The 72089-nt window shown below is 47.4% G+C and overlaps 1 long non-coding RNA gene across 1 annotated transcript; it reads left to right on the top strand.

Moving 5' to 3' along the window:
- Positions 1–36058: 36058 nt before the first annotated feature.
- Positions 36059–50222, top strand: LOC118595118. Its single transcript, XR_004946476.1, has 3 exons — positions 36059–36161; positions 44946–45138; positions 49592–50222. It is a non-coding gene; the product is annotated as an uncharacterized LOC118595118 (long non-coding RNA).
- Positions 50223–72089: the final 21867 nt, after the last annotated feature.

The following is a 72089-nucleotide window of genomic DNA, read 5'->3' on the forward strand; positions in this document are numbered from 1 at the left end:
ACCGGGCTCTTTTCTCTCTCTTAATGTGGAAACTAAGGTCATTAACCTGAGACCTTTCTTCTTTGGGAGCACAGGGTGTTGGGTATTTAAAAAAAAAAAAAATCAATTTCCCTTTGAGAATTCTACCATCAACATTTCATAATTTCTTGTATGTACTGTTCTCATGTTGACTCCACTCAGAACGTTCTCTTGGTTCCTTACTCTATCTCCTTTGATCACGGGATATTTAGAAGTGACTTACTTAGTTCTGTACACTTAAGGCTTGTCCGGGGTTCTCTCAGGTGCTGAGTGCCAGTTTAGTTCCAGTGTGTTTGGAAAGCATTAATTGAGTGACTTGAAACACTTACAGAGACTTACACTATGACCAGACTCTGATCTGCCTCAGTCAATGTGCCATGAGCAGTGTGGGAGTTTGGGCTTCCTTCTGTGTCACTGGGGCAAGTGCTCCATAAATGCCACTCAGGCCATGTTGATTGGCGGCACTGCTGACTCGGTCTTGAACTGACCTTCTGGGTAACACATATAACACATCCAGAGAAGTTCCCTCAAATGTCTGGCTATAATTGAGGATCTTTCTTTCTTTTTGATGGTCTATCAGATTGTGTTCCACTCTTTTGTTGAAGTTCTGCCATTAGGCATAAAATGGTGAGGCAGTCTCTAGCTAGTGACAACAACATTACTATGAAATTCCTTCATTCTTGATAATGCCCTCTGCTCTGAAGTCTTTTTGATCCAGTATAGGCCCTTTAGTTTGCAATTTATAAATAACTAGTCATGTTTATAAAGTTGCGATAAGAGCATGTCATGAGATCTGGTATATAAACAAATATTTGGGTGTGCAGTATGGTCTACGTTATATGTTTATTTTTATCATAGTGTATCTTTATCCACCTCTGTGTGCCTCCATAGTTAAGGAGAACCTTGTTTGATTTTATTGATTTGACAGTATAAAGTTGGGGTCTTGATTTTTTTTATCCGATTTTAAAATCCCTGCCTTTTAATTGGGATATTTTACTATTTACATTTCATATGTGTTTTGGTAGGTTTAATTTTTTCTTAAGATGTCTAAATGTTTGCTATTCATTCTATCTGTCATTGGTTCTCTTTTTCCTTTTTTGAATTAACTGTATATTTTTTTCCTAACTTTATCACTTGGGGTATTTTGATAGAGGCTTTGACATTTTAGTATACATTCTTTAAGATTTTATTTTTATGTGTTTTTATCCATATAAATCTATGCCAGGTATATACAAGTGCCCTCCAAAGCCAGCCAGAGTTACAGGCAACTGTGAGCTACCCAAAATGGGAGCTGAAAACCAAACTCAGGCTCTCTGGAAGAGTAGCCTTTAACCATGGAACTACCTCTTCAGCCCCAGTATACATTTTTATCACTGCCTATCTTCAATGGATATTATTAGTTGCCATATATCATGAGTCATATATCATATATATTATGTCCTGTAGCGTAGAAACCACACAGTAGTATGCTTCTGTTTTATCACTCCTGATCTTTGCATGATTGCTTTCATTTTTTTGTTTGTTTGTTTAAAGAGTCAACTATCATTCAAAGAGATGTAAACAATAGGGAAAGTATCTTAGCCGTCTGTTCACACAGTGACCATTTCTGGTATTATCCATTATCTTGTGAAAACCCACATTTCTGAATGTTATCAATTTCTTCCTAGCTGAAAGCCTTCTATCTGTTGTTGCTGAGTTACTTTGTCTTTTGAATGTATTCATAATTTATAAGTCTAACTCCATTTTATGGATATATACAGACTCTGGAGCTACAGTTCTCATATAAATTAATTTTCCAAGGCTATTACTGCTATATCAATGGAGATAAAATATGATTTGTTGTATTCATGAATTTGGCTACTGAATATTTTGGGGGAAACAATCACATTATCGATGCTATCACTCGGTGCCATCCAGCTGGGGTGCAGAAGGCCCCAGTGGCTTCAGGCACATATGCCGCTTCACTGTGACTCCAAACACAATTGTCTCTCAAGAACTCACAGATTATTTTATTACAGATTATCTTCCTATGACATTAAAGTGAGGGCATACTGCTTTTCTTTTCATCTATATGTACGGCAGCCTAAGATTTTCACATACACTGGAAATTTCATATATACTTAAAATAGATCCTATAGTTTTTCAGAGTCATGTATTAAAAATTGCCCCCAAACTTAGTGATTAAAAAAATAATCACACCTTTTCCCATAATGGCTGAGTACATAGTGCCTTGGTGATGAGTCATCAGAGCCATGAGGCCAGACCAGTCCTGGATGGCTGAACATACGGCAGTAGCCCAGGGCATTGGACCCTCATTCCCATGGCCTCTCCACCTGGCTATCTCAGGCTTCCTCCCACAGTGCCCTGGTTATAAGGATCAAATTGCCAAGCCTTTGAGGCCTTAGCTCTGGAATCACACAACACTTCTACTGCAGCCTGTCAGTCGTGGTCCATCAGGAAGCCAGGCTGGACTCAAGGTCCATAGAAACATACCCCTCATCTTGATAAGAACAGTGGGGACATCACATTGCCAAAGCAGTAGACACATGCAAAGCATTGGCAATTCTATCCCACCATTTTCCACAAAAGCATCATGGTATACTGGTTATGGAAGAGTGTGGTGGGTCTACAAGGATTAAGAACCATTAACACAGACAATATTCTCTCCTACTCAATTCTCATCTAGTCCAAAGGACAAGTATCCTGTCTCAGTTCCTCATACACGTAAGTAAGAAAGCATCCTCCATGTTCTATGTCCCCTACACAGGTTGCGGCAATGTTGTATGCTCCAGCCTGCTGGTAACAGGACAGCACTTGCCTGCAATGGTGGAGCACTCTGCAGAGAACTTCCTGTACTGTAAAAGTAAGGTGAGATGAGGATTTGGTAACTATCTCTTTCTTGCTATTATTTATTGCTTTGGTTTGTGTTTCTAGCCATCGACAAGCCAGAAAATGCACAACCCATAATGATCTTACTCTGGTCTTAATGTCTGGGTCTCCCATCAAAGTTCATTGAGATAATATTAAGAGATGATTGGACTTTGGCGAGGTGACTAGTCATAAGGGTATAGCCCTCACCAGTGGGACTAGTATTCCACAGAGCTGGTCCTACAAAAATTGCTTGAGGCCTCTGCTATGGGAGTTTACAGCAAGATAACACCGCCTATGAAGCAGAGAACCCTCCCCAGCCACTGAGTCCCTGGCATTTAAACTTCCTGACCTCTAGAACTGTGAGTAGTAAGTTTCTATTATTTCTGCATTACCAAGCCCATGGGGCTGTTTGTTTGTTTGTTTGTTGATAGAACCCCAGAAGGACGGAGATGGAGGTCTTCACTATTGGAAGGATGAAAAATTAATTGGAAAGATGACATGCTTCTTACACAAATGACACTTGTCTGAGACACACGGTGCAGTTCAAGTGTAGCCTTGATATTAAACTGGTGGTACCCCCACCCTTCACCCTTCTTCCCACCTGAGGTTTGTAAAGAGCCTAGCAGCCAGGAATCCAAAGCATCCCGTCCACAGGCACACACAGGCCCTGTGACCAGGTTCCCTCGTATTTCAAACAGTGTGTACTCTACACAGCTGAAGAACTTTGAACTTCTCCAGGAGCACATGGTGTCCAGACCCAGTGCTTCCTGGCTGGCCTCTCATTTCCTGGTTGTTTCTCCTCATGACCACAGGTTACTGTCTACATAGTAAGGCTAGAGACAGGTCCCAAAGACAGCAGGCATTTATTCTCAACCTATTTGTTTTTATTCATGCCAGTATGTGAGAGGTCAGGACAGACATTTATTTTACATGCAGTAGAGGTCTTCACCTATTTCTAGACACTTCTTCTGGGATGAAATTAGCCCCAGAGCCAAAAATGACTTCAAACACAGCAAGCCTGCAAAATATTTAACAAAGGCCAGTTCATGCTCTACAGTAACCTCGATGCTCCTAACAGTACCTGCCAGCCAAGAATATGTGCCAAGTAAACAAGGCCTAGAGAAGACAGGCAGGCCTCTGCACTTAGAGGTACCAAGAAACAGCTCCCCCTCTCTGAGCTTGGCACAACCTCTACCAAGGAGGAAGTCAAGTTCATCAGACACAGGGGCAGAGGTTATATCTGACATGACCTCCAGAAGCTGAGGCAAAGCTGCAAACACAGATCTAGGAAGAAGTAAAACCATCCTCCAGGTCACTGGTTCTCTGCTGGAGTTACCCTAGCAAGCAGGTGGTCTGCATTTCATCCTCCCAGAATACAGTGCTTTGTTGCAAAGCCTAAACTTCTGGTCCTGCACTTGGCTGGTGGCTCTCCAGACTCCTTTAGCAGGCCATACAGCTGCACATTGGATACTCCCAGCCCTTCCTCAGGGAGGAGCAGCTTTGCTGAAGCAGGTAGCACCTGGGGCCAAGTCCTGCTACTTAGCTGTCTGAGAGTCTATTCCATAGAGCAGGCCGATGGCCACCTAAGACTGCTTTCACAGAGAGACAGGAGCTTTCCATGGCCTTAAAGCAGCCAGGAAACAAGCCTCCAGACTGCCTCACTTCCTGCCTCCACACTGCCTCACTTCCTGCCTCCACACTGCCTCACTTCCTGCCTCCACACTGCCTCACTTCCTGCCTCCACACTGCCTCACTTCCTGCCTTCACACTGCCTCGCATCCTTCGTTTTTGTTTCTAGTCTCCTTGTTTCCAAGCGCCCACTTCTTAACACCTTAGAGTGTCTCGGGAAGGTGCGTTGACCTAACACAACTGGGGAAGGCTGTGAAAGAAAACTGTGTGCTCCAAGAGGAGGCTGGTTCGAGGGGTTTGGGAGGGGCCAGAGTGAGTGCAAAGGTAGATTGGAAGGGAGATGTGGCCAGGAACACAAGGTAAGCTTCATGCAAACATAGATGGCCAGATGTGGAGCTATTCTTGATGGTATGTGCAAAGTCCTACCCCCAGCTCCCCACACAGAGAGGCCCAATCAGCAATGGCACCTGATTACCAATGGATGCATCTCTTGGACCCAAATCTCAGTTTCTGACAGACTTCCAGAAAAAAAAAAAAAATTGTTTTTGAGGCAAAGGGCTGGGGAGATGGGACAATGAACAAAGTACTTGTCTTGCAAATACAAGGACCTGAGTTCAGATCCCTGGTGCCCACATAAAAACCCCAGTGTGATAGGGCACATTTGTAATCCCAGTGCTGGGGAGGCAGAGACAAGAGGATCTCTGGAGCTTGGTGGCCAGCCACCCTGAGTCTGCCTGTTCCAGGCCAAGAAAGAGACCCTATTCCAAAAAACAAGGTGGACAGTGATTAAGAAAGACACCAAGTATTAACTTCTGGCCTACACACACACACACACACAGACAGAGAGAGAGAGAGAGAGAGAGAGAGAGAGAGAGAGATGAAGGAGAATTGGGACTCCTGGAAGTGGCAGCAGGAAGCACAAGAAGCCTAGAGCCTCTTAAATAAAATGTCAGGAAAGAATAAAGTGACCAACAGGAGCCACAAACCCCACAAATACCAGTATGTCAACAGCGCAACAGTCACAGAAGCCCACAGGGTGAACCCCCAGCGGCCGGAGCTGGATCTGTGTGAGCAACAGAATAAATAGCATAGCATTGGATCAGAGCCCAAAGCATGCAAGTAAACACACCCAAGACTAGTCTCACATAACAGATGGGATAAATAACCAAGTGGAGGCTGAGAAGATGAACAATTTGAATCATTTACGTAGAGGCTCTATCCTCAGACAGGTGCCATATACCTGCCACCCTCTGGTGTGGCCTGTGCATGGTCACTCCCTCCCAAAGAGGACACCACAGAAGGAAGAGAAAGATTGGCAGCTTCTCAGCAGGGTAACGTGGCTCAACACAGCAGAGTCAACACAGCGGAGTCAACACAGGATGACAGGGACGGGTCACGCTGACAGCGTGTACCCTGGAGAGTGCTAAAGAAAATGGTCCTTCACCTGGGGCTTCCTCTCTAAACCTGGCTAATCCCCAGGAAAACACCAGATGAGCCCCGACAGGGCACAGCCCTCAAAATACTTGACTAGTGTTGCTCAAACGATCCAGATCATTAAACGTAAGGAAAACTGTACACACTGTCATGTTAAACATAACCAGGCACTGAGGAGCAGGGTAGGATAGGATAGTTAAAGGAAAGTACAGAGGTAGGGGCGGGGTGTGGGTTGAGGTATAATAATGCATTGTTGCTGACGTAGTCACTGTGGTCAGTGTTTGTAGGAGGAGAACCTACCACTGCCAATGTTGAACGTCTTCAATTAATCTAAAACTATTCTAAATGCAATGTTCTGTTGGGTTATTTCATTTGAGACGGGTCTCAGGTCATAGCCCAGACTGGCCTGGGATTCACTATATAACCCAGCATGAATTTAATCATGGCGATCCTCCTGCCTCCATCTCTTGCTGGGATTATAAGCATGAGCCATTGTGCCTGGCAAAAGTTTTATTTTTAAAATATGCATGATAAATGGCATATAGGGATGTCAATGTTGGGCAAGGCATGGTGGTACATGTCCTTAATCCTAGCACTAGGGAGACAGAGGCAGGAGGATCTCTGTGAGTTTGACACCAAGCCAGTGTAACTAATGAACTCCAGGGCAGTGGAGTTGCATGCTGAGACCTTATCATATATGTATATATATAACATAATTTTACACAATTTTAAAAACTGAAATAACACGTATTTCTAAAAGCATTGGCTTTGGTTATCAACTCATTAAGGCATCAAATTGCATTTTATAATGTAACAAGTATTTTTAAAGGCGGATGTTATAGTATGTCAAAAGTTACACACTGAATCGTATGGTAAATTTTTCAAATAGCTTGAAAATATTGTAAGAGAAACAGAGTATTTCTTTCCAAAAATATTTTAGGCTATGACAGAATTCAGGGAGGGGTGGGGGCAAGACAACCCAACTCTACTCCCCTAAGCCATGAAAGGATGGACAACCAGGTCAGTCAGTGAGCTGTGCTCTGTAGGAGCAAACAGATGCAGAAGGGACCAGTACTCAGGAGCATCACCTGGACAGAGCTGGCCATATGCTCACATAGTATGGCCGATGATACATTCCTGAAGATTCTTCAGACATGAAATAGAAATGAATAGGTCTCAAAAATCCCTCTAGAGAACTAGTCAGTTCAGCTAGCTGCCCCTACTCCCAATACATCCCCACAGAGTTCCCTCCCTGTGCGGAGACAATAGAACCAAAGCAGGGATAAAAACATGGGGCAGATGTGTAGTCAACATTTGAAGGAAGCAGAGTCTCAGCAGTGGGGCTGCCCTCCCCAATAGCTGGACTCTGGGGTCACTGGGGAAGGGAACCATGGGGGTTCTCAGAGCAACATGGTTGCATTTCATGTTTCCTGAACACATGAGCTGCTGTGATCTTAATCGATGCAACATGTCCATCTGGAGAGACCTAAATGGCCGCCCATAAACACGCAGTAAAAAGAAATGTGTTTAAAGTTACTAGAGTCCGCTCGCCAGGCCGTTCACGGTTTCAGTTACTAAACTAAGTTTAATAGGGAGTTTATTATTTTCACACCACATGTGTGCTATATAGAAAGAAAAAGGTGATTCCGTGACAGCAAACCCAAATTGTCATTTCCTAGGTCACTCTGTCCCTAACGCTCACAGGGCCACAGGTTCTTCTTTGCTCAGGCCCTAATTCTCAGCCAGGGCACTGTTAACATGGTGGGGGGTGGGTGTTACCATGGGGGTCGTCCTGTGTATCACAGGACATTAGTCAGCATTCCTAGCCTCTCTTCCCTAAGTCATGACAATCAGAAACATCTGCAGGAGCCCCTTGGGGGGGGGGGTGGGGTGGCCGACATCATCCTGTTCAAATCAAGGATCTGAAAGCCACAAGTATAGGAATGCTGCCCACTGCCTGCTTTTGCAAATAAAACTTTATTAGAACATAGCCTCACCATGCTCTATCATTTATGAGCATGTGGTCAGTTTCACAGTACTTGGGCAGAGCTGAGGATCCCCCACACAATAAGGAATGGAGAACTCACAGGGATACAATATCCACCATCCCAACAGAAGGTTCTCAGCCTCCTCTCAGATCAGCCATATTGAATTCCCCAACATCTCTGTTCCCATCTCCACCTTTGCTGTGACCACCTGGCCAACCTAGATCTCCCACACAGACTTCTGCAAAGCTCCTCAAGGCTATCTTCCCTCAGCTCCCCCATCATCCTTCAGTTCACAGATAATTGCATCATCACTTTTCTGTTCAAAAGCTGTTGAGAGCCAGGGTCTTACCTAGCCCAGACTGGCCTCATCCTCCCTATCTCTGCCTCCCAAATGCTAAGATCAACACACATGTGCGATCATGTTCTGCTACCAGTTGGGTCTCTCGTTTTTTATCTATCATTTGTTTATTTATTTGCATGTGTCTGTGGTGTGTGTGTGTGTGTGTATGTGTGTGTGTGGTGTACTGGGTTGCCTCCTCTATCACTCTCCACCTGTTTCTATGAGGCAGAGTCTCTCCCTAAACCTGGAGCTCATGTTTTCTCTTTTTTCTGAGTAGACATAGGGTACCTGACTTGTCAGGTAGGTGATGAGATCCTAATGCCATACAGCAAATGTCCCTAACTGTTGGGTCTTCTCTCTAGCCTCCACCAGTTTGTTTTTAACATGGATCCTGAATGTTCCAAATCATAAAGACGTTTGACCATAAACAGCTTTCCTTTATCTACTCATGTCTTACAATTAGACAGCAACCTGGAATTTCTCTGGAAAAGTGCCCATCAGTCACCTGAGGCTCACCCTGTTTTCCCACTTCCATTTGTACCATCTCCATGGTCTGGTATGCTACTCACCTTCTACTTTGACTGACAGATACCAAACCAAAGCTGTCTGGCATGACTGTCCAGGGCACATACACTTGTACTCTCCTTGTTTATATTTCTTTCCTATACTAAATCACCTCTGCTTGTTCTCACTTGCTTTTGTAATTCACTTGCTTTTGTAATTCAGCCTTATATAATTTACCTGTAATAGCTCTCAATCTAAAAATGATAATTTCAAGTGCTTTTCCACAGTGATCTCCTACCTGGTGTTGAAATAAAGAATGAGAGACAAGTTCTCAGAAATAAAAAATGCTGGGAGACAAAATGAAGCCCTTCATGCAGCCTATGAGACTCTTGTGCTCTGAGCTCCCCACCTTCCTTTCCCAGCAGATGCTGCTGTCATCTGCCTTTGTGCTTGGCGTCACCTGTATTTGTCTCACTTACCACAAATGCCCTGCAAAGTGGCCAGCGGGATCACACCCCTACCCTTTCTGTCCTTAGCTTTTCACATATTCTTGTCCCTGGGTGTCCTGGGAAACTGCTTCCAGGTCCCCAGCACATACAAAACCCAATGATGTGAGTGTTTCACATAACGTATGTCCAGCCTCTCATGCATGTTAAAACCACCTCTCAATCACTCAGGATTCTTGGTTTAAAGTGGGAGCTATGCAAGAGGTTGCTGTACTGTGTCCTTGAGAAATGATGATGACAGGAGACCTCCAAACTTTTCAGTACAGCTTTACTTCATTTCAGATCTGTCCAACTTGCGTTTGGTTGAATTTGGATATGGGACCTACAGTAACAGCAGATCAACTACCCACTCAGTTAATGTGACAACTTCTCCACTCTATGTGACTTTACCAATAGGAAAGCTCTCTTACCATGTGCTGGAAATTTCTCACAATGGGGAAGTTCCAATGTTTGACTATAACCCAAAAGAAAAATAAATATACAATGTACCATGATCTAGCTTGCGTATGTGTGCAGACCTGAGGCATGCGTTTGAGACGGAACATTTGCCTCTGTTGTTAACTTTTTCTTTTGTTTTCTATGTCAGTTTTCAATGTTGGCCATAACTCACTGTGTAAGTTTTATTCAGCCATTAACGGGGTACACAGAGTAATCTCTGTCCCACGACGCCCAGCAAGGAGCCTCATGCAGAGGGACTACTCGGTAAATATTTGATGAATGATCGCATGATTGGCTTGTTACGAGAACGCTCCAGAAATGTTGGAAGGGTCTTGATTGTTGGCTCTGGGGCTTTACATTTTTCCAACTTGTTAGATTTAGTGGTAAATTACATGGTTTTCCTTCATAACTGGTGAAGTCTTTCAAAGGGGTCCTGGAAGAAGGTGAGGGGGAGCCAAGTGTAGTATTGTTCATGCATTTGCCCAAGTCCTTGTGCTCCCCAGCAAATCCTGTAATTTTAGAAATATTTAAATGATTGACAACTTCTAGAGAGCCAGAACTGACCGGAGATCAGCTCAAAGTAATGGTTCCAGGAAGCGATGCCAAGAAAGGCTACGAATGAGCAAAGTGGGAATGCATGAACGAAAGCAGAAAAAAATGATAAAAATTGAAAACAGCCCAGAAGGGCAGTGTGAGGAGCTACACCGGAGGGGCGGGGTACAGCTGACCTCCCTACCCAATCCCTGCACTGTGTCAGCATCCCTACCCACAACAAACCTGTTTCCTAAACATCTCCCAGCCTGCCCGTCCTTGGCCCCAATCCCCACAAAGGCTTGATTTCATGTTAGCAACCAACATTCCCCAAATGCAGCAAGCCTAACATAGGCTTATTTAGCCTTTCCTGCAATGAGGTCCATGAATTTGAATGGGAAAAGTGAATTCTATCTGTTTTCAATGTCTCAATAAGACATTTGGAATGCCACCCTCCATCATGAACTTAGATGGGAGACATTAGTATCCTTAACAGTCTACCTCGGTCACCAGTAAAAACTACAAGAACTTTCTTGTCACACTGAAGTTGTAGGACGTGTCTGAGCTGTCGTGTACCCTTGCCTCTATGTGGAATGACGGCAATGGTTCGATTCCCATTAGGTCTTCCCCACAGCACTGACAGATAGAGCAGATATTACACCCTAAATTTGCATTTTAGCTGTCTTGTGACTTAACAGGACAGGTTTTCATTGTAGCACTTTAGGCTTTGTATTTAAAATCCTTATTCTCAAAGTCTTCAAGGCTTCACTTGACCATCAAACAGACCACCAAATGAAGGCATCAAGGAGGTCCACCAAACAAGACACAACCACATAGGGACCACCAAATGCACTCATGCCCCCAAAGCCCTCTCCAATGAATGTCTCCATATGCCAAGAGGTTTTCATAAGTTATTTCTTCAATTTTCAAGCACTCTATTGTTTAATTTCTTCAAGTTTGCTTACTTTCAGCCAATTATAAAACTATAATCATCTCCTCCTGTCCCAACTCCATTGCTTCCACCAGCACAGAGAAGCAGAGAGGACCAGTCTGTTTCTGTGTCCTACACAGGGCTACAATTGACACATCTCTGCAAGTTAGCAAAATCAAACTGCATTCTCCCCTCCTGCTCTCAACCTCGAGTTTGTGTGTCTGTGTTGATGTGTGTGAATGTGTTGATTGTGTGATTGTGATGTGTGTGTTGCTATGTGTATGTGTATTGGTGTGTGTGTGTGTGTGTGTGTGAGTGAGAGAGAGAGAGAGAGAGAGAGAGAGAGAGAGAGAGAGAGAGAGAGAGAGAGATGTGGTACTGGGGACTGAACCCAGGATCTAGTGCATACAAGGCAAACACTTTACAACTGAGCTATACTCTCAAGCCCCTTCCAATTTCTTTATATAGATTTTTATGAATGAATCTGGGGAGATAGTTCAGTAAAGTGTTTGCCTTGCAAGCATGAGAACCAAAGTATGATCCCCAGAATCTATGCTTTAAAACAAACAACAAAAACTGGGCATGTTGGCCTATGTTTGTAATCCCAACACTGAGGAGGCCGAGACTGAAGGTTCCTGCACACATATATGCATCCACATACATTAGCAAAAACATTCTATGAATGAAGCCATGCCATGCACCTCACCCCTCTGTACAGACTCTCCTTTCTGTCTGCTGTTCTCCTCCCTAACTTGCATTATTAATAGTTACTCATCTTTATGTCACAACATAATCCAAAACGTTGTAGCTTCAAACAACAATAAGCAGGTATTTTCTCATTGCTCCTGGAGGTTGGTAATCTCAGGGACTCATAGCTGGATGCTTCTGGGTCCAGGTTCTGTCCTAAGGTATCAATCAAGAGATCAGGAGAGGTCATTGTCACCTGCAAGCTGGATAGAGCTGGGAGACCTGGATTCACATTGCTGCATTCACAGTGAGAGCCTGCCTTTAATGGGAATCCTCTACCTTATCACATGGACCTTCCCATGGGGCCGCTAGAGCATCCTCACCCTACAGGGCTAGCTACCTGAGAGCAAAGGATAAGAGAGAATGGGGGAAAGGCCTCTTCCTGAAGGCCAGCCACCTCTACCTTCAATAGTCTCACCCTACAAGGACCCCAGGCAACCCATGCTAATAATCTGGGTTGCATCCTCACATATTTTGCTTCATGTTTTTAGTCAATGTATCAAGGCATGCAAACACATGTATCAGAGAGGCTCAAAGATTCCAGTTACCTCGGGAAATACATGTTATTAAATCTCAAATATTTACAAACATCTAATATGAGTATAGTATTTTCTAATTTTACAGATAAAGAAACTAAAGGTTGATCCAAGATCATAGGATTCAAAAGTGGGGTGCCAGTATGAGAGAGCCAGGCTGTCAGATTCCAAAGCCCACCTTCCCATGACTCTCAGCCAAGGCACTGTCTTGCCAGCCCTCCCCCCTCCCTCTTGGTGGCAGATCTGAGTCTCCTTGCAAAGGACAGCCAGGATCTCCAGCTCTAACTTCTCGACTGTTACTTCTTGCCTGTGATGGCTAATATCGATGGTCAACTTGTCAGAACCCAGTAGACAAGATGCTGGGCATGTCTGTGAAGAGTATCTAGATGATCACAGTGCAGGTGGGGAGACCCACGGTAACTGTGGGCAGCAGCATCCCACAGCATGGGATGCTCGGCTGAGTGAAAGGGTAAGTAAGGAGGCTGGGCGCCAGCACTTATCTCCTGCCCATTCCCAAATACAGATGCAATGTGGCCAGCTGTTTCAAGTTCCTGGGGCCTTTGCCTTCCCTCCACGGTGGCCTGCACCCTGGAACTTAAGGTAGGATAAGCCATTCTCTCCTTTAGTCGGCGTAGTTTATCAAAGCAACAGAAAAGAGAAGCTGCCCAAAACCCTTCAACGCCCATTCAACCTACCCAACAGAGCCATTGGCTTCACATGTGTCTGCTTGGAACCCTAGTCCATCAGATTATTTCTCTTGCTAATTTTAAAAAGAAACATTTTTCATATGCTGTAATTCCTGCAGATGCAGACAGGGCTCAAGAGGCCCCTGAAGGCACCCGCTTCTCATTGAGGAAATGGAATGCAGGAAGAGAGTGCAATTGAACCGACCAGCTCCGCCAGTGTTTATTTCCATTGTCTACCCTGCCTCTCAAACTTCTGTTTCCAACCTTCACCACCAGTATCAGTTCCAAAACTGTGCTTCAGCCCCCTCCAAGGAACTGCAAGAAAATGAGCTTTCAGCAAACAGTAACTGCATGCTCCCAGTGTCACACCCGGCTCTTTAGGTACACAAGGACCAGAAAGGGAGCATTTCCTCAGCAAGTGTGGTCAGTCCTGAAAGCCGGGTAGGCCCTGCCAACAGCTCAGGTGTTGATAGGGCATCTTGAAGCAGACACAGACCTGGGCGGAGGGGGTGGGGTAGAGCTACATTAGCTGCTAGTGGCCACACTGAAGTGTGGATAAAGTGATTGTGCCCATAAGATGTGCACAGGTGCCCAGTGGTGGAGGTCTGTGACCACACAGGATGATTAAGTGCTGGCCTCACCGAAGCAGACGGCCTTCTTTTAATATACTCCTGTCCACAGCGAGTGTCCTGAGAAGGAGAAAGGACTCACGTGGTGGCTGAGACTGAGTTGCCCGCAAGATCTCCCACTCCTCCCCAAGAAGTATCTTAGATTCCCCAGAGCGTGGTTTGGGAATTGCTGAAGCAGAGAAATCTAAGTTTTGTTTTGGGGATGTTTTTTTCCTGACCTCAGTGATTCGAAACACGCAGCCAACATTAGCTCCATCTTTTGTTCTTCTCTGTGATTGTTTCTCTTTCGGCTAGTGACAGGCTAGGAGATGTTTTCTCCTCTTGCCCAAATTCTTTACTTAGATTTTAAAAAGACAGAATAAGTAAATAAATAAATAAATAAAGGACAGCCACCAACAACAGTTTCCCCCTTGCTTGCACTAGGCACTGGGCTCTGCGTTTTACCTTGCTGGACGGGGGACTTAATTGCTTGCAGGTTTCTCTAGACAGTCCTCAGTTCAACTCTGCCACAGTTTACACTGTGGCCCTCATTACAGAATTCCACTGGCATTTGGCTCCTCCTCATCCCTCTTTAGAGTGGTAAATGCTGTGCTCTCAACCATACACACAGCAAGGTTGAGGAAATACCAGCCTGTTGGGGCTGCGCGGTTCAGTGATCGGCCCCCTTGTCCCAAACCTGCAGCTGCATTTCACTCACCACCAGCCTAGGCCAGGGCAAGGGCAGAAGCTCTCCCATCAGCCACTCACACAAATTATACATGTGTGCCTCCAGAACTCAGTAGGCTCATGCACAGAAGTGACCAGAAGAGCCTGGAGAAAGTGAGGACAACAGGGAAGACCACAGATTCTCACCCATACAAGCAAGCTTCTGGATATAGAGTGTTTCTTTCCAAAATCGCTTTTGAAATGATGAGCCACTGGGGCTGAGGCTCAGTGGTGAGCTTGCAAAGCCTAAAGAGACCCTGACCATCATCTCCAGCATCACAAGAAGAGGAAGAGGAAGAGGAGGAAGAGTGGGGGAAGAGGAGGGGGGGGGGGAAGAGTTCAGTCAAAACAAAGTGCTTGTCTTGCAAACATGAAGCCCTGAGTTTGATCCCCAGAACTCACATTAAAAAGCTGGACATGATGGTACATTCTTGCAATCTCAGCCCCAAGGAAGCAGGAACAGGTGGACCACTGGAGCCCACTGACCAGCTAGCCTAGCCTAATTGGTGGATTTCAGCCAGTAAGAGATGCTCTCAAAGAGGGGGAGAGGAGAAAGAGGAAGAGGAAGAATAGAGAAGAAAGGAAAAAAGAGAGAAGAGGTAGACAGCATCTGGGGAATGATACGATATCAGAGCTTATCCTCGGGTCTACACACACACACACACACACATGCTCACATGTGCACAGGTGCACAGGTGCACATAAACACACACAGGCACATAAACACATGCATATACAAAAAGAGTAATAAAAAGATGAGCCCTTGGATTCCAGCTTGTCCCTAGTCTAGCCCTGACCTCCAAGAGGGAAGAGAACAAATGTTATCCCATACTATCCAGTGTGCTCAAACGCTCCGGACCAGAGCACATCGCCTCTTTTGAGGAGATTCTCTGCACCAGTTCATGAGCCTTCAGGACCACAACAGCACCAGCTGAACAGTGTCACAGGGCTCAGGGCACCAGTATCTCTGCATGTGCTCACTTCCTCCCTCCTAGTGAGACTCCACTGCCCAACCACCAACATGGATCATCGCCTCAAAACTAGACACTGTTCATCCTACCCAGGACCCCTCAAAGCCAGCATCTGTATGGAATCCTGGGAATGGCACAGACTTCCTGCCCAAGGACAACACCCAGATGACCTGGCTGTAGTCTTCGGCATTTGGGGCTCTCAGTCGCCCTAACCCACCCCTCTAAGTTGGACATAATATTATAATTCCAAGTAACACAAGAGCAGTTCCCCCATCATTGGATACCAAGCTCAAGATGTTATGGGAAAGAGAAATAGCGTTTACTGCTGATATGAGAATTTTCAAAGAGAGACAAGTGTGAGGAAACAAAAGCTGTCACATCAAAATCCATGAAAAAAATGCCAAGAATGCTCCCGTCTAAATAAAGTCGGTGCCTTGTCGTTTTAACCCCTTCCCTGCCAGAGCTACTGTGGCACAAGGCAAGTTATTCCTCTGTAGGTAGGCCGAACTGAGGATAGGTGCTTATTCCTGGGTGAGCAGGCGTTGTGCGGTGGAGCTCCTCAGCTCTCTAGTGTCAGTGCCCTGGACGCTCCTCCAGTCCTCAGTCCCCTTAAAGTATCATTTGAGGTGGGGGAGAATTCATCCTGAGTTAATTCTGCCTCATCAAACAATAAAGCATACCACAGGCCGCAGCTGTCCATCATTCATTTTTGACACACAGTAGGTACTCAATAAGATATGTTAAAAAAATGTTCCTTGAAAGCAGGAATCCCATATTGACCTCTGATTTCCACATGCACACACATGCAGGAACTCACACAGTCTATACATCCACATGAATACATGCATAACACACACACACACACACACACACACACACAATTACTCCTTGAAACACATCACAAACAGGTCGTATCCAACTCAGGCAGAGGACTCCTACAGGGGACTCTTTGAGGTAACCAGAAAAGTGGGAAGAACATGATTGGATAGACCTGGATTCATCCCTTGTACTTCTCTGCCTAGGTTCATAATAATCCCATTTGCAATGTCAAAGTCAAGCGCTTCTAAACAAATCAGTTACTACTGGTGACAATATTTCTAATGAAGGTCTAAAGAAGCAGGGGGGACAAGTGCCAACTAACATCTACACAGGGGATAGTGTTGGGGAGATGGGTCAGTGGATAAGGCATTTGCTACTCAAGTACGGAGACCTGAGTTCTGCCCCAGCACCACATAAGTAGCAGGTGTACCATCCACCTGTAATCCATTGCTGGGGAGGCAGAGACGGGAGGAGGGTCCCTAGAGCTCCCTGGCCAGTTAATTGAGCTGCACTGAAGAGTTCTGGGTTCAGTGAAGGCACCTGACTTTAAAAGTTGGCTAAGGAAAATAACACAGGCAACTGTCTCTATGAACCGCCTTGGCAAAGACTACTCGCACCTCCCAACTGGTAGCACCTCCTAGACTATGTAGCCATGCATATTACTGCCCACTGGTGGCCTGGCCTGACCTTGTAGGAGACTCGCCCACCCATGGCTTTCCCCACACTGACAGTAGCTCGTCCAGAACCCAGCCCTAGAGTTACCAGAGTTCCTCAGAAACTTGCCTCTGCTTCCACTTATATACACATGGCCTCTTCCCCTGGCCCTGGGTATAAAGGTGCTGCCATTGGCCTATCTCACTAACCACCATCCTTCACATGTCCCCAGGATGGTCCAACCACCCAGCATGGCACTGCTAAGCAGCTGTGGCTCCAAGCTGAGGAGCCCAGTGGCATCCTCGTCTTCAGACCTTCCTTGTGGCTCTGCCAGGACAATCCCCAGCCTTCCTCTACACATCAGCCTCTTGCTGAACACCCTGAGGATCTTCCAGGGGTTTGAGTCCCACTACCCCATCTCTGCCAGCTCACTTCCAACCACAGTTCCCAGTCAGGACCAACTCTTCAGTCCTGCACTCTAAGGCCCACACAGCCTCAGCCTCCCCCATATGCCACACACCCCCACATCCTCAGATGTGTCTGAATCCCGCACCTTCATCCTCTCTACACAAATAGGTCCTGCTGCACCTTTGACTCATGCCCACCACACTCCAGGGACCAGGCCCCTCAGCCAGTGACATCTCAGACTCTTCTCTCTATTTCTTCCTGTGGGCACCTGTGCCCCTCCACCACCCCAGGTCCTTATTCAGAGCTGAGACAGGTGATGGTTAATATTGACTGTCAACTTGACAAGACCTAGAGTCACCCAAGAGGCAAGCCCCTGGGCAAGTCCATGGGGGAACTTCTACACTGGGTTGATTGAAATGGGAAGACCCACCCTAAATGTGGACAGCACATATGCCATGGGCTGGAGACCCAGGCTGAACAAAAGGAAAGGTGAGCTGAGCTGAGCATGAGTCTTCACCTCTCTGCTTCCTGAATGCAGAAGCAATGTGACCCCAGCTGCCTCACTCCCCTGCTGCTGTGACCGTCCCCCCAGGACGGCTGCACCCTGGAGACATGAGGTGACACAGACCTCCCTTCCTTAAGTGGCCTTTGTCATTGGTCAGGTGCTTTGTCACAGCCGTGAGACATGTCACTAATACAAGCAGGGTGGGTCCTCACAAGGCGACCCAATGAGTGCTGCTTGGAGCTTCAGCCAGCAGCGGCAACTGTGGGCTATTCACGGGCAGCATCGGCACTTTGTTGCACTTGTCTGTGGTACTTGGGATGGAACTCAAGGCTCTGAGTATGCTAAGCAAGAACTCTACCCCTGAGCCACATCCTCAGACCCCATTTTAAAAATTGAAATAACTAAGGTTGGAGGGTCTTCAAAGCCACACCCAATCAGGATGGCGGTGCTGAGTTCCAGCATCCTCCTCCATTCTCATCCATATCACCTGGACCCGGCACTGCTCTGCTGTGCCCTTCATGCACAGATGCTATGAGTGGGCGAGAAGGGATATCAGAGCTGGGGGATAGCTAAAATGCTCACTGTACAAGCATGAGGACCTGAGATCGACTCCCCAGAACCCTCTAAAACAGTCAGGCAGGCATGGTGGGATGATTATATCACAAATGCTAGAGAGAAAAACACAAGCAGATCCCTGGGAGTAGCCTAGTAGGTGAGGCCCAAATCAACAATAAACCCTATCTCAAAAAAAGCAAGGTAGACAGTACCTGGAGGTTGACTCCTCATCTACACACACACACACACACACACACACACACACACACACACACACACACACACACACGGGGGCAGGAGGGGGACTCTTCATAGACACCACCACCTGCTTTTCCAGTGAGCTATCCCCTCAGCACCCTACCTGGCACCAAGGTTCCCTCAGGCAGGTGCCGTGAAAAAGCTGCATGGATGCTGAGCACAGCCCATCGAGAGGCAGGAGACCACGTGTTCCAGATGGTGGCGACGGGATGCTATGCTGCGTCTCTGTGTGGGGAGAAGCCAGACTGCCCTCCATGAGTCCAGAACCAATGCTCTGTGTTATCTCACAGTTTCATATTTGGAAGAGGTACTTTTTTTTTCATTTTTAAGAGTTTTGAATAATTATGTAATTCCGCCACCTTCTCAAAACTGAGATTTTTCCAAACTGACTCCTGCAGTCTGGGGCTGATATCCTTCCGGGAAATTTGGCTTTATTTTTTTTTTCTTTTGGATTTGTATCAAGTGTGTGCCAATCAAAATCTTTTATCTGGTCAAACTACTTCATTATGAGAGCCATCAAAGAGGGGGTGGGGAGGACAGAAAAAACCCTTCTGAAAGACACTGGCTTTTAGTGTGTGTATGCATATTGATGATGCACGCGTATACACATACCTGTGTATATGGAGTCACTGAGGCTAGGGGAGTATACCTGGTGTCATGCTCTATCACTCTCCATTTTCTTCCTTTAAGACAGGGGTCCTCACAGAACCTGGAGGGAGATTGGCAGCCAACAACCCCCAGAAATCCTCCTGTCTCTACCTCCTCCCACAGCACTAGGGTTGCAGATGCATAGCCACAATCAGCTTTTTACATGAGTGCTAGGATTTGAACTCTGGTCCTCATACTTGAGCAGCAAGAGCTCTTAACCACTGAACCACTTCTCCAGCCTCTTAGTCTACGCACTTTTATGCTTCTAAAGTGCCCACACAGGTGAGCAAGCTCTTACCTGTGAATTCGTCAAGTACCTTGAAGTCCCTCGTGGGGGTTCTTCCCTCTTCCTCTTCCATGTTTAAGAACCTAGGGAAAGGATCAAGAGAGCTGTGTCCTCCAAAATTGCTATGAACTCTTTGTGGTCCCTCCTCCCCCGACACATTCAAAATGATTGCCAAGGCACTTCTCTGTCAAACGTCTTCCATTCTAGATTCATCTGTGATCTATGTCCATCGTGAGGTTCTTTGACCTCCACATGTTTCTGAGCACCCCAAATCTTCTTTGTAGCCCAGGGAATTCCAAGTGCAAGGGATGATTGACATCATAGATCCAAGACCGAGGATGAGGCTCCATTGATAACAGTGTTTGCCTAACAAGCGCAAAGCCCTGGGTTCCAGCCCCAGCACTGCACAAACCAGGAGTAGTGGTGTATACCTATAATTCCAGCACTTGGGAAGTGCGATCACAGATCCAGGGGTGGCATGTGATGTTTGCACTCTAATGCCATCCACAGCTGACTTCACAATGCGTGTGATGGGAGTAGAGAGAAGGGTGATCCTGTCCTTGTATTCAAGGGAGAGCCTGTCAGTGTTCAGATGTGTGTATCCCCCCACCCCCAGGGCATAGCTTTTTTTTCTTTTCCTCTCAAATGCATTTCATATCCCTAGCTGGAGAAATCCCAAGAGAATCTGAATATCACCATCTGTAAGTTGTGCCATGGACTCCAGTGGGCAGGATTGAAGCTGGGTTTCTCTTTTTTTCTCTAGAAATGTGTTTCTTCTGCTTCAAAATGAGCACAGATTCGTCTGGCTCCCCACGAGACTGACTCAGAGTCTGAAAGCTGATCGTTCTTTGCTCCCCCTCTCCACCTTGAGGGTTCTCTGGATTCTCCATATGCAGATGAATGAGAGAATCTACCCAGGAGTCACGTGCCTGTGGCTTCCCTGAGCCCCCAAACTGCATGTGTTGAGATACTCATGTGTCAGAAACAGAACACACTATTGCATACAATTGCTCCATCTTCATCACAGTCAGGTGAGGAAGCCCTGAAGATGGGGGTCAACGTTCAGTAGCTTGAACATCACATTCAACCCTTCATTAAGGGGTACCACCCTTTGCTGCCATTCCTGAGTGTTTGAAAGTACTGGGGTGTTTACAAAGCAGAGGGATGTACTTCAACATATTCAGTTTTTGTAGTACTATAGAGTCCTTTCCACATGCACAAGGCTCTTCCTATCACCTCAGAGTGGCTCACTGTCTCGGGGTGTAGTTCTCATCCTCAGACCCGGAGCCTGCGGAACTAGACAGCCCCTTTAGCTTGGTAGCTGAGATGCCCAGCAGATACCGAACTCGGCTGTAAACTAAAATTAAAACTTTTCAATTCTCCCCTATTAGCTGGCACCCAAGTCAAATAGCTAAAGAAGAATCATGCACAAATCAGTTTAAATGTGTGGACCCAACCTCAAATAATTTTGCGAAGTTAGCTTAAAGTATGTCATTGCAAAATATTTTTGGAGACAGAATTGAACCAACTTTATATGACTTAAAAAGTTAATAGCATGTTTATTCCACTTCCTAAAATGGTAGCTAAGCAGGGTGTGTGTGTGTGTGTGTGTGTGTGTGTGTGTGTGTGTGTGTGTGTGTATTTGGCTCATTCAGATGTTGAAAGCCAATATTTACAATAAGGTCTAACTCAGTTGTCATAACTGGGAGAGAATATTCCTAATTCTTGCATATGTGCCCATATGTGTGCATGCATTTGTATGTATTGATGTATGCATGGGTGTATGCAGGAACAGATATAAAGGTGTGCTGTGCACATGCACATGGAGACCTGAGCTAAACATCAATCTTCCTTGGTTGCTTTCCACCTTGTGTTTTGAAATGAGGTCTCTCACTGAACAGACATCTAGACTAGCTGGCAAGGGAGTCCCAGGGATGCTCCTGACTCTAAGTCTCCAGTATTGCAATTACCAGCTAGCAAGGCCATGCCTGGCTTTTTTTCACATGAGTTTTGAGGATAAAACTCAGATTCTCATGCTTGCAAGGTGAGCACTTCTTTGACCTGGCCATCTCTCCAACCCACATCTCTGTCTGGATTCTAAAGAATGTTCCTACCCTGATTGAACACGAGGGGCTGACGGTCCTTTAGTGGAGAGAGGGCCCAAGGTACCATTTGCCTTTTTGTTCATGACTACAAAGTATAAGGCTCCTCATGAAAAATGGCTCACTCAGCCACACAGACCCATACTGCTGCTCCAGACAAAATAGGTCAGCTCACAAACCACTGGCTTCCATCAGACATTCTGTCAGTTTCTCTGCCTCAATTGCATATAAAAGTAACCACTTCACAAAGCAACTGCTTCCTGTTCCTTAGGATACTGTGTTATTAAGTCAACAGGCACATAAGCCTCTCATGCTCATAAATGGGAGGAAGACAATCTTCCCACAACAGAGGAGATGAGGTTCTAGAAGGTTCTCAGGCTCACCCACAGCCACAGGCTGAACCAGTTCTGCCTAGGACTCTTGATGATCCATGTCCCTTCCCTTCCATCTAGTTTATGTCTCCTTCCACAGTTCTGCCTTCTACCAAGGTTGCCTGGGGCTATGGTGGTCTATTCCTTCCAGAGGAAGAGGAATAAAGACTTTCTCCCACATTCCCCATGGTCTTTGGGCCAGGAGACCCTTCAGTGGCAGAGAGGAGCCATGCCTCCGAGGCCGCTATGTCAAGAGACCATAGTTCACAGCACCAATACTGGGACACAGGCTGGCCCACGGGGGACTTTTTATGTCAGCAGTGGTGTTTGTGTCCACTCATGACAGCAAGAAGCTCAAGGAGGGTATGAGAACCTCTTAACCCAAGGCAGACATGGGGCTGGACCAAGCCTGCTACTGTTACCAGTCAGTTTGCAAATATATCAATGGCCAGACACAGATGTAACTTCACACACACACACACACACACACACACACACATACACACACACACACACACACACACACACACACACACACACACACACACACGAATGTGTGTACAAATACTTCATACTAATTAATTGACAATTTCCACACAACAAATGTTTGTACCTCTTAAGATCAGACATTACAAATGAACAAAAGGGCTAAAGAGATGGCTCAGCAGTTAAGAACATGTACTGCTCTTTTAGAAGACCTACATTGGGTTCCCAGCACCCACAACAGGCAGGTCACACCCACCTGTAACTCCAGCTGTAGGGGTTCTGATGCCTCTGGCATCCGTGTTCACTGTACACACACACACACACACAATCTTAGTTTGGCTCCTGTTGCTGTGATAACACACTAACAAAAAGCAACTTGGGGGAAGAAAAGGTTTATTTGACGTACAGGTCGCAGTCCATCATCCAGGGACGTCTCGGGAGAAACTCAAGAAGGCGCCTCAAGACAGGGGTTGAAAAGCAGAGCAACAGAGCAGAAGCTCTCGGAGAGTCAGCCACGCCCCTCCAGGGCCCATGCAGCCTGCTTTCTTAGCTAAGCTGGACCACCTGCCCAGGGGTGGCACCACCCACAGTGGGCTGGGCCCTCCCACCTCAATCATTAATCAAGAAAATGCCCCACAAACTTGCCCACAGGCCAATCGGATGGAGGCAGTTTCTCAGCTGAGGGTCCCTCTTCCCAGGTGACTCTATGTCAAGTTGACAAAGACTAACCAGCATCCACATAATTAAAAATAAATCTTGAAAATTAGCATAATCAAATTACTTGATAATAGGCTTAAATGGTTTTTAAAAAACATGCCTCACTGATAAAACAAATATTCAGCCACCTTATTTCTTTTTAATTTGTTTTTGTAAATGCAGTCTTGCCCTTAATGACTGATTTCATTACCAAAGACTTAACCAAGTGCTAGGCAGTGTGCTGTGCTCTCTCTGGCATCTGCTTCCCCTGTAGGGTACTGATGTGGTGAAGACGTGGATGCCCACCCACTCTGCTGCACATGAGCAAACCAAACCAAGGTGCAGAGGGACAGAGTAACTTTCACAACAGGGCACAAAGCTAGAGACCTAAGGCCATGTCATTCTTGAAACCACAATCAAGATGAGATACAAAGATACTCAGATTTTCCACTGAGTGCCCAACTAATTACCAGGCTATTTGTGATGCAACTCACCTGCTCTGCAGCAGAACAAATGAGAAACAGACATTTTCCTATAAGGATGACGTGTTCCCTGTCCATTCTGACCCAAAAGGGTGGGAGGGGGAGGGGGGGGTGTATATATGTATGTGTGCAAACATGTGTGTGTATGTATGTATATGTATGTGTGTATGTGCATATACACATACATATACACATATAGAAATAGTTAGGCTTAGGTGAGTAGTCAGTAACTTCAAACATATCTCTGCTTTCCTTCCTACATAAACTCTCCCATTACTTAGCTGAGGTTTATCTTGCACCCCAACCAGGTTCCAGACAAAAGGCACCAGATACCCATCTCCTCCCCCAGAGACCCATTTGGTTCAACAGATAAGATACCAATGCTGCAACACTCAGCTTTCCGTGAAGATAATCAATTCACGCAAGCTCACTTATCAAAAATGGATGAACAAAGGGTGAAAGCATTCCCTAGGGTGAATAAATAAAAGATTTTATCCCTTTCTCTCTCTGGTGGCAAAAGAAAAGGCAAGAGCCACATGTGCCCTGAAACAGTCGACACCAACGCCCAGGGCGTCTGAGATGATGAACAGGTGCATTTTTAACTAGCCTTACTTTTTAAAACACGTTACAGTTATTTGGGGTTTTTCTTTCACAATCTATTGGTATGGATTTAATACAAATTGCTTTAAGTTTAAAAAAACAAAAAACAAAAAACAAAAACAGCTGGGCAGGCATGTCTCCTCTGTTTCTGGGGGTAAATTTTAGAATATTTTAACAATCAAAGTCGAACTCCTCCAGCATCCTGCCTGCTAGCTCTGATGTTTGTCTCTCCGTGCCAAGCTTCATGCTGAATACTGATTTAAGTGTGGAGTAGACTTAAATTGTCCTTCCCACAACTTTATCTCAGGAGGCTGACAACGGTGACAGTCACAGGGCGAGTTTTCCTGGGAAAGACTATTCTAGCTGCAATTTACTCTGACAGGCTCCATGATTTTTAAGTGCAATTAGATGCTAAGAATTTGCCCAGGAAAGAAAATCTACCACATTAAAAAAAAAAGTTTAAGAAGGCAAAAAAATACAGTTGAACTGAAAAACTAATTATTAAATGGTTGTTCTTTTTTTTTTTTTTTCATGTGAGATTGAAAAATCAACTTCTTTGTGCTACATTCACTGTGGTCTCTCTCTACATGGTTAAAGTTAAGGCTTGGCTGTGTGGGAGACACATACCTTGTAAAAGTATGCTTCAGAAATCTCTGAACCTGACTCCCCTCACCAGGGTAGACCAGAGGACCACAAGTCAGACAGAACAGCTTGTTTCCTCAAAGCTGTTACACAGCACACTTATGCCTCCCTTCCTCCCTACCCAAGAGATGGAAAATAGAATTCTTGCTAGGCCAATTACACAGAGCCACCTGAAGGAACAACCTGAGGCCAGTGAGAGGCCAAGTCTTCCTCCGGAAGGGCCCAGGCAAGGCGCTTGATAAACATAAATGTAATTGTTGGGAGTGGTTGCCTTTGTGAAATTTAGGTTGCTCTTCCCACCTGTCCATCAACCTCCTTGGACGGACAGCAGAAAAGCTAGCCTGACATTGAAATAGCTATCCAGCTTATGTTTGGGAAATCAGACGTTTGTAAGGGCTGCCGGCTCTGTTCAGATGCCAATGTGGCTGCTAGAAACTATAGTCACAGATGAGTGAGGTCTCCAGGGCACATACTGGCCATCCAGACTTAACAAACACACAGGGGGCCAGGCAGTGGTGGCACACACCTTTAATCCCAGCACTCAGGAGGCAGAGGCAGGTGGATCTTTTTATTAGACCAGCCTGGTCTGCAGGGTGAGATCCAAGATAGACACCAAAGCTACATAGAGAGAAACTCGGTCTCAAAAAACCAACCAAACATCTCTGAAGATGATGGAAAGATGAGAAACAAGATATGTGATAAGACAAGTTTTGGTGAAGAAGTGCCCAGTGGGGATGAAACCCTCACCCCAAGGAGAAGTGTTCCCTGGGTTTCAGCACCAAAATGTAAGGACATGTGAAGATTAAGTTTGTAGGAAGAAATAAAAGATGAGAATTTAAATGACCTCAAACAGCTAGAACAGACTTTGTGTAATGCCAGAGAGGGGGTGGCTCCATTTCTAGCCTTGCTGTGATCATGGCACAGGACCCAGTCACTCAACAACCCGAGTTTAAGAGAATACAGATTACAGTCTTCAAACTGAGGTATTTGTAGCTAAGGATACAGAAGGGGGAAGAAGGGCCTGTTGGGGGCAGAGTGGGAAGTTAGCTGCTTTGCTTAAATAAGCTGTTTGTTAAACTGCAGGGTCTTCTGTCTCTTTTTGCCACTGCCAGGTGTCTGGAATCAGGGTCAGTTGCTTTTCTTCTACAGCCCCCCAAAATAGCTGGTCTCCTAGAGCTTTGAACTAAGTTTTAGGGTCTTAGGTTTTTGGGGAGTTGGGAAGGCTCCTTTAACTCTAAATTATAAATAACGTCATGGCACATCTTATTTAAGTTGTGAGTATGACAGAGCAACATCGTTGATGGTACACCTTCAGTCAGAATCCCCTCTGAAACCTAGGAATATGCAGCAGCCACAGACAAGGTTGGAGAATGAGGACCTTGAGTGTCTGTTCACCATTCTTTAGACTCCCACCCTCTCCCCTTCCCAACACCAAGAGCTTCCTGCTGCTCTGTGGTTCTCCCTGCCACAAATGTGTCACACTGTTGTGTGGCAATTTCCCCTGAATTGAAACAGTTCCTCCTAGAGAGAGGAAGGGAGGGCTTAAGGCTCAGAGTAAACAAATCCTACAGGTTCAGGATCTTACAAGATCCACAAACCCCCAAGGTTATAGAAGCACTGAAATGGTTGCTGGGAGAAGATTCCTCCCCCAGCCTACCCCTCCCTGAAGGAGACTCTTCGACTTGTCCTATTTGTCCAGTTCAGCATACAGGGAGCTCGAGGTCTGCAGCTTTGGTGAGTGCTCACCTACACTATGGTAGACTTCTCCGATGAACTGCCTTTGAGCCTTCCATGTTCCTGTAAGTAACCCCAATAAACTCATAGGTGTTGTGGAATACTAAAGGTATGTTACATTTGTTTGTGCTGCATTTGTTTAATTATGTAAAAATGTGTTGCTGTATTGCCTTGCCTGCCTAAGGCACCTAATTGGTCTAATAAAAAGCTGAACAGCCAATAGCTAGGCAGTAGAGGCATAGGGGTGGCTGGCTGGCCAAGAGAATAAATAGGAGGAGTAATCTAGGCTTGAGAGAGAAGAGAAGGAGAGAGAAAGAGAGGGAGACACCTGGGGCCAGCCAAGCAGCCAGCTGACAGTCAGATGGACATAGAGGAGGACATACTGAGTAAAGAAAGGTAAAAAGCCCCGAGGCAAAACATGGATGAAGAGAAACAGGTTAAAATAAGTTGTAAGAGCCAGTGGGAAAAGCACAAGATAAGCCGAGCATTCATAACTACTAATGAGGCTCTGTGTCATGATTTGGGGGCTGGTGGTCCAAGAAAACCTGTCACACGTAGGCTTGCCAAATTGAACTTTGGTGGAGTCATTACTTCATCCTGTCATTGGTTCCCTATCTGTAGTGAGTAGACGTTTGTCTGTCTCCCCAAGAAAAGTCACACAACACACAGACATGGAACATTGATACCCTCTCTTCCCATGTGCCCAAGATGTCTGTCATCACTCAGTGGGCTGAAACAGCCTTGGCTTTCTTGCTCAGTTAGGTTCCAAACTGAAGCATGGCTTCAGTTTCCTACGTCCCAGCAATGTCCAGGCCTGGTGGCTGGCACATGGCAGAACTCCTGGAGATGCTTGCTGGAGGTTTCTTTCCTTTTGAACTGCTAAAGTAATAGCCATTAAAAAGTCACTTAGGTCATACTGTCACTGTGCATTTCTGTTGTCAAGTGTCTTCATCTGCAGACTTAAACTTAGATGGTGGAAGCTAAAGATTTCTCATTGTCCTCTCAGAAATGCTAGTGTGTGTGTGTGTGTGTGTGTGTGTGTGTGTGTGTGTGTAAATGTGTGGAGTAAAGCTAATGATGAAGAGAGACCTGAGCAAGAACCAGCAACTGCACATCCAAGACTTCAACCTGTGCATGCAGAATATACATCTGTCCATCAACCCCTTTCCTTCCTGTAGACCTTGGATTTACCTACTGCAGTACAAAGCAGTACATGAGCAAAGAGATAATCTTATCAGCTATCCCAGTCTGAGGATCTGAGGCCTCACAGCGGAAAGATGAATCCCTGTTGCATAGCAGTTCCTTTTGGAGAGGCATTCATTAAGACTAAAGAAGCTCCAAAGAGAAACTGTTAAGTCTCAGGAAGTCAACAACTCAGAAGTCTCAGGAAGTCCCTGAAACTGACTTGGATACACAAAAGTCCCTCCCTCACCAAGATTATATAAGCAATCAGGATCTCTGAGAGGACTCAGAGAAATTACACTGTATGGAAGAGATTCTCCAACCTGCCTGCTAACCATAAAGGGAGTTCAGGGTATTAGTGTCTGTGAGTCATCACCCATGCTGGGGTGAGCTTTCCATAATACAGCTGACTTTGAGTCATGCTCTTATAAGGAACCCCTTACCTGTATTCCTGTAGCCCAAATAAACCCATCAGTTCACCAAGTTCAATTTTGGTGACATTGTTACTTTGGTCCTCCATTGGTTCTCTATCTAGGGTGAGCAGACATTTTTTTTTTTTTCAGGTATCCCATATCCCCAGGAAGTGTCACACAACAACTCCACAGCCTTTCCTTTCCAGGCTGTCCCTTTTCCTGGATGGCTGTCTCCCATGATCTTCCTTCCTGATGGCTGATGTATGAAGCTCCCTCAGGAGGAAACCTCCACCTCCCAATGGATGTTTCTGAGCTCCCTGCCTAGTCTAGCATAGAGGCCTCTGGGGGGTTGTCACACCGTCACAGATGGCTGTTGCCTTATCCTTTGACCACTACTGCTAAGTGAGGGGCATGCCACCTTGGCCTACGCCCAGCTCTGCTGTCACTCAAGCCTCCACCATCCTGTAAATCTCACCCTCTCTTCTGTGTCCTGGTTCTCCCACCGACTTCTCTGGTTTAAACCAGACTCCATGAAATCACTGACTCATGTCCAAAAGACTCCACACCGGACCATGAGCTACCCAAGAGGGATGATGTAAGTCTGGAAAACAGTAAGAGGATCTGTGGATGGAAATCTTCCCTGCCCTGAAGCAGGCTCATCTCTGTCTCCCACAGAGGCTGAGTCCCCCTGCCAGAGTATCAGCCTTCAGTATGTGGCGTGAGTACACATGCCTAGTCAGGAATAGAGCTCCTGCAGGAGATAAAGAGGAACACCATAGCTTCTTGGCCTCAATGAGGCCATCCCACTGATTTTGGAAGTTCTAGAACAGCTGCCCCCAAAGGCACTCTTTGCAGAGTTTTCTATCCCCTCTGGGGTTTTCCCAAGAGCTTCCAGCTTTTTCCTCTTGAGCAAGGAGCCTTCTGCCCCTGTGATGATGTGAAGTAACAACAGGGCAGTGACAGCAGAAATGCTCATAGATCTCCCTGTTCCTCTCAGGGCTGTCTTGCTTCATGGTCTAGATGGATCCATGAACAACAAAGTGCAAAGCTGAACGTTGTGTACACACTGAACCATCTTTCTCGGCAAGTTGTCTTTCCATTTATCTATTGATAGGACGTGATATGATGTCACAATGCTTTTCATAACGTTTTATGATCAAATAAAAGCAGTTTTATTTTTCTGTTTCCCTAAACATGCACCATTTCTTTGTATTACAGAACTGAACTCTTCTGGGTTTTTGTTTTTTTGGTTTTTTTGGTTTTGTTTGTTTGTATTTTTGGTTTTTTTTTTGGGGGGGTGACAGGGTGGAGGTTGGATGTGTGTTTGTAGTATATGTGTATATATAGGTTTGCAGGTCTGTGGGTACATGTGTGGGGATGATGCATGCATGCATGCCTCTGTGTGTGTGTGTGTGTGTGTGTGTGTGTGTGTGTGTGTGTGTGTGTACATTTAAGGCCTGAAATGAAGTCACTCTGCTCTTTTATTTAACGAGGCAAAGGCTCTCACTTAGACCCAAAGTTCACAGATCAGCCAGCTGTAGTAGGTAGCCATCCCAGCATTGGCCTGGAAGTTCCAACCCCCATTGAGGCTTTGGTAATGGTCACACCCACAAGGTGGGGCTGAGGGAGGGAGCTGAAGACCCAGGATTGAGAGGAGAGGTCTCTCTTGGTTCTGGGACCCTGGACGCTGGAGGTAGACCGAGCAGAGTTCTCCAGAGAACACCGCTGGACTGCGCCATACCTTTGCCAGACCCTATAACCTATCCCTTCATTTGTAAGTTACCCCACAAAATAAACCTCCCTTTTAACTACATGGAGTGGCCTTAATAATTTCACCAATAGCCAGCCTAGCTAGCTGGCTTGCTCCAGGGAGCCCACCTCTACTCCTCAAGGACTGGGATTGCAAGCAACACCACACACATCTGCTCTGCCAGGCTTCTTTATGTGGGTTCTTCTTCTTGTTTTTGTTTGGTTTTGGTTTTTGAGACAGTCTTTCTATTATGTAGCCTTGGCTGTCCTGGAACTCACTATGTAGACGAGGCTGACCTCGAACTCACAGAAATCCACCTGCCAAACTCTGGTACTCAGGCATGCACAAACATGTTTGATCCATGAATCTGTCTCCCCTGCCTCATCTTCTAGAGCTTCACAAAACATACAGCAAACCATAGAAACTACAGCCATTCCATGGTGCTGGAGAACCTAGAACATATTTCTCTAGTTCACTGGATTCTGTTAACCCTCACCCAAGCCCTCTCTGTAGATCCCTTCCCCCTCTCATAATCTTGTGCCCACATTCCACTCTCTCCTTCTAGGGGGCCATTTTTTCTTCAGCTTCTCCACGTACATTCGATCATGGAGTATATGACTTCCTGTGACCAGCTTATTAGTATAATCTCTCTGTGCTCCATCCATGCTGCAGATGACAATGTTCTATCCCCCTTTGTGACTGATAATATTATTCCATTGTATAAATATGTACTCATGACTCCTATTTTAATTTCAGAAATGCATCTCCAGAGGTCAAGTACTAGCATACAACACAATATAGGCTCTAATAAAGAATCCTGACATCTACAGAGAGCACGAAGTCCACTTCATCTGCTCCTCAGGGCCCTGAAAATAACTCAATCAAAATTGAACAATGCAGGATCCTACGTGAGAAAATTAAAAAGCCCTGTAATAATTAAAATGTATATCATAGCCCCACTTCAGCTAGATTGCTCACTGTTTCTGCCCAAAAGGGCCTGATCTCTTGAAAGGGCTGATGGTTATTAGAATTTAATATAGGTCAGGCAGACTCACTGAGTCAAAACTGGGTGGGTGGGGGGTCCTGTGAGTTACATAAACTAGTTTCTGTTTGTATGCTGCCTGCCAGCCAGCCCAGGGATACTCCTGGCAGGAGGAAGGTCAGGTGCTGGCATCCAGGTCATCCACAGTCCTTGGTGCCACCTCTCTGTGATAGTATGTGTCCTGCAGTTTCAGAACCCTCCTGAGACATGGCACGTGTTAATATACCCAAGTGTAGGGATGGTGGCTGGAGAAATGGGTAAGTCTGTATAGTGTTTACCTTTCAAGTATGAGGGCCTGGATTTGATGTCTAGCACCTAAATAAAACAGGGGGCGGGGGATGCCGAGACAGGCAGATCTCTGGGGCTCCTTGGCCAGCCAGCATAGTCTAATTGGAAACAAACAAGATTAATGTCTCCAAAACTGAGGTGGACAGAGCAGCTCTTGAGGGACATCAGAAGTTGTCCCCTGGCCTTCACATGGACGGACACATACACAAATATACACACATTAAAAATGCACCAAAGTGCAGCCCTCAGTCCACATGGTTTCTATGAACCTTCTGTAAACAGGCATGCTTTCTTTAACAGAGAATGCTTCAGCACCAGAGTCTCTACTCAAACTGACCCATCCAAGGATGCAGAAACCTCCTAGAACGGATGCTTTTTTTTAAAAAAAAAAAAGTTTTTTAAATTAAGAGGAAAGGCCCTGATATGCAGACTCATCATCCCTTCCACTCACGTTCAAGGCTCCCTGAAGACCTGGCCATGCATTTGCCACACTTCCTGCAAGAGAGTATTTACAATGGTATGTAACTGGATGGGGGGGGTGGGGGATCTAGTCCTGTCACCATACAAATGTCTGTGCTCCTGAGAGGCAGTGACCCTGATGCATAGGCATCTGCCTGTGTTCCCTTCCTACACTCTGAAATCAAAAGAGACCTTAATGCTGACATTCCTCCTGCCCCAGGGGCTTGTGGACAGGTATTGTTAAAGTCAGATCTAAGCAGGGGCCTGGCAACTAATTAAGATAAAGAAGCCCAGAATAAAAGAGAGGATGCTTCGATTAAAAACTGAAATCCTGGCCTGAATCCAGAGCCGCCTTTAACACACAGTGAAACAACACACCAGTTCCATGACGGTTGGCACAGACCCCAATATCAGCTCTGCTTCCAACCATAAATCAGAAGTGGGCATTTCTGTCTTATTTGTTTCTCTCTTCCCATCCCCCTAGAAGAACACCCAGGGAGCCAATTTAAAAGGAACCTGGCCCTCTAAATTTTCTTTAACTATTCAGTTGGAATAAAATCAGCACATCCAAAAAAAAACGGTCTCCAAAACCATAACGTGAACGGAATGAGTGTTTTGTTCAGTCTAAGTCTCTGGTTGAAAAGACACAATGAGGTCAAAGAATTTCATGGCTCAGAAAGGCTTAAATCACCAGTCTATTTAAAAAAGATAAAATAATAAAATACTTTGAGGGCGAGCCGGCGCCCAACATGGGGCTATTCTTCATTCCTTGAGGCAAAACAGTCCATTGATATCTCTTAGATATCAGTGCAAGCTTGTAAGATGGCTTGAACATCACAACTTCTCCACCCTGTGCCTTTCCCTAAACCCAACTCTCTGTTTTCTGTGTTTTGCTTTTGGTTATCTTGCTGTCACTGAGAACTATGAAATGAGAATGGTAAACTGAGGGACAGGGTTCAGTTTCCCGGCTAATGACGAGACCTCTCTGAGACGGTCCCCTTTGGAGAGCGCAAAGTTCATGGCAAAGCCACAATCCATTTTCAAATGCTAATACTTCTAATTTAATTCATCTGAATAAGTGGTCTGAAATGATACCTGGCTCATATATGAATTGTTAACACATTCCGGAAAACCTAAATGCCAAATTTCTCTCCTTCAGACTCCAGAGAGGGTTATTCTCCCCACTTTTCCTTTCTTCCTGAACCACCACAATTGCTGCTTCTTTGTTCCCCAAAGAGTTTTAAAAGTAGCTCTGTTCAAGTCATTTCTGCTTCACTGTTCTAATCACGCACTTATCGATGGCAGTGGGGTTTATCAAGCTCTTCAGAGCAAGCCCCATCACCAGGGTTCCAGTGTGATTCAGGGTGAGCTATGCTCTCCTGAGGAAGGTGCCTGAACTCAACTCACCCAGGTACTGTCACTGGGGTAGCACATTTTCAAAAATACCCCCGCTTTTACACAGGACAACTTCCTAGAGAGTCCCAGGTGAAGCAGGGGGGGGGTAACCACCTGTCAGAAACATCCTCTCCTGGAGCCTTCACCAGGACATTCCTGCATCACAGAACCTCTCCTGACTCTCTTAGGCAAATGCAGGCTATCCCAAACAGAAATGCTCTGTAGATGTCTCTGTTTTGTATGTTTTCCTTCTCATTTGCTATGGCAGTCCAATTGAGTCATCTTTTAAATTGTTTAAGATCCTACCTAATTAAAATAATTCACCTAATTTAAAACTCAAGCGACAGTGACTGTAAGCTTATGAGGAAGAGTGTGCTCTTCACTCACAGGCGCTATGCTGAGGGTGAGCAGGTGCAACCCTAAAATGTCTCCACTTCCCCCTCCCTTGCTGAGACAAGATATATAGACCAACATCCTGTTGACTGACAAACAGTCTGTGGAGTCCTGGGCACTGTCAGAGAACATGAAACATACGAATGAGCCCTGTTAATTAAACCTATGGTTTTTTCCAACCCTGGAAACACAGCCAGCACCTTACAGGAGCTGCAAAAACAGGACGCTAAATGTTGAGGGCAGTGCCACTAGGTTTCTGTGACCACTCAGAGGTAGGGACAGTTCCACAAGGATCCCTGCAGGCCAGGGCATTGTGAGGCTGAGAAGGCCAGACTGGACATGTGGCAAGAAGGTGGAAGGGACAGAGGTGTGAGGGACACCCAGGAACAGGACAACAGGAGTTTGTGAGACAGTGTGGCTGAATCTGGGATCTGAAGGCGGGGTTCTTGCCCTGGGATATGGGGGGTGGTGGTGGTGGCTGTTCTTTACCACCCAGGTTTCTTGCAGAGGCCTTGTTGTAGCCCAGCAAAGGCAGACTGACAATGGTAGCACACACTGCAGCCCCAGAACAGAGGCAGAACTGGCGAGCAGAGACCCAAGAGCTGCCCCTAGAGGCGGCAGGCCAGTGGAGATGACAGACAAAGGAGCCGGATTTGTGAACTTTTCAGAATTGTGTCTAACCAAATAGTATTACACAAATTAAATATTCCACTTCTGAATACAATTTATAAATCCCAACCTGACAGGGCTAGAACACAGCCTACCTCCTCTACAACCAATGCAGACAGTCAGTATCTAAATTACACATTTTTTAACTGTAGGTCCCTCCCCTCCCCTCCCCTGCCCTCCCCTCCCCTCCCTTCCTCTCCTCCTCTCCCCTCCCCTCCCCTCCCTTCCTCTCCTCCTCTCCCCTCCCCTCCCCTCCCCTCCCTTCCTCTCCTCCTCTCCCCTCCCCTCCCCTCCCTTCCTCTCCTCCCCTCCCCTCCCCTCCTCTCCCCTTTCTTCCCTCCTCTCTTCTCTCCTCTCAAGTCGAATCCAGAAACTGTCAAATACAAACTTCTGCTTTAACAAAATGAACATCTGCGCTCACCCACCAGGAGCAAAAATCCTAACTGTACTAACCCTGGCACTTTGCTTTGACAGCCAAGCACCAACTTTTTTTCCCCTATTACTTTATTTCCTTAACACACCTGCTTTCTTTACATACTGCCTTCTTAAGGAAGAGATTAATTTTTATTGTCAAGAATAGTTCTTTTCCAGAACAGAGAGGCAAGGGCTGTGCTGTATAGAACATGCCTGTCATTACATAATCCCCAGGAATGTGGACCCAAACCTGCACATCCAGCAGGATACTCCCCCCCCCCCCCCCCCCCCCAGCTTCTCACACAAGGAAGTGGTAACTTCAGCTCTTTGGAATTAAGACTGATGGAGATGACTCCTGCTGTGCAGAGTGGCCTGCCCACACCACCCCAACATAGCAGGCCTGGATTAGCATTAGAATTCCCGTTCGTCCTCCTCAGCCCGCTCCCTATCCAGTTATTCAGTGAGTTATAATTTGGTACTAACATTTAGTTAAATTGAAACTTTGGTCGAAAACGGCCGTGTCTCCCTGCCCCCCTCCCAGCAAAGCACAATTTCTTTGAGCCATTTTCCAAACATTAGCTGATCTCTTTTTTAAGCTGAAAAAGGTAAAAGTTTATTTTTAAAGATCAGGCTCACATTTCTAAAACCTGGCTGGATTTTTTTTTTCTTTTCAAATAAACAGTCAGGGTGCGGGTAGCTGTATTAAAGGACTTGAACTTCTCATAAGCACTTGTCAGAGACCTCAGGACGGCTCTGCAGACATTAATTAATGTTCAGTCCAATGGAGATTCCGATGAGAAAAGAAGGAATGAGAGGTTCAAGGCCGCGCTGTTGTGAGTCCACTTCGGAATTGGAGATTGAAACCCCTCTTTCCCAACGAGCCAGCGAGAGTCTGCCGAAGTATTGAGGAGCCCTATTGAAGGCTGTGGGAGTTTTGGCGGCTTAATGGGATTGTGTTCAGTCCTCAAGCTCCCCTTTAAACGCCTCCAATAAAAGGGCCTCTCTAATTGCTTTCTGACTTTCTATGAAACTTTCTAAGCTACACTGACATCCTCGAAGACAACTACGGAATTAAATAGTAGAGAAAGGCTAGACAAAGTGGGTGCAGAGAAAAAAGGAGGTTCTCAGCCTAGTGTGTGTGAGGTGGGGGGTAACTCGGCGGGGGGAGTGGGGAGATGGATGGGTGTGAAGTCTGGGTTGCGAAAAGAAAAATATGAGTGTTCCCTTTTGTGTGCGGACAAACAGCCTAGTGCAGGGAGGTCGCGGCTGGGGTCACGCGGCTCCGGGCTGCAGCTGCCGCGATGGGGCGGGGGTCCTGGGCGGTCACCACGAGTCCCCAGCCGCCAGCAGCATCAGCATTCCGGCGGCGCGGGAGGCCGCTGTCCTCGCCCGACCCCGGCCCGGTCCAGTCCAGAGCATGCCCGGCACCAAGTCTGCCCAAGCAAGGTAAGCAGCACCAGGCAGCGCCTAGGGCCTGAGCCTGTGCGCAAGGCGACTCCCTCGACAGGACGCATGGCCCGCTCAGTGTCCCGGTCCCTGAGTCACTGATGTGCCTGGGAGGACGCAGGAACCTGAAGGGTTCCCGGGACAGCTGGCTATAGTGGTACAGGGCCTGGACCTGATCAGGACTTTAACAGGAACTGCTATTGTCTTACTCAGGGCTGTGTCGTCGTCTCCACTCTCACTAGGGAGTTCAAGAGGTCCCAGGTAACCCTGCCTGGGAGGTCCGTGACAGTGGGTCACCCTCCCTGGGAACCACTCCTTAAGCAGACCCTTAGCAGGGTCTGGCCAGCCTGGGCCTCCGAAGGGCAGGTGCAGTGTCCACAGCTCTGTGAGCTTGGCTGCCCCCTGGAGCACCTGCCTGTGCTCTGCCAGGCCTCCTTCCGACTCGAGGGCAAGGCTGTGGGAAGACCCGGCGCACTCACTTCGGACCTGGAGAGCGATGGCACACTGTGGGGCGCAGAGGGCAAAGAAGGCGGCGGCGGCCAGGCGCCGGCCATCAAAGGCCTGGGGTGGTGGCCCGCCGCATTGCCCGAGGCCAGGGCAAGGACATGAAAGGATCTTTATCCTCGAGTGACACGGCCGGCAGTTTCCTCCTGCCTCCCCCTCCCTTGTCCCTAATTGGGGCCGGCTGCTAATGTGATTAAAGGCCAGTTAAACGTTTCTCCGAGCAGAGGATGGGAAGAGGCCGAGACCCCTGCCCCCTCCCTGGGTCACTCCAGGCCCTTGGTCAGGGGGTCGGTGGCAGTGCCAACCCCAGGACAGCCTGCCCAGGCGCTCCGTGATTGTTCCCCTCAGGCCTGGAGGCCGCGGGCGGGCGGGTTCCTGAGGCTTTATGTAAGCCGGTGGGCTTGCGGCCCGGCCGGATTTGGGGATTCTTTTCTCAGTTTCCATTTTCTGGCCTTTGGAACTGTGCCCTGGGCCCTCAGAGCCCAACACCCCTCTGGTGCCTGGCGCCGCGGGGTCCATCCAGGAGGGCAGGCTTGGGGGTGCGGACATTGGGGATCTCTCTACGCAAGGCAGTGAGTGACTCCGGCAGTAGTGCCCTGGCAACGTGCTATGGACAATCAAAGCCCGCGACCCCGCGGAGGCCTGTGTGACCGCCGAGTTCCCACGTCGGCTGCGGCGTGGGTGGTCCCGCGCACCCCGGGAGGGCTCATCAGTGTGGCCGCTGCGAGCTTCAGGTCTGGGAGCCAGTCGTGCCCGCTTTGCCCTCCGCATCCTTTTCCGAATGTCGCCTGCGGACTCATGCTCGGAGCCCACAGGCCCTGGGGACCCCCTTCCTAGGCTTGACCGATGCGACCAAAGCCGCCAGCGCGCTCTACGCGTGCAAGGTAGGCTGAGGTATGGGGCGCTAGGACACAGAAGCAAAAAGTCTTAACCCTACACGGAGCAGCTCCTGCCGGTGGCCTTGAGCCCCGGGAACAATGAAAGCTAAAAGGTAGTAGCCCTGCGGGCCATCATCTGCAGTTCCCAAAATCTTTCGCTGAGCTGGCTACCTTGGCCACAATTGCCTGGGAGTCCGTGAGTGGGGTCTGAGAACGTGGCCCAGCAGTATGCCCATGCTCTGAAACTCCAAGTCTGGACCGATTAGAACTGGGTCAAGGCAAATTTAAAAAAAAAAAAAAAAAGGTACTCAAACCGAGAAGTGAACTTCCGACATCAGGTGGCAAGGCTGCGCGCTCGCTCAGCGGCTGCAGCGCTGGGGTCTGCGGGTCCGAACACACTAACAAGTGGATTTTACACAAGTCCCCGGCTGCAGGCCACGCATGGTCCACCTCCTCCGAGGGTCTGTCCACAGCTTTCTCCGTGAGTTTCACAGAACGAAAACTCTAGCTAGCCCTGGGACAGCGGAGGGTACGCTGGGGAGCCAGGCCGAGCAGATCTCCAGGGGGTAGAAAGAAGTCCTCTGTTTGCTTCCTTCGCACCCCTGGGGATCACCGCACCATGGTGCCCACCAGCCAAGCTCACCGTTTCAAGATTGCCAAATGCCTTAAAAATTAATGTGAATCGAGGAGGAACGCTTTCGTGGAAATTTTACATATTGGCTGTTTACACTTTTCCAATATTGTCCGAAATCCTCTGTAGGGCTTTTTCATATCCATACGTCAGTCTGAACACTTCGGAAGATATGAAAAGAAAATGACATTTTATTCAAGTAGAACAAAAGCAGGCGGCATGTTTTAATATTTCTGGGGAAATGTGTTGTAGATGTAAGATTTTTTTCATGCTCAAAATTTATAATTTTTGATATTTTAAAATATATATTTTGTACATTTTTAACAAAAAACAAGGAAAGATAAATTTTAAAGCAAAAAAACTGAAAGTGGAGGGATAGGAGCTACAGTTTGTCTTTCCCTCACATTCTTTTTATTTATTTATTTTTCTTTTATTCCTAATAGACTGGAAAAATAAAGCCAAAATACAATAATTTCTTATTAAATCAACACATAAAAGTAACTGATTTCTGTGCAGATGGATGGAAGGGACCTGGCTGCTTCATATGCACAGAAATCCCTGCTTTACATGATTCTATTTCCTTCTGCTGCGCAAAGCTTTGCAGGGTGAAAAAGTAAACAGTTTCATTTGTGTGTGTGTGTGTGTGTGTGTGTGTGTGTGCATTGTTGTTGTTTTTTAAAACCTGTTTGTTGAACACAGATAAAATTAGAATCCTCATCTATTTGAGACAAAAGTTGGCTGATTTTTTTTTTTTAAGCCAAGGGACTGTGGGTTTTTGTTTGGTGTAAAATAGTCCCATTTAACTAAAGTGTAACAAATAGAATGACCTTAGGCTGTTTTCACTAAGGCTCCATTACCACAGTGGAGGGAAAGGTAGTCCTAATATTCATCTCATCCTGCAGCTTCTTTTTTCCCCTGAGATAGCTTTTCTAGCAATCTTACATGGATAAATGAGCAATATAGAAAAAAATAATAATTTGTGTGTTCTTAGCAAGTAATTTTCTCACTTTCAGAACGCAAAAAAAAAAATAAATGTTCAATGCTGCTTTTTAGGAATAATCTCTCAACTGAATCCAAGAGAGGAAGATAGATTTTTGTTGCCTCTTCAACAGCAAGGAAGAGGAGGGCTGAGATGCAGGCAGCTTCACTAGGAGAAGCAACATGGTCCCAGCTTCAGAGGGTCGATTGTACCAGCTGTCCGGTATCCATTGATAGCTATGTAGATGATTGTGCTGATCCTTACAAGGACAACTGTAGACAAGCCAGATGAATGGATTGCACGATGGCAGTGTGGGAGAGGCCCACGGCATGGAGACTGTCATGTTTTGGTCCCCTCTGCAGGGTATCCCTGTACTCTACAGCAGATTGCTCTCAGGCAGCGGCCTGATTGCACTATGATATTACTGAGGACCCCTCCGCCATTTTTCATGACCCAGGTATAGACAGAACCTTAGGATTTAAGGTGTCCCTGAACTGACTTGTCACATCCAGAAGTTTGGAGAGAAAGCCACTATGATGTATCTGTTTACATCATATACACACCAAAAAAAAAAAAAAAAGAAAGAAAGAAAGAAAGAAAGAAAGAAAGAAAGAAAGAAAGAAGAAGAAAGAAAGAAAGAAAGAAAGAAAAGAAAAGAACAAGAGAGGAAGGAAAGAAGGAAGGAAGGAAGGAAGGAAGGAAGGAAGGAAGGAAGGAAGGAAGGAAGGAAAAGACAAGCCTCCTGATGATGGGTATAGGATGGGGTTTGTGTGCGTAAAAATATTTGGAGATTTTGCTCCTGATTTTTGTTCAGCACTTCTGGCGAAGCTAAGATGCCTTTGGGGCACCGGGATGGGCAGCACAGCAGACAGGAAAGCATGTCAGGAGGACATGGCTTCCATGGAGAGCATGGTCTGCTGTGCTTTATATTAGGACTGGAGACCTGGCCTTGTGCAGGGTTGTCCAGTGGAATACTGTCCCAGGAAGGATGAGTGGACAAAAAGAAATACAGATATAAATGTCTGACAGTGCCCAGGGGAGAGGGCAGATGAAAATGGACTCTCTCTCACCATTCCTGGGCTCTGTAGCAGGAAGTTTTACATGGGGAAAAAAGGGTAACAAATGAGAGCCTAGGGCTGATACCTCCCAAACATTCATTTGGGCCAGAATTACTTGATGGAAAAACAAATCCTGTGCATACCTATAACCCCAGTGCTCAGGAGGTTGAGGCAAAGGGTGGGGTATCACAAGTTTGAAATCAACCTGGGCTACATAGCAATACTCTATCTCGTAAACACAAAATATATCTCCCTAAATCATGTTGACCCAGAACCTTCCTCCACCAGCTAAAAAGCCGCTGCCTCCAGGAAGCGTTCAACTCCCAGCCTCTAGAATTCTGTGACCCCTGACCTGAGGGGAGGGTACTGTCTTCCTTCCCTCCCCAAATCACCAGCACTACCTGAGACGGGAAAGACTTTCTCTATTTACCCCACACATAGGGCTCAATGTTTTTCCAATCAGCCAGCTGGACCTGTCTTAGGGTCTTTCTTTGCTGGCTTGCAAGCACCCTTCACCACAGGTGAGGAACACTGGGACTCAAAAAAGAGGAAAGCAGGCTCTCCTCCTTAGCATAGAAGCTTTGGGGACAGTTAATACCCCACACACCCATGTCACCCAAGTCCTTAGCCCCCACGTTATGGTACCACCACCGCCTTGCTGAGCCAGCAGTGTTGTGTGGGAAGAGGCACACTGCAGCAGAAGTCCTCTAGCCTGCCCTGGCCTGTGCCCAGCACCAGTGTCCTTGTTTAGGGAACAAAGACCCGGAGGCCTCTGCAGAAATGAAAAAAAACTGAAAGCCTCGCTTTCAGAGTTCACTCGCTGTAGTCAAGAAGACTAATACACTGCGTATCCGCACAGCCCGCTCTGCCAGATGCTTGCATGACAGCTATGTAGACAGAGGGCATCGACTATTCACACAAAGGAGTACCTATCCTACACCGCACTGGGGTGGTGTTCCCCTATTTCTTTCTTATCCAAATGGTGGCTGCCATCCCAGGACCGTTCCTATCTCCTTTTCATGCTGGAAATACATGGACCCTGCTGAGCCAAGGTGTGGGGTGAGACAACTTGGGACTCAGCTCATTCTTGGATTCCTCCCCTTGGGCTAAGCATGAGAATGTTCAGTGCCTCTGGGGAGCAGTGAGCTTCTACATCAAAAAAGGCTTGACTTGGTGCCTGCCTAGGTTGCCTGTCACCTTGTTCCTGTCATTTCTGAGCCCTGTCTCCACCCGCATCAGCCTCCTGAGAGAGTCTTCCTCCTCCTCCTCCCCACCCCCAATTCCAGCTGCACCCCAATTCCAGCTGCACCCCAGGCTTCCCTTTGAAGAGCTTTCTCTCAGAGTCTGCTGCAGCTAGGGTCAGGGGGGGTCAGCACAGTCCCTATAATGCCCTCCTTGTCAGTGGGGGTCAGCACAGTCCCTATAATGCCCTCCTTATGTGTGGACTTCTAAAATGCTGGGGATCGCCTGGCCCTCCAGGATTTGTGGGCAGTCAATCAGTCATCTCCAGAGCATGGCAGCACTCATCCAACAGCATGGGGGTAGCAGATAGGGCACCATTCTCCCCACTTTACAGATTGGCAGTGGGGTCCCAGAGAGATATAGTGATGTGGTTTGGGGAACAACCAGTGGCAGAGTAAGGTGAGGCTACTTCTCCTGGACCTTTGAAGACTCTTATGCTCTGTCTGTTGTCATGTACAGACAGGGTCAGGCCAGGTCTCCTACTGCATACCTAGGCACATGTCATCATGGAAAAATTCAGTTCCCTCACCACTGTCCCTCCTCTGCCCTGAGAAATTTGACTATATTCCTCTCCATTCTTGTCCCCCATAGCGGGCCAGGCCAAGATCTTCCTGCCCCATCACAGACCTACCACCCCAGCCAGGAAATAACCACTCTAGTTCTATTAGCATGTGAACTGGGGATGGTTGCTTCCCATTCCCTGTGTGTGATATGCACACACATGCACATAGATTCATCTCACACTTACGCCCTAGCTCACAGACACAGAAAGCCCTGATCCTCCAGCTACATGTGTTGAAAGTCACCATCTCCCCCTGCTCTTTGTACTTCAGCTTCCCCACAGTCTGCAAGTATAGGTGAAGAGACTGACCACTAACTCTCTCTTGGGTCTAGTCACAAAACTTACTGAAATGTGCAATCTGGTTCAAGCTGTCTGAAGAGTGCCTTTCCCCACAATTTATCTGAGGCTTTGCAAGACTCCTGGGGACTTGAAGCAGAAGAAGATTCACAGAGCACCATGGTTGAATCTCAAATGTGGACAGAGCCAGCTGGGGGCTGGCCTTGCTGAATGGTACTATTATTTTCCAGAAATGGAGACAGTGTTTAGATGGTGACTTGGGCCCTGGCAAAACAGGAGTATGGGAAGGGGTGGGGGGTCTTGTCTGGTAGTGACTGGCCATGGACCACGTGCACAGGGAAGGTGATGCTGTCTACAGTGACAACACAACTCTTTAAGAATGTATAGCCAGGCAGTGGTGGCGCACGCCTTTAATCCAGTACTCAGGAGGCAGAGGCAGGCGGATCTCTTTGAGTTCGAGGCCAGCCTGGGCTACAGAGTGAGTTCCAAGACAGGCTCCAAAGCTACACAGAGAAACCCTGTCTTGAAAAACAAAAACAAGAATGTTTGGTGCTCATATGCATACAAGTCCCAGTCTGCAAACTGGCTGGTATCAGTGAGGGGCAGGAGGGAGGCTAGTGTGGAAACAGAAGAGGCAAGAGAGGAAACATACATGACGGAGGGTAGTTTAACCCTGAACTTTTCCAACTACAGGACCCAGAGGAACTGTGGGTACCCATCACCCTGAGCAGTCCTGGAAGACCCGATTTAAGCCTTTCAATCTGTTCCCTGAGTCCACCCCAACCTGTGTGGCCTTTGTGAACTGCCTCCCTATAACCTGTTTCCCTTTTCAATCCATCTCTTGGCTTTGTTTACTGGACAGCTTTTGGTCATGTCCAAGCTGCTCCTGCCTGCCATGTCCTGCAATCTCACACACCTGGAAATTGAGGGCCAGGGTAGTGGAGACTCCTTTACATACATGCACCACGTTCAGCCTCTAATGTCTCTCAGTGCCTGCTTTCCTTCAAGTGGAGACCTAAGGGTCTGGAAAGGAAAGAGAAGGCACTGACTGACAAAGGGTCAAGAATGTCCCCAAAGCTTTCTATGACCAGAGACTTAGAACTCTGAAACAGGCTGTGGACCACTGCAACCTCACACAGGCACAGATCCACATACCTGCTGTCCCAGAGGGAAAACTGTCTAGAAGCAGTGCTCTGTGGTGACATCCTAAAGTCTCTCTAGAGCAATGCAAGATGTCTTTTAAGGCCCTCCATGGCACCCAAGAAGCATGAGGCTTACTCACTACCAGGCTACCCTAAGTATCAGATATGATGAAGCCTGTTGCCTACCTCCTGGTCAGGGCAAGCTAACCCTGTAGGCACAATAAACATGGCTACCACCTAGACTGGGAAGGACTCTGTGGGGAGGGGCAGTTTTCAACCCAGGAATGGCTTCCCCTCCATAGTCTGTAAAGAGGCACATTGAGGGAACCCCATGACAGGAAGTCGAAGTTTGTTTCCAGACTGAGGTGTGTTTCACAAAACCAGCTGAAAAATTCCCAAGGGGTCAGTCCAGGGCAGGCATGAGACCTGTGGTTGGTGGAGTTATGATAGTGTTAGTGTAGAGGCAAGCCACCACCCCAGGAGACACTGGAAGGCTGAAGAAGAAACCAGCATGGAGACAGGGTTACAGATGGGAGAGGGAAGGTGGACTAAGCTGCAGCCGCGCCCTCGTCATCTCCATAACATCCACAGCATGGGCCCTTCTGCACTCTTCCTCCAAAACCCCCTTTCATGCGGACCCCTTCTCACAGCAGGGTAGATACCCATGTTATGTAGGCCAGCTCAGTACCCCTTCCCCAGAGTGTCCACGTGGTTCTGGAGAGGTGAGTCCACGGGTGTGCTGACTGGACAGGTGACCCGCTAGGAAACCTTCCCCTTGGGAGGTTGTGACTAACTCAGGAGTGGACAAGAAGTACAGTGGGGCCAACTGAGAATGGAATGATGATGGAGCAGAGCTGAGGCTATTGAACTGGCAGGAGGAACCTAGGGCTGACACCAGCTCTGCCAGGAAATGGAGGAAATCCACGAGGCTGAGCTTAGATGACGAACCTGGTGTATGGACGGAGCCCAGCAGTGAGAGAGGGCTCTCCTGCCTCTTCTGAGACTCTAGTCCCATCCAAGACTCACACACACACACACCTTCACAGACCTCTGTAATAGAGTTTGGGAGTCTTAGTATAGGCATTTGGGAGTGACTCACACATCTAATAGATACTCCTTCTAGTCCCCAACGCCTCCCCTCTAGGGTCTGCAAGAACTCCAGCTCTCCTGATAACTCTCCACAGTAACTTCACTTCTTTGGGAGCCAACTGTTGCCATACACAAAGGCATGTGCAGTTTCTCTGGAGAAGCTGGGCTAGCGCAGCCTCCCACATGACAAGGGGACCCAGGGAGAAACTGACACTCAGTACCCTGGACAGTGTTGGGGATGATGCTGGAGCTGGGTCCAGCTGACCTTGAACTCTTCGATCACAAGAACTACCTGTAGGCCATCTGAGCTGAGTTTCTGTCATTGACCCCAAAAGGTGAGTGAGAAGGCATTGGAGAAACAGCTGTGTGTGTCTAACCACTCCCCTGCACTGCCACCCTCAGGTCCGGGTCATAGCCCAGTCACCTGGAGAAGATGGATGCTTCCACATGAAGTATGCCAGTTCTGAATCTTCACCCACAACCCTGTCCGTGCCCTGATGGATCATCCTCAGGAGGTTGTGACTTTACTGTAAACTGAGGACAAAAACTGAGATGACCAGCCTATGTCTACACCTGGCCTATCACCCGTGGCCAGGTCAGTCATGGGAATACTCTTGAAGGTATTTTGACCAATTGGTCACTGAGTGTTGGGCCCTCTATGTCAATGCCTCTTTTGAAAGGTAGAAGGTAGTAGACTACGTTCAGAGACATCAAGACTGGAGCTTGGGGACCTAGAAGGCCCTTTACAAGTGAAAGGTATCAAGAGTGGGGTAGGCCCTGAGAAGCCGCTGTGACAGAGTTCGAAAGGCCCGACTCGTGTAGGGGCTTTCCGGTAGACTGCTCTGCCTCTGTGGCCTCTCAACAGATCTGTGAAACAGGGCTTGGTCATTATGGGTCCCAGCACTGTGGACATTCTAAGGGACTAGGATCAAGGTCACCAGCCAGTAAGAGGCTTGAACCCACCATATCCCAGAACCACCATGAGGAAACTGGCCAGAGAGGGGATGAGTAAACTGGTTCCCTTGGAGACAGGGCAGAAGTCCCTGTTCCCCCACCCCACCCCCTAAACTGAACCTGGGACGAGAGAATTCCCTGGGAGACGGGGGTACTGTCTTAAGGCTTTGGCTATTCATCTGTAGCCAGCCACCTGGCCACTCCCTTAAATAAGTCCTGGAACTAATCAGCCCCAGCCCTCAAGCCCACACCATGCCAGCTCCTCGGTCTCCTGTGAAAGCCATGGCACTCACTGAAGCCTTAAGTGGCCTTTCTGCACTGGCTGCCCGGATACCTGCAGTCACCAATGGCAACATCATTCTCAACAGTCAGGCAAGTTAAAGAGTAGTGGGCATGAGCTGGAGAGCAGACTTGGAGATGGGAAGAGGAGAATAAAGAGGTGATCTGTGTGCCAGGCTTTTAGGGGGACACTTCTGCTGCCAGGTGGCCCTTGAGTTCTGTCCTGGACTAAATATAGTTCCTTGGACAGTTTTGACTTTGGTAGCCCTGCAGCCACAACGCAGGAGTCAGAGGCCATTCTGGTCTTTCCCAGCTTAGAGCCAGGGCAGCCAAGTGGGATCTGGAGCAAGTGCAAGCCTGTCCCTCTGCCTCAGGCATCCACCTCTGATACGAGGACCTGAATTAGACCCGGATTAGGATTCTCTAGCTCTAACATACTGTTTTCCAAATCACAGCACACAGAGCCGGTGTCCATGAATAAATACCAATGTATCTCACCAAGACTCAGGAACACTTTTACAGCATCCTTATTACTTCTTCCACTGACTTCCTGCAGGCTCCATGTTCTCCCCTTTGGATAGGGAGAAGATTTTTAAAACATGACAGCATGTTTACTTTGAAATGTAGTAAAACAAAGCAAAGGAATCCAAAGTTCATTGTCCTTATCCAGGGAGCTTCTGTTAGCAGTTTCTAAAATACTCAAATAAGTACTCAGGGAGAGAACGAAGAGGCTGGGGAAAGACAGAGAAGAAAAAGAGGCCTGGGAGATAGCTCAGCTGGTAAAATGCTGGGGCTCACTGGCTAGCTATCACAATGAAGGGGGGGGGGAAGGAGGGAAGGAAGGTAGGTAGGTGATAGCATTCAAGGTTTTCTGCTAGCCTCCACATGCATTCACACACACTCACATGCATGCATGTGCACACACATAAAATGAGAGCCAGGAAGATGGGTGGGCAGATTAAAATATCTGCCATACCAGCTGGCAACCTGTAAAAGCCAGATGTCAGGGAGGTATTATCTGTAATCCCTGTATCCTTTGATAAGGTAGGCAGCTGAGACAGAAGACCCCCCTGAAGGTCATAAGCCAGCTAGCCGGGAAGAGACATTACATGGAATAAAACAAGAGAGACCCTGATTCAAAAACAAGTTGCAGAGTGAAGACAAACACCTGAGGTTATCCTCAGACCTCTTCATGCACACTGTGACATACATATACCTTCTGACCCTACTTACATACATGAACACACATGCATGTTTCATACACACAAACAAAAACTTTTTAAAGAAAATGAGTTCCTGTCTCAGCCTTATTCAGCCCTCTCATTGCAGAGCCCATGTCCTCACCATCAATTAGAAGACAAGATCTATATCCCACTTCATCACAGACCACCTCTACTGCCTAGGCATGTCCATCACCTCCTTGATCCTCAGTTTCTTTACCCACAAAGTGGGTAGAAATGATAGCACCGATCTCCTGGGGCCTGCTGAGGATTCACTGAACTAACTATATAGGGTACTCAGGGACCGATCTCCTGGGGCCTCCTGAGGATTCACTGAACTAACTATATAGGGTACTCAGGGAGGGATTCTTTGTGTTTTGTTTGTTTGATGATGACCAGTCATTGTCTGGTCTTTCAGAAGCATGTACCGCTGTCTATTTTGTTTGTGTTTAACCCAGCAAATAGACCATACATTGTCCCACCTATTGCTTTCTCCCCTGTGCTAATTTAGAGACCCATTCATTCTGGGACATGCAGATGCACCTTGCATGTGAACACAAACCCAGATCTGTGTGCCCCCACCATTTGTATGCACACTATACCAGCCACACTGTGTGTGTGTGTGTGTGTGTGTGTGTGTGTGTGTGTGTGTGTGTGTGTGTTTAACTTGTCTGGATCTGAACTTCCATTGACATGACATGGATGAGGGTCCCATTTCCCTCAAACTGCTGCCTGTTCTGAGCATCACAGCTGCAAGCAATTCCAGTCTAGATATTTTGGTGGCTAAGAGCCCCTGTGGATATTTAAGTTAGAGGACTGTAGTCACACATGGTTCTAGCATCTAATGTGACAGCAGACTTGAGAGAACACATGAACCCACAAAGACTATGGTGATGCAGTAGGGAGCACCAGGCTCTGGGACAACTCCAGGTGACTTGGGGAAATGGTACTTCAGCAAGCTTTGACCTGCATCACCACACAGGGTACTCTATAGACTAAAGTGCCTGCCCTAAGCCTAGAGCAGTTGATGACATTACTTTCTCTGGGGTTTTCTTGAGTCTGCCCCCCAACACCAGTCTGGGGGATCCCTGCAGAGAAGCCTGCAGAACCAGGCTTCTCACTGTGACCCCTCAGCAGTTCAGTTCCAATCTGCCTTGTGGAAACAGCCAGACACCCTTCTGAGTCAATCCCAGCAGGGATGCTAGCAAGGCTGACCCAGGTCATCCATCCACTCAGCCAGGAGGCGGTGATGCCTCTTGCCACCCCATCATGACTCACTTAGAGAAAATTTTAGAAAAGAGGCTCCTCAAATGTCTCATGAGAAGGATGCCTGTCTTCTGATGATCAAGTCTGGGCTTCTTTCTTTCTTTCTTTCTTTCTTCCTTCCTTCCTTCCTTCCTTCCTTCCTTCCTTCCCTTTTTTTTTTTTTTTGTTGTTTTTGTTTTTTGTTTTTTTTCAAGACAAGGTTTCTCTGTGTAGTTTTGTTGCCTGTCCTGAATCTTGCTCTGTAGACCAGGCTGTCCTCGAACTCACAGAGATCTGATCAAGTCTGGGTTTCTATTTGCAGGGCCTTGAAGCTAAATAAAGAGCATATGAGCATATGTTACTCTGAGTGTTTCTGTGCAGGTATTTGAGCGTGGGATTAGCATGGGAATGGATTGACTAAGAGAGCGGTTTTCCCTCCCAGATCTATAGGTGAGCCTCATCCCATCAGTTGATAGCCTGGAGAGAACAAAGAGCAGACCCACTTCCCAGTACTAGAGGATCCTCCCTCCTACCAAATGGCTTTGTGCTCAGACATCTAGATGTTCCCTGCCTGAGCTTGAACTGAAATCTCAGTGTCTTAGGATAAAAGTCTAAGATTCAGGTGCTGCCAGTTTGGTCTGGTAAAAGACTACTCCTTGGTTTGCCAAGCACTGGCTGCCCAGTGTCCTGACAAAGCAAGAAGAGAGGGGTTCAAGGGGAGAGAAAGGGAGAGCAGTGTGCAAGAGAGAGAACACACCAGAGTTGCCATTCAGTTGGCAGAGAGCTTTCCTAGCATGCACAGAGCCCTGGACTCAGTCCCCAGGGCCACATAAACAAAGTGTGGTGATTGTGTCTGCAATCCCAGCACTCAGGAGGTAGAGGCAGGAGGATCAGAAGCTCGTGATTACCCTCAGCTCCATATTAAGTTTGAGGCTAGCCTGGACCACATGAGATCCTGTCAGACAGAGGAAGAAACAGACATTTTGTTTCTATAAAGGTACTAATCTATCCAGGGGGGTTCCACCTTCATGACCTTATTGCCTCCCAAAGGACCCCACTTCCTGATAGTCTGTGCCAGAAAGTTGGGGTTTCATCATGTAAACTTGGGGGTGAGCTAGACCTCCCTGAGACTCGGGCTCCAGATAACCTCTCTATTCTTCCTGGGCTCCCACTTGGCCACTGCACAAGTCAGCCATCTTCTGATACAAACGTATCCTTTTATTGACTGTTTCTCCAGAGAACCTTGGCAGACACAGCATCCCAGGCAACAAAGAGACTCAGAGGGAGAGCCCGAAATCCAGCTCATGGGTTAAAATATTTACACTAGTTAAATATTCTTATCTGTTTCAGATGGGATCTGACAGCGTCTGTCCAACGTGGTCCTGTCTACAGCAAACAATCCTCCTCAGCCTACCAGTACTACCAGCCTTCCTCAGCCTGGCCCCGGTCAACCTGCCTCATCTATGGCTTAGCCACCACTGCTTCTGGAGCCTCCAATCCTCTCCACTTCCCATCCCTATACATAACCCAGGTCTCTAGAGATCACATCTTTCACATCTGGGTCATCATCCCCCAAGGCTTTGAGGGGCCCGGGTAGGATTCCAGGTGATCAAGGATGTCAGAAGAAAGGAATAATCCCACAGAGGGAGCATGAGCACCTGAGACGGGACTTAGGGTCATGTGCCTTAGCTTCTTAGTGCAAAGGCTGGGCCATTGGGATGATGGATGCCAAGCATTCCTTACAATCCCATTATTTGTGAGGTTTCTCATGATCGTAGCTAAAAGGTGGAAAAGGGCAATAAGGCCGAGAAAGCCCTGGTCACTGAATCCCTAGTGAAGTCACCTCCCCACAGGACACTTAAGGACAACCATCCTCCTCACTGGCCTCCCACCTCCAGGACAATTCCCGGACTCCAAGATGTCCCAGGGAAGGTAACAGAGATGGGTTGGAGGGCATGAGAGGACACACTTCCACTGACCATCCAGCCTAGCAAAGCTAGAAACCGTCAAAAAATAAAAATTCCATTTGTAAACAAGATCAAATTATTTGATTGTGAAACCAGGGTCCATGGAATTTGAAATAATTTAATATGAAACAATATCATTTGAAATGCTGACCAGCCAAAGACCTGGAGGTGGGGAGGGCGCTGGATCCCCCTGTGCCCAGACACGTGGAACCCAGCCTCGGGGAATATCAACAAACCTTTCTTTCAAGGCGCTGTGTTCGGAGTCTGTGATGTGGCTGCCCCAGGCCAGGTTCTGCCAGCCATCCTCCAGCTGGACATGTTCCAGTTACCTAGTGTCTCACCTAGAGAGATGGGTACAGAAAACATGGGTACAGAAAACACAGGTACCGGGGCAGGCCAGGAGTAAGGAGGTGACACATAACTCAAGACAGCAAAGAGATCCAGACAGAACCAAAGGATGCAGGCTGAGTCTTGGGGACAGTTGGAGAGGCCATGGGAAATACAGAAGGGCAAAAAGATCTATGCACTCCAGGGAGGACATTACGAGGGATCCTGGGCACATGCAACCCCAGCTCCATCTTGTACTGCCATGACTATGAGTAAACAAAAGACTACCAAATCCGAGCTCCCTCCTCCGCAGAACAAAGAGAATCATGGTCCCCACCCCCCCACCCCCGACTTCCAGAAGGCTCAGCAGTCACTCCCAAACAGCCAAGAGCCCCTCCCAGAAGAGCAGTAATGCAGGCAGTCCCATCTACAGGTCCCTTCAACCAGAGGCAGCAGGTGAGGTCCTGCCTGGCTAGTGTCTTCACAGCATGTGAGGTCGGACTAGCTCAGGATCCCGGACAAAGTCTGGCCTCAATAATGGGAGCGGGCTCCTTGGGTCTCAGAGGTCAGGAAGATGCTGTGTGGCTCTTGTAGCTAGTGAGTCTTGAAGGGGGAATGAAGGCAGGACCCAGAGGGTCTTAAAGCCCCAGCACTTTGCCTCCACAGAAACACCACTAGGAATCTCTCAGGGCTGTAATAGCAAGAAAAACAAATCCAAAGAAGCCAGACAACACACATTCAAATGGGAACTTTCATGTCAGATCCAGAAACTACTCGTTCACTGAGCCACCCGCGGGCTTGTAACTCAGTGGGGAGATGTAGGCTCTCTGTATTTAGAAAACTCAGGCTGGCCTTGTAGTTGTGAGGGAAAAGTACAGTCTCATCGTCCTGAGCCGGACTCCTACCACAAAACAGGCTGCCACTCCTATATGTCCTCCAGCCTCTGGGCCCATGATCTTCTGGCTAGTGAGTAGCAGACCTAAAAGCCCCTTCTGAATGCTTGAATCACTGCATCTCTGTCTCTTCTGTCCCTGCCGCCTTGGCTGCGCTCAACCACCCTGCCTGGGGCCTGGAGGAGGGAGCTAAGACAGGCACCATGCAGCCAGCCACCCACCCTGCTGACATGCACACCAGCCACCTGTGGGCTTGGGAAGGGCTCTGCTCTCCCCCACCCTTGGAGATGGCGACGCTACCGAACCATAAGCGTTATTTTTATTCCTCCCTAAGCCTTGCCAGATTACATTGTCAAGGCCAGCGCTTTGGAGATAGTTCCTTGGTTTCGCAATTCACGCAGTGACTAACACATGTTACATTTTGAAAACTTCTCTTGGTAAAAATTTAAGCTGAATTGTAAATACATAAAAGTCTCAGTGTTAATGGGGCGCGTGAGTTCTCGGCGACTGTTTTGTAACCCAAGACCCTGAAAGGATGTGGAATTCTATAAAATCAGCAAGCAGGAACCTGGCCCAGAGCTGCCCTTTGAAGGCACTCTATGAGCAGTGGTTCACTACTTCTCCCTGACATTGTGTAAGTCACAACACCTCCACACTCCCTGACCCCATGGATGTCTGGGAGTGTTCTGGGGCCATCAAAGCAGGATTTCAGGACTCCATAGCCCTGATGGCAACTCCGTGGCCATGGACACATGTGCTGCCTCTGGGGTACCACTGAACTTCATGTTTCAGGTGGCAAAGCTAAGGGGCTTGCCAAAGGCACACGCTTATAAGGGACAGAGGAAGCAAGACCCATTCCGGGCATTCTACATCTGCCTCACAGAGGCAGATGATCCTATGGCTGGATCATCATACTGGCAAACCATGCCTCTAAGCAGCTCAAGGCTAATCACATCCCAGGTCACCCACCCTGCACTAGCTAAAAGCTCAGGGTGGTCCACACTAGGTCAGGAGCCTTTCTGTTTCAGTGTCAAAAACTAGGCAATTAGTATGAGAGCATCCAGTTGACCTTTACACATTAGGACTATGGGAGCATGTGGGAGACCAGGAGAAAGGAACAGGGAGATGGAAGAAGAGGCAGTGGGAGGGGCTGTGGAGTTTGGGAGGAAGCTCTAAGAAGGAAGGTGTGAAGGAACCAGCCCCAAGGTGCAGGAAGGAACCCTGTCTGTCCTTAGTTCTGCACCACACCCCTGTTTTATGGCTTTGGTGGATAGCACTTATCAGCCTGGAGTCACTGGGTTTTGTTACCCATGCAGCAAGGATACCCACAATGCACTGGGTTTCCTGTGTGTTCCTGCCAATCTGGGGGTCCCGACTGCATCTCCAGTCCCTCAGCCGAGTGGACATTTGTTGGCTACTTGTCGCATCTAGGTACCTCAAAAGGAATAGGGGAGCCACCCCTTCATCCACTGCTTGGGTCTTGGGGTCGTTTTGCCACCTTTAGAAGCCCAACCTGACCCAGGTGGCTCTTGCTTCTCTCCCTCCCCCAACCACGTCCTCAGACTGGCTGTTCAGGGAGAGTGAACTGCCATGAACTGCCAGGGGCTCTGCAATCAGCAGGGTTCACCTTGGGCCACCTGGGAGCCAGGAAGTGGCACTACACTAGAGACTTTATGAGACCATAAACTCTTGGTGAATATTGATTTTTCTTCAAAGTTCAGGGACTATCTGTCTGGGTCCCTCTGATCACCCCAGCTCACCCAGGGCTACCTGATCAGTCTTTGCCTGGGCTATTCAGGCTGAGTGTTCTTTGATGCATCAGGGCCACTTGACCCTGGAGAGGAAAAAAACCAACTACCCACCAATGTTGAGGGAGCAAATGGACCATTTCCTCCCATGGCAGTTGCAGAGGCTAGAAGATGTATTGATCCAATGATAAGAGACTTTAAGAGAGTGCTTGGAAAAGGGCTAGGCAAGGAGGGGTGGGAAGTGGTGTGTGTACGAGTGCGTGTGCATGTGCGCGTGTCGGGATAGAAAGGGCAAACAAGACATCTTCCAAGTTCATAAGACGTTACAGTGGTCAATCAAGCAAGAGACAAACCCAGAGACACCTTCATTGTACTAAGCACAGCAACAAGATTCTGGCCAAGGTGCCCTGAAGAAAGAACCAACTCTGATGGGGGTCAGCAAAGGGGTCCCACAGAAGGGAAATTTCCACTATTATCTGGCAGTGTTAATTCTGTGTCTTCCAGAACGCAGTTCACTTAGCGCCTGCTGGGAACCTGATGACATTACTCAGCTTCGGGTAATAATGAGTTTGTCTAGGTCATATAGGGAAGTGCTTTAAAGTTATTCTTTCTTTTTTTTTTTATCATAACAACGACTCATGATACTTAAAAAGACATTTTCTTTAATTCAATTATCAAGTGAGCTAAATGCATTTGCCAGAGATAATTAAAACATCTTTATAAATATAAAACAATTAGCTCATCAAAATACAGTACTGGATGCTATTGTTCAAGCTGGTGCTTCAGAGCTCCCTCCTCTCTCAATTCTCAAAGCGATTTTCAAAGCCTTCCACCCCTTCCTCTGCCCAGCATGCCCAGAACATTCTAGTCATAAGCTACCCCCCCCCCCCCCCCCCGTGTGACCAGAACAAGTATCAAACCACCACCAAGTGTCACCAATCAGAGGCTCCTGGGAAGACAGGACAACTAAATGCAATGAAGCACCTGGCTTGGATCTTGAAACATAGGAGACCTGCATGAGACCATGGAGTATCACTGAGCATCGGGGCCCATGTCAGTTTCATAGCACTATGGGAAGTACCATGGCTATTGGAGAGGATTAGCCAAGGGAAGGCTGAATGGGGACTATATGAGAACTTTCTTTGCAGTTTTTCTATAAATCTAAAGTTGCTCCCAAATGAAGGATCTTTTGAAACGAAAACAACAAATTTAATTTAATGAGCCACAAGGGCAGAAACTTGCTGTTGCCAGAGGGCTCCCATCTTTAGAAATTCACCCTAAACCCATTTCCCACTTCCAGCTTCGGGTGGTCTCTGATCCCCACAGTTGCCTCTTCTGTATCCATCCCCCTGTCCCCACTCCACCTCAGGATGAAGATCAAGTGCCTATTGGCTGCTCTGAGAGCCAGGCCGACTTCTCTAAGGCCTCACTAGATAAGCAGAATTGCCCACTGCAGCAAAGATGGACTCTGCTGACAGTATATGGCCCCAGGGTGCAAAGCCAGGTTTCTCCAGCTACCTGGAGCTCCTCCCCTTGCTGACTGAGCACACTCCCACCAAGCTTCCCCCCTGTTTGGATACAAGCTCCAGAATCCCGCAATCGATCATGGCTGGAAGGGACAGGTTGAGCTGAGCCCACAGATGCCCCTAAACGGCATGAGGACAGGGAGTGAGTGCCCTGGAGAACAGAATGGCACTGAAAGTGGGCTGCAGAGATCACTAGCAAAGTACCACATATGTGCAAACCGAACAAAGAAGGTGCCCTCCAGGGTAGCTCAGCTGATTAGGATTGTAACATACTTGTGTTTGATGCCAGGTGTCCCAAACTATCTAAAAGCCAGCCTTTGCCCCCCTCATTAGCCCACCTACCTGTCACCTTCCCAAAGCCTACGTAGGAGACAGGCTAAATTAAATCCCTCAGAGCTGTGCTGCCTTTGAAGGGGGCCCCTCCCATTCTGCTGTTGTCTGTATTAAAATCACTTTTAACAAACTGTCAAATTCTTTCACGTTTTTTTCTGCTTTAGGCAAGGTTGGATAGCTTGGGGATGGTGGTTAATCTAAAGTATTCTGTTGAGACAGATATTCTCACAGTGGGTTTGCAAGGCCTCAAGGGTTAGTAGGGTCCCCAGGTCACACTTCCGGGCCTAAGTGACCTAGGGCACATTACTTAACATCTTCCATCCCGTCTGAAAAACAGGGATAATGATACCTGCTTTGCCTGGGCTTTTATGAGCATTGCTCAAGTTAATGTGTGTCAAGGCCTTCATTCCAGCGCTGTGCACCCCCCCTTCCCACCCCGGAGGGGATCAATAAATACCTCCTCTTGAGCAACCTCCAAAGCATCAGGCAGCCAACAGTGTTTCCTCTGCAAATACTCCAGGGAGACCCTTGGCTTCTCTCTGCAAATAAGCCAGCCTTCTTGATTTTATCTTGTGAGCTTAACTCCCTGATGATCTGAGTCCTAGGGGCGCTTCCAAAGGGTCCTGCCCCTGCCCTTTGTCCTTCATGCTCTACAGACCCCTTGTTCAGTGCCCACAACCAGCACGTGCCTCAGTGGGCCTTTCTGGAATTTCTGGAGCATGCTGCAGGCCCCCTGGCTCAAGTTCCCTCGTTGGAATAAGCACAGGACAGGGTGTTTATAAAGGAATAGGGATTTGACTGAAGTCCAGGCTCTGCTCGGAGTTCCCTCTGACCGCTTTCTCTTCCTCCCTGAGTGTGCTGGTGGACAAGACCCCAGGGAGCCAGCTCAACAGCTCTTTAACTGCCAGGAACTCTCTGCGGGGGCTGGAGAGGGGACAAAGGCCTCCTAGGCCCTTGTCGGGGCTGTGCTTCCACCTTGGGTCCTCGCTGAGTCTTATTTTGCTAATGAGATCAGACAAGCTTGTAATTTTAGGTAACTGCAGTCGCTGCGGAAGACTGGAAGAGAGACTCGTTCCCTGGCATTCCCACAAATTCCTCCCCGTTTGTTTGGCTTGGAGAATTAGGCAAGAGCAGGTAGGAAAGCAGTTGGTCAAGCACAAGCCCTTGCGAGAAACTGACTCACGGTGACCCACAGCGATGTTCAGCCTCTCATTCCTCTTCTTGGCTTTTTTATTTATTCAGCAAATATTTATTGAGCAGCTAACATATGTCTCTGCCTCTTCACACCCCCAGGCCTTTGCACAAGCTGGGCCTTCCACCATGCCCACCCATTAGCCAACCTACAGTTCCTCAGGCGGTGTCAAAGGCTACTTCCTCTGTTGTCTCACTGAGGCTTGTCACACAGGATCTTCCCCCTTAAAAAGCAGGATTGTTCTCAAATCAAGGTCCCAGGACATCTCCAAGGCAAGGCTTGAGCAAGCTACTGAAGTCTCCCTTTCCATAAAGTGTAGATAACAGCTGGAATTCTTTCTTCTAGCACCTGTCTGTAGGACCTGCCTGCCTAAAACACAATAAGCATCCATTTCCAGTGTGCAAGAAACCAAGGAGCTGTCTATCAGGAGCTGCAAGTGAGAAGAGCTGAAAGGGAGGAGCAAGGTGATGCTAATACACCAGGTGATCCGACGTGTGCACAGGCAAGTTTGGATGCAGGAACCAGCATCCTCATCCAGAACTTGATCGCAGAGGCTCCAGAGCAGGGAACAAGAGCAAACCTACCTGCTGGGACAGGTGTCATGGAGCCTCTGAGACTCACCTATCTGATACTCCTCTTCCCCAGGTCACCAGATAAATGAGTTGGTTCTCTGCACATTGGTGTGAGCTTGGGTTTGGTGCAGGCTCTAGCCAAAGGGTGGGGGAAGGGGGCTGTGAATCACCAGAGACCAAAGCAGTTCCCAGGCAGTGCCAGACCACAGGCTGACTCCTCTCCTGAGGTCCCAGTGGAGCCAGAGCCATGCTGGAACTGGAACAACCTGGCTCACGCTCCATGGGACTCATGTGCCTGGAGGGCTCTCAGGGGTGACCTTCTGGAGTCAGTTCTCTGCCCACCATGGATTCAGAAACCAAACTTGGGTCCCCAGGTTTGTTCAGCAAATGCTTCTGCCCACTAAGCCACCTCACAGGCCTTAAATAAATTCTTTTAGTGTGTAAAAAAAAAAAAAAATGAAACAGAGAGTCAAAACTATGGGCATTTAGCAAAGTACTCTCCAGAAAAGACTAAATTTGAAAAAGAACCAAGCAGAACAGATTATGGGAATCTTATTAGGTATTAAAACCTTGCTATTGAGTAAAACAGCAGATTCAACCTCACTGAAATCAGGAATGGGAAAATAAATGTAGGGGTGTTACCCAGTGCCATCCCAGGAAAGAGGTCCCAGACAGAACAGACGAACAGTGTGCTGGTTAGCTCACGTCAACTAGATACAACAGAGGGAACTGTCAGGTCCAAAAGAAACTGAGGACAAATGGCTAGCTGTGACACAGATTGGGCACTCCTGGAACAACGACAGTGGCTCTTCTCATCCCACCCCTGCCTAAACTTCTCCAGTTCAAGAACCCGCATCCTCCAGCTGCTCATTCCTGTATAATGCTGCTCTTTCAGCCACGTGGTCTCTTGGCGCTCTCTCTCTCTCTCTCTCTCTCTCTCTCTCTCTCTCTCTCATCTACAATAAAAACCTTCCCCTCAACCATACCTTGGAACAGTCATGACCCCTCTTTATACAGAAGCCTCAATTGAGAAGGTGCCTCCATAAGATTGGCATGTGGGCAAGTCCGTGGGGTGCATTTTCTTGATCAATGATTGAAGTGGAGGGCCCAGCCCTGTTGTAGAATATTGTTTTAAGATGTGTTAAATTTGTTTATGCTGTGGAACATTTGTTTAATGGTGCAAAGATGTGTTGCATTCTTTTATGTTGCATTTGTTTAACTCTGTGAAGCTGTGATACTTTGCCTGTCTAAAACACCTGATGGTCTGTTAAGGAGCTGACCAACCAACAGTGAGGCAGGAGAAAGAATAGATGGGGCTGGCAGACAGAGAGAATAAATTAGAGGAGAAATCTGGGAGGAAAGGAAGAAGGAACAAGAGAACAAGGAGAGAAGGATGCCAGGGGCCAGCCATGCAGCCACGCAGCCACACAGCCACACAGACCAAGAGTGAAAATAAGATATACAGAAGTAAGAAGAGGTAAAAGCCCAGAGGCAAAGGTAGATGGGATAATTTAAGTTAAGGAAAGCTGGCAAGAAACAAGTCAAGCTAATGCCAGGTATTCATAAGTAATAATAAGACTCCGTGTGTGATTTATTTGGGAGCTGGATGGTGGGCCCACCAAACCACCAAAGAGCAAGAGTAGAAAAAACAACCAACTACACAGCCCACTGTGGGCGGTGTCACCTGTGGGCAGGTGGCCCTGGGTGGTATAAAAAGCAGCTTGAGCAAGCCACGGAGAACAAGCCAGTGAGTATCGATCCTCCATGACCTCTGCATCAGTTCCTGCCTCCAGGTTCCTACTCTGACTTTCTTTCACGATGGACTGTGATGTGTAACTGTACGCTGAAATGAACCCGGAATTCCTCCCCAAATTGCCTTTAGTCACGTTGTTTATCATAGTAATAGAAAGCAAGCAAGGACAGATAGTCAAACATGCGTTTAACTGATATTCTAGGAAACAACAGAAAGTAACCGGGAGGGAGGCGAATGTCTGAAGCTGTAATAGCTGGAAATCTTCCAAAAGTTAAGATCGAGTTTGAATCCTTAGATTCAAAAGGTGTATAGTGCAGGAAAGCCACCCTTTTCCATGAACAACAGGACACCAAAGACGAAGTACACCTTACTGTGAATTTACAAATTAAACTCACTCACAAAGGAAACATTCATCAGATACCTACTAGGTGCTTCTGGATACATTGGTCAAAAGATGGACTTGTTATGCCTCAGCTCCTCCCAGGTGGAGAAGCTGCAGCTGTATGCAGAACCAATGGGTAAAGCTCACATGGCGTGAGAAAGAGGTCGGGCACCGTGACAAGTAAGATGGCAGGGATGGGGGCATCTGGAGCATGTGTGCAGCTGGGAGAGGTTGAAGCAGTATTCACCGGAGGTCATGGGAGGCCTCCCTGAGCAGGGATGAGAGGAGAGGAGGAGCTGGTGGATTGTGGTGAGGGAATACACTTCTGGCAGAGGATGGGCCATTACTTCCATCCATCTTCATCGGCAAAGCGTACTGATCGTTCGTCTGCCTGTTAAATGATTGAGCATCATGTTGTTGTTGTTCTGGGTGTGGGTCTGTATCAGATGTGTAAATGGCAAATTGTTTGCCTCCGTGTGTGATTAATCTTGTTAGTCTTTATGGGAGAAAGAGCACAAGGAGACAGTTTACAGGACAAAATGTCCCTGCGGCACAAGCTTTATGACCTGAGTTCAATCCCCAGGATCCACAGAGCTGGATGCAGTGGTGTACATCTGTAATCCAAAGACTCCTGCAGTGAGGTGGGAGACAGAGACAGGGCAGTCCCCCAGAAGTCCCTGCCAGGGGCCAGCAAGCCTAGAATGCACAGTGTGGAAACAAGAGAGAATTGGCTCTGAAAAACTGTCCTCAAGAGTGCCCAGGCACAAGCACACCCACATAAATATGACCTAAGAATCTTACAGTAAAATGCCTCACCCACCCCTGACCTTGGCACCGGGCACTGTGTGGTGGGTATCACTTTTCCATACATAACAAACTGCAAAGTGAATTCTTGCTGTTTTCCAGTTACCTTTTAAGAAGATCAAAAGATGAGAAAAGTCTTAAAATAAGTGTTCTTAGCTTACGGAGCACAATACTGGGAAGGACTTCATGTAAACACCAATCTGTATTCCACGTATGTTTGTGTCTTTTATACTTATAATAAACTATGTGGAAGGCTGTTTATCAAAGACTGTTTAATTCAGGGGGGGCTGTCATCAATTTATAAGTGGGTGTCATGAGCTTGTGTTCTGTATCAACATAATTTGAACATACCTAATCAATTTTTTTCCTTTCCAATAACATTTATGAACCATGAGGGTTCTATCAATATATTACAAAATAGTCATTTTTTTTTTTCCAAGACAGGGTTTCTCTGTGTAGCTTTGCAGCCTATCTTGCAACTCACTCTGTAGACCAGGCTGGCCTCGAACTCACAGAGATCCACCTGCCTCTGCCTCCTAAGTGCTGGGATTAAAGGCATGTGCCACCCACCTCCCAACCCCAAATAATCATTCTTAAAGTGGATTTCTATTTACTTTTGAGAAATGGGCTTTGGGGTTTGGGTGTTTTGTTTTGTTTGGGGGGATTGTTTGCTTTTTGGTTTTTTGTTCATTTATTTTTTTTTCTTTTTCTTTTTTTTTACATTTATTTACATATTTTATACTTTTACTCAACTTTCTACCTAGGTTACTTTTCTTGCTGTTTATACGAGTTCTCTTAACTTCTTTCCTGGTGTGATCTGATAGTGTCGAAAACCTCCTGGCTTTCATTTTTAATGATATCTGTTCAGAATTCTGAGTTCATGACATTCTTCATCTATCTCAGCGCCTCGACCTTTAGAAGCAGTTTGCTGGCACCCTCACATTGCTCCCTGTGCAGAACATGTCTCTATTTCTGTGGATAGTTTTCAGATTTTTCTAATTTGGGTTTCAGAAAATTGATCTTGGGGTGGTAGCCACATGATTGTGGTGTGACAGAGGTGTGATCACATGCAGTCCTGGTGTGAATCTATCCTGGTTGGCTCCACGATGTCTTGGATGTTCTGTGTATTTACACATCCCCCTTGGGAATGTTTCAGCCATTACCTCTGAAAACACTTTTGACACACCCAGCCTGGGATCTTCCATTCTACACAAGTACTCGACCCCCTGTGGTCATGAGGAACCTGCTTAGTGTTGCCAGCTGTTCTGCTCTGTCTTCAGGTTCACTGGTCTCTTAATCAGCTGTCAACCATCTCCAGCGAAACTTCCATCTCCGATGCAGCTGGAGCCGTTTTCACGGCTTGCATCCTCCCTCACTTAACACCACCACCACCACCACCCCCACCCCCACCCCCGTGTCTTCTATACACTAGGATATAGTCGTGACAGCCAATCAAGCACTGTTTTCTGACATCAGCCACTCCGGTCCTGTAGCCCGGGGCTTCTCCAGTTAGGAATCTCATCACCTGGCTTCCTGGTGTGTCCTCTCGATGGGTGCCGAGGAAGGTGAAGTTTCCCTTGCTGAGCATCTAGCTCTTGCCGTGTTCTTTGATGAACACTGGACAAGTAACTTAATGGGGTCCTAATAGGCTGCAACTGGCTTGGCTAGTGCAGAGCTGGTGTAGCTACCCCCTTGCATCTTAGACTCACCACCAGGGTGGTTCTTCTAGTGCCTGCTCAGTGCATTCTCTCTCTCTCTCTATCTGTCTCTCTCTCCACCCCTGGACAGTCCATGCCACACCTCCAATAGCAGGAGGCTTTAACTTCTACACTAAAGGTCTTCTGTCCCCTCTTCTGTTATATGGCCCCTCCCATTTTAGACCCCAGACCCTGGGCATAGCATCACCTTGGAGACCTCAGTGCTCTGCCAAGCTACCTGCCCCCCCCCCCTCCATAGCAGGCTGGAAACAAGACCCACACAGAAAACAATGCACCATTTGTCTGAGCTCTTTCCTCCCTCAGAGTCAGAGTGCTTGCTGCTGTTTGCCTCTTTCTGGCCAGTGTGAGGAAGGTCAGTCTAGTCCCCAGGATGCAGCACTGAAGTCTGCCCCGAGCAGGAGTCTGAGCAGGAGGGTCATGTAGCTGTGGCTTCATCAGGGAGCACTCTAGCAGGCCTTTCTTCTCAGACTCCAGCCCCCAAATAATGACAAGGAGACTTATTATTAATTATGAAAGCTTGGCCTTTAGCTTAGGCTTATTCCCAACTAGCTCTTTTTTTGTTTTTTGTTTGTTTGTTTTGGTTTTGGGGTTTTTTGTTTTTGTTTGTTGGTTGGTAGGTTTTTTTTTTTTTTTTTTTTTTTTTTTTTTTTTTTTTTGAGACAGGGTTTCTCTGTGTAGTTTTGGTGCCTGTCCTGGATCTTGCTCTGTAAACCAGGCTGGCCTTGAAACTCCCAGAGATCCACTTGGCTCTGCCTCCCGAGTGCTGGGATTAACGGCATGTGCCAACTAGTGCTTATAACTTAAACTAACTCATTTATATTTATCTACATTCTGCCACATGGCTTTTTACCTCTCCTTCATTCTGTACATCTGACTTCCTCAGTGCCTCACTGGTATCTTCCCCCACACCTAGATTCACCCCAAGTTCCTCTCTCTCCCTGGAAGTCCCATCTATTCTCTCCTGCCTAGCTGTTGGTCATTCAGCTCTTTATTAACCCAATCACGAAGACAAATCTTCTTTGTCTTTGTGTAAACAAATACCCCACCACTGAGAACAGACAGTGAGCACCCAAAGACTGAGGGAGGAGGACCTGTGGCAGCTGAGTACTGAGCTCCAGGAAGACACTGGTCAGCTGGGGTGAATGGTCAGTCAGGCCTCTCTGTACTATGCATGGGGGTTACATACATCCATTTGATCTACTAAGCATTGAAAATACTGAGGGAAACTTGTGACATACTTAATGTGTACAGACTTTCATACTTGTTGTATTCTTTGACACAACATAACATTTATACCAAACTTACATGTACTGTGTGTTATTAGAAACCTAAAAATGATCCAAAATGTACAGGAATCAGTCATAGGTGATATGAACATCCTGTACAATTTAAATAAGGAACCTGGATGCCAGGGGGCGTCCTGAAACCAACTGGTCCCCCACAGTACTGAGGGATGACTGTATTTCAAATTCAAAGCCTGATGGTTTTTGGCGTACTGGGCATAAGGAAGAAAATCACAATATGAGATTTGGTGACTGAGCAGCACAGGAGACACACTTGCCACCCTCAGAGATGGGCAGTCTGTGAATGCACATGTGAATTTAAGGGTCTGCAAAATGCCTGTTTAGAAATGTCAGGCTGCCGCTCGGTCAACAAGTCCTGAGTTTGTGAAGAGATAGGGGTTGTCGGTTTGGGAATAAAAGTAGAGAAAAGAAAGTCATGAAGCATGCGGAGACAAAGCATGGAGACCTGGGATGAGAAGGAAGGGGTGAGGAATTCCAAGAGGACCAGAGAATGCTGAGTGGCCGAGGGAAAGGTGTGAGCCATGGAAAAGCAGCTGGCATGGTGATGTGGCAATTCAGGCGGAAATGAGCCCCAAAACATCGGTGGCATTAGCTACATCAGAGTCACCTGCAGAAGCAAGAGGCTAATAGGCTGACTCCAGAGGAAGAGGCTGGAAGAGAATGGAAGCGAGGCGGTGGACAGTACCAAATGCAGTTGTACTCTGCAAGGGGGGAGCAGAGACCAGGATGGAACCAGAGTCGGGGAGCAGGCGGGTGGACAGGGCAGTGAGCGTGTTTCCAGCCTGGCACTGTGTACCTGTGGCCTCCCTCATCCTGGAGCATGTCCCCCAGGGAACCAGCCACAGCTTCTGTGGCAGCTGGTCAGGGTTGATCTCCTATCCCAGCTTAGGAGGGAGCTCTGAGAGGAGGGAAGTTGGAAGTTGGAAGAGAGGGCCAAGAATTGCAGGTAAACAGGATCCTAAAAACGGCTGGGAGTTTGAGTCAACACACTGCTCTTGGGAGCTGTTACTGCCTCTCCGCCTTCACTAAGCATCCTGACAAAACAGTGCAGCCACTGGAGAGCTCCCATTGCCGGGGACCTAGCGAAAGGTCTAGGCCCACAGTTTGCCCAAGTCAGTGGGGTTCCAGAGGTGGCTGTGCTGTCCTTTGGAGCCTGTCCCTTTCCAGGGAGAAAAAGGACCATTGTGAACACAACCTGCTCGAGAGGTGACCCTGTGATGACATTGTGTGCCAGCCCTGGGCACACCATACATCCATCCTGCCATACTCTTCCCAGAGCCAGTAGCTTTGCCTACATGGAGTGCCTGACTAGCGCTCCCCATGGACCTTCACTGTGCTTCCTCAGCAGCCCCCATGGGCATCCCTGGCAGTTACCACATGCCCTTTCCTGCATAGGAAACGGTGTGGTATTTCAGCTGGCCGGCAGAAAGAGCACTGCTGTCTTTGGAGCAAGGCCCAGCTGGTGCATTATTCATGGCCTCAGCCCACACCTCTCAGCATGCTGCCCAGGAGCCAAGCAGGCAGGTCCCAAAGGGCTGGTTAAAGCACCGTGTTAATAGCCCTGGCATGTGGGCTGGGTTCCTGCAATTCTGTGAGGGTCTCTGGGCCCTTCAGAGAGAGGAGAGATTGACAACACCTCCTTCAGGCACAAGTAATAACTAATCTTGAGGGAAGGTCCCCTCTGTAGCTCCACTGCCGTGGTTGGAGTGGGTGTGCCAGGGTCCCCAGACCATGGGTACATCACTTTGTTTCTGGTTCACACTCCCATTGAGATCTGGAGTTGCTTAGCCTATCCATGCTGAGTATATACAGCTGGTGCTTGGAACCCCTTCACCCTCCCAGCACGCTTGTCCTGGGTGACACACTGGCAACTGCCCTTTTGACACCCCCACCCGCCCAGATGTTGGCCCACATGCAGAACTGACCCTTCTGCTTTCCATAAGAACCCCCTTAGCACAAGTCCTCATCCTGGCACAGGACATACTGAGACTGAAGGTTACCAATGCTGTGGTCAGCCCTCCCCACGGCAACCCCTCCCCCATGCCCCACAGCCGGCTCCTCCCTGAAGGGATTCTCCTGAGCAGACGCAGAGAAGCAAGTCTGGAGCTAGGAAGAGGGAGCAGGGTGCTCATCTCACAAGCAAAATTGAAAATGGTATTAAAAGAACTTAGCAATGAGCCTAAGTCACATTCTAAAGTGCTATTTAATCTTTTTTAGATTTATCTAGTCTTTGACAATCCATACGTTTACACAATGTATCTCTATCATAGCCACCCCCAACTGGGACTTCCCACTTCCTTAGACACACACCCCACCTTCAAGTCCTCCGTTGTTTGTTTTGGTTAGTTCTGTTTGTAACCCACCAAGTCCGACTAGTGTTGCTTGCTACAATGTTGCCTGATCTTTCAGGCTTGGGTTTTTTTAAGGGTCTTGTGCAGGCAACCAGAGCTGTGATGACTTTGAGCAGAACCACCACATCACATCTAGAAGACCAGAATTTCCCAGCACAGAGGGTTGAGGGCCCCCCATCTTCCGGCTAGTGTATTCCTTCAGCATCCTCACCCACGGTGTTCTCTGTACCTTTAGGGAAAGGGTGGCTACAGCTGTCCCACTTAAGGATGAGCAACAGTAACAGGTTCTCTTTAGGACCCATAACTCCTGAGCTATGTGCTTTTGACCAAGTTTGCAGTATACACAACAGGATCCAGATTTCCTGCTGTGGAGCAGGCCTCAGATCCAATCAGAAAACAATTGGTTACCTCCAAGACAGTCATTCCACTGATAAACCTGTGGTACGTCTTGCCCGGCAGGTCATTATGGTAACCTGCGGGGTTGACCACTAGATAACACTGTTGATGGATAATCTTCCCCAGCAGTCTGTATAGCACCTTCCAGCACTGTGAAATGGAGCTGGCAAGGGAGAAGCTTCCAACTCAGTTCCAGCTTGATTTCTTTGTGTCCTATAACCAAAATAGCTGGCATCTTCAGCAAGGGAATCTTATCATCTTGTTCTGGTAAGTAATCAGAGCAACGACAGTATTCTGTTGTTTATGGGAGAGGCATCTAGGCCCCCCCCTAACCAATAACTCACTGGAGAGGCATCCCATGCCTAGCACTGAGGTTTTGTTGAACAACTCATATCTTCTGGAGAAAGCATTGTCTTACCCATTCGGGGTACCTGTGTTCGAATTCCTTTCTTTTTTTAATTATATTTTGTAGTTAGCTTACAAAGTAGTGGGTTTCTCTAAGGATTGTTTTCATACATCCTTAGTTTTGATTAGCCCATCCCTAGCCTCTCCTCTCCCATCTCTCCCCACTACTTCCATGCTTCAGCCTTTTACCATCAATGTCCCCTCTCCATACTGTCATGTCACATGTTCCGCTGTCCCCCACTTCCTAAGCCCTCTTCTCCTCCCCGACTCATGGACAGACTTTCCAAATTAAATGCTAATGTGACTAATCTGACCATTCAAAGTGAGGGTCTAGTGTGATACAGTTTAAACCCTGGGCTGGGCATATAGTGCGTCAGGGGAGCATTTATTTACCTTGTACCAGTGTGGCCCCATGTCTGACCCTCAGCAAAAAAAATGATGCAACATTGCTATGAATTTGCCTAAACTCTCCATACAGAACACCCCATGCTCAGATCGAAGGCTTAGGTAAGAAACTGTAGACTCAGGATGTTCATACAGACCAGTCACAACAAAGGTACAATGTAGGGGCACAGGGTGAGGGGAGTGAAGAGTGTAGGGGGGTCTGAAGGAACTCTTGGGACTGTCTTCTCAATTTTACTGCAAACCTAAAATTCCAGAAAATTTAAAGTGGAAAAAAAAAATTGTACTTGCCCTCACTAATACTCAACCTGGTCAACCCAACCCAGAGGACTTGGCAATGTTTCTCTAAGAAGCTATGCATGTGATGAAGAGAAAAAGACCCTCCTGTCACTAGCTCTTGGGTAACACAAATCAAAGCCATGGCAGGATGCCACCTCACACCCCTAGGGAGGATTGAGATCAGTAAATCCTTAGAGAAAGCAAGGGTTCTGGGGATGTGGGAAAAATTAAGGCACTTGAGGACCACTGGTGGGATGTGAATGAGACAGCCTTTATGGAAGCCAGTTAGTGGCTCCTCAAAAAGAGAATGAGCCAGAGAATTCAGCAATTCTACTTCCTTGTGTATACCCAAAAAAATTGAAATCTGGGTTAGGGTTGTAGCTCAGTTTGTAAAGTGCTTGCTCAGCATGCAAAAATCTCTAGCACACATAAACAGGCATGGAACACACCTATCATCCCAGCATTTAGGAAGTCTAGGAAGGAGGGTCAGGAGTTCAGGGTCATCCTGAGCTATGTCATGAGTTCAAGGCTAGCCTGGGATATGATAGCTGTTCTTTGTTATCAACTTGACTATGTCTGAAATTAACTAAAACCTCCCCAAAAATGGAGGGCATGCCTCTGAGGGATTTCTGCTTAATTTCAAGTAGAAAGATCTACTTCTAATCTGGATCTCTGAAGACACACCTTTAATCCAGATCTAATCTGGACCATGCCTTCTGCTGGAAGCCTATAAAAGGATATGAAAGAAGGAAGCTTTTGCCTTTTGCCTGCTTGCTCCTGCCTCACTAGCAAGTCCATTCCTTCACTGGCATTGGCACCTACTTCTTCAGGATTCCAGTGTATACTGAAGACCAGCTGAGACATCCAGCCTTGTGGACTGAGTGACTACTGGATTCTTGGACTTTCTGTTCATAGACAGTCATTAACGGATTAGCTGGACCACAGCCTGTAAGTTATTCTAATAAATCCTCTTTTTAGATAGATAGATAGATAGATAGATAGATAGATAGAAAGATAGATATTAGTTCAATAGGTTCTGTTATGCTAGAGAACCCTGACTAATAATACATGGAGTAAGTGAGAATCTATCTTAAAAACAAAAGAAAACCATTATTAAAATAAAGGATTCATACGAATCTCTGTATGTCCACATTCACGGCACCATCATTCACAAGGCCCCAATGTGGAACCAACTCAAGTGTCTGTCAGCAGATGAACTGATCAACAGATGTGGCCACACACACAATGGAGAATTTTCAATTGGAAATGAGAAGAAAATCCTGCAGCAGCCTATGTGCCTATGGGAGAACCCCCAAGACTTGAAGCTGAGGATACTAGCCAGACTCAAATGAAAAACATGGTACCCCAAGTAGTCAATTCACAGTCACAGAAAGAACAGAGGTGACCAGGGGCTGAGGTAAGGTAGCAGGAAGTAGTTTCACAGGAACAGAGTCTCCACATGGAATGGTTGGTGGCAGTTGCACTACACTGTAACTCTACTTAGTGTACACCTAAAAAATGACAAGCGTGGAAATTCTATGCTGTGTGTGTTCACCACAATTCAATCCAACAGCAGTGCAAATAAGTTACAATAAATACCAAAGCTGATGAATATTTTCTCCCAAAGATACACCTGAGGATACATATGACACCACAGGATGGAGGCAGGTAGCAACACAGGACTCCACTTGGCTTTAGCCATACATCCTCCTAGGAGCCTTCCCATGAAGAGTTACACCCCACTTCAAACAATGGAATAAGTTCCCCTTCCCACAGCAATCCCTGCTGACTCCCCTTTTGTACTCAGTTTCATTCAAACATACCCTGAAACATACCTGGGGACGAGAGATAGGGAATCATTCCAGCCTGAACCAGTTTGGGGTGCATGCACAATAAGGCAAACTGTATCCTCTGAGTGAACTTTGAGGGGAAAATCCTCTACTTAGCATCTTATGCAGAGTTGGGCATGCCCATGATTAAAATCAGATGCACCATGGGAAGTCTCAAAGGCTTGCATAATCCAAGTCTGTCAATCAAGCCAGTGTCACCATATCATGCCCCTTAATAACCAGCTCTTCCTTCTCCTAGACCCCATAAAAAGAGGCCCCAAACAATAACCTAGCTCCAGAAGCCTGCTGCTCAGTCATAGCTTATCTGAGCCTTATTATTGCTTTGCATCTGCACAGTTGCCTGGCACTGTGCAGTCTGTGCTGTGTCTTGAGTTCTTTCAATAAGACACTAAGAACCCAAGCACACCCGGCCTATGCACACACCAGTGACAGGATGACAACGTGTCCTCCCATCTGAAAGGGGGCGTAGTACGGTCAATGAACAGATACAGGAAACAGAGTAGAGGTGGCCAGGGACCGGGGGAAGGCTTAGTGACTTCCACTTTGGAAAGATGGGAAGAGTCCTGGAGCTGGGCGGCAGTGGTGAAGGTGTAATCAACGCCACTGTACTCAGTGTGAAGTACTTACCTAGCATGGGTTAAGACCCTGGGTTCCATCCCCAGCTCTTTTTTTTTTTTTTTTTTTTTTTTTTTGGTTTTTTGAGACAGAGTTTCTCTGTGTAGCTCTGTGCCTTTCCTGGATCTTGCTGTGTAGACCAGGCTGGCCTCAAACTCACAAAGATCCACCTTCCTCTGCCTCCCAAGTGCTGGGATTAAAGGCATGCGCCACCAAAAAAAGCATTGCACTGGTGACTTGTGCCTCATTTAAATCTCCCCACTTGTTTTTTATTTGTTCGTTCGTTTGTTTATTTTGTTTTCTTTTAGGGATGAAAAAGCAGACTGCCACCAACAGTAAACAGACAGCGCCAGCCCTCAGACCACGGCTTCCTGAGACCGTCTGGCACATGAGCGGTCAGCGGGGACCTTCCTGCCACCTTTGCCCTCCGAGCTCCATGGGGCAAAGTCTCGCTGTACCTGGCACTGCTTCATCTGGCCAGAGGCCAGTATTCGTAAAACAGCAAAGATAAATATTTTCCACCTGGACTTGGGTACGAGCCTCTAAACAGAAAGCATTCCATTTGGTTTTTAGAGTAAGTGCCTTGTTTTGTTCCTCATATGCTTTCTAACTCCTGTATTGTTGATTCCCCTCGGTTCTAAAAAGTGCCCCCAGGTCTACTCCTTGGCTCTTCCTTGAGACGCATTCACTAGCCTCAGCACCTTACCTGTGATTCCCCTGTACTGCTGTGATGTGATGAAACTTCCTGTGTGTTAGTATAACAGCCTTATAATGTGGCTACAGGATAAGCAGAGTTGAGCTGCACACTGGGGATATGGATGCTTCTGAAACCATCTCCCCATGACTACTCCGTGGTCACCTAGCTGGCCAAACCTTCCCCTCTGTACTATGACTCATCATACATCTTTCCACCCATTGAGGATATCATGATACATCTTGGAGGTAGCAACAGGTTCCCTGAACCCATGAAATTAACATATGCAAATAGGAGGCATGGAATTCCCAGCTGGGTCCAGCCAGGGACTTCCTACTACAAATGAATGTTCACAACAGGAGCAGAAGCCCCTGAACACAGAGACTGACCAGCCTAAGACCTTCATCAGCATCGGTGCACAATCCCACACTGGGGCTTTTTCATGTAATCGTCCTTTCCAAGAATTCCACAGCTCAGCCGGGTATGCAGCTAGGGTCCGTGACAGGGTCCAGTCCTTTCCCAGACCACACTACCCAGCCCCAGTGGAAACTGTTTGTTGGTACCACCTTCAGCTGTGACAGGCAGTTTCTGTCTTCCAACACAGGAAAGTATCTTTGCTCCTCTCCTGTGACACTGACTATCTAGCCTAAAGGCTGGGACTAATTAAACTAATTAATCCCCAGGCATTTGGCTCAGAATGGAGACACTAGGTCCTCACACTTCGAATAACTCCAGAGGAAATGCTTTGATTCACAAGCATCTGGGGACCTTTTGTATGGCTCTAACTTCCAAGCAGAGCAAGGACCCAGAGACCTTGGTGTCTCCAGAGCCTCTTCTCCGTGCCTCTGGAGGGGTCTCCTTGTTGGCTGACCCCAGGACCACATTCAGAGCTCTCAGGGACATCAGTTCCTCCTACCTTGTGCATCCTCCTAGGTCACAAGCCAGGCAACTACCCCTAGGGGACCTTCTTGGCACTCTCACAAAGGATTTGAGCTTTTTCTTATAAGGAAATTGCAGGGACTTGAGTACTTCCAGGTTCAAGAGGACATTTTATTAAAAGTGAAGTTCAAAGACTCCTAAGAGGTGGCTCTGTCCTTGGGCTCCTTATCTCTGAGTTAACAGGTCCCTCATGCACTGCCATTTCTTCATGGACAACAGCAGACTCTCCTTGGCTGAGGCGGGGAGGAGCAGCTGTCCACGCTGTTTACTCAGATACCATTCTGGCAAAATTCAGTGTTTTTCTCTTCCTGCAGGATCTGAAACTCCAGGGCACTTGGATGCACGTTTCTGCACATGATTTTCCAGGGTGGCATCTCTGCAGAGGGTAGAAATTCACCTTCCTTCCTGGGTTCCTACTCCCGCCATCCCATCCCTTATAGCAGGTGTCTGAAGACAGACACCATGCAACTTAGAATGTGCCTCTGTCGCCCTCACACACTTCTTTTCACTGTGCATCTTGGCTGAGCCATGTTTTCAAATTCCCAGCAACCACTTCCAAGTCAAGTTTTCAAAAAGACTTGCACTTTTGACCTAATTGAGAGAGGGGGGGGGGAGGGAGGGAGAGAGAACAAGCGAGCTGGACAAGGTCTCCCTATATGTCTCTAAGACCATTTTGTTTGCTTGCTTGCTTCAATAAAGTTGTTCTCTCTTGTCTCTGCTTGACACTCTGGGCTTGTAGGCCAAGACCCCTTTCCATTGCACTCACCATGCCCTGATGTTCTCTGGGCTCCAGGAAGATTTGGCACAGTGTACATTCTCAAGTACTCAGCATCTGTAAGGCCAGACATCCCTATTGCCTTTAGACAGCCCTCATTTCCTGGTCCAGAGGCAGCCTGTGAGCCTCATGCTGCCATCCTATCAGGCTTTCCTTAGAAGCTCTTGGGGGTTCTCTTATCCTTCCAAATTGAACACAGAGTCAGAGTCCCAACACAACTCCACCTTCTCAGTCAGCCCCACCACGTAAGTTCTCCCTCCATGCTAGCCTAAGAAGGCATTGCTGCCCATCAAGGCATCCATATTGCTTGCAGGCTCTGCCTCATGAGCTTTCTTCCCATTAACCACCAGACCCTTGCACCATGCCATCTGCCTGCTGTTTCTGCAGCTGCCTCAGCAGATCCCTATAGATTTGCTGGGCTATGTGATCTCACTGCTCTGAAGGTCAGTGTCCAAGGCGGCCCTCACTGTGTAAAATCAGAATTCCAGCAGGCTGGTAGCTCTGCAAGCCCTAGGGTGATCTGTCTCCTCACCTTCCACAGCACATAAAGGCCACCCACTGGCTTATCACCTTCTCTGCGGCCATAACCTTTCCATCTCCTTGTTGCCCTTGTAATAACACTG

Source organism: Onychomys torridus, chromosome 14, assembly GCF_903995425.1.
Source record: "Onychomys torridus chromosome 14, mOncTor1.1, whole genome shotgun sequence".
Taxonomy (NCBI): Eukaryota; Metazoa; Chordata; class Mammalia; order Rodentia; family Cricetidae; genus Onychomys; species Onychomys torridus.